This window comes from Medicago truncatula, chromosome 3, assembly GCF_003473485.1.
Source record: "Medicago truncatula cultivar Jemalong A17 chromosome 3, MtrunA17r5.0-ANR, whole genome shotgun sequence".
In the NCBI taxonomy this organism is placed as follows: Eukaryota; Viridiplantae; Streptophyta; class Magnoliopsida; order Fabales; family Fabaceae; genus Medicago; species Medicago truncatula.
In genome coordinates this window covers 50526345-50595710 of record NC_053044.1, presented here as the reverse complement: position 1 = coordinate 50595710, position 69366 = coordinate 50526345, and the positions used below count along the sequence as shown (strand labels likewise).

At 33.7% G+C, this 69366-nt stretch overlaps 6 protein-coding genes across 8 annotated transcripts; 1 reads left to right on the top strand and 5 right to left on the bottom strand.

The window, feature by feature from the left end:
- Nucleotides 1–5726: 5726 nt before the first annotated feature.
- LOC25489911 (protein DCL homolog, chloroplastic) lies at nucleotides 5727–11880 on the bottom strand. 2 transcript variants are annotated; one of them, XM_013606264.3, is made up of 3 exons: nucleotides 11464–11874; nucleotides 11266–11380; nucleotides 5727–6259 (listed from the first exon to the last, which is right to left on the bottom strand). In XM_013606264.3, the coding sequence occupies exons 1-3, from the start codon at nucleotides 11784–11786 to the stop codon at nucleotides 6089–6091; spliced, it is 609 nt and encodes a 202-aa protein (XP_013461718.1). In that variant the 5' UTR covers nucleotides 11787–11874; the 3' UTR covers nucleotides 5727–6088. The 2 variants fall into 2 exon arrangements, with proteins under 2 accessions (XP_013461718.1, XP_039687717.1); XM_039831783.1 differs by lacking the exon at nucleotides 5727–6259 and adding an exon at nucleotides 10860–11042 and having other exon boundaries at nucleotides 11464–11880.
- Nucleotides 11881–31285: 19405 nt separating this feature from the next.
- Nucleotides 31286–36751, bottom strand: LOC11424546 (low-temperature-induced cysteine proteinase). The gene is made up of 5 exons (XM_003603038.4): nucleotides 36098–36751; nucleotides 33164–33399; nucleotides 32926–33066; nucleotides 31981–32433; nucleotides 31286–31759 (listed from the first exon to the last, which is right to left on the bottom strand). Exons 1-5 carry the CDS (start codon nucleotides 36594–36596, stop codon nucleotides 31664–31666), a joined length of 1425 nt encoding a protein of 474 aa, XP_003603086.1. The 5' UTR covers nucleotides 36597–36751; the 3' UTR covers nucleotides 31286–31663.
- Nucleotides 36752–37138: 387 nt separating this feature from the next.
- LOC112420271 (uncharacterized) lies at nucleotides 37139–38086 on the bottom strand. The gene has a single exon (XM_024779043.1). The coding sequence runs from the start codon at nucleotides 38084–38086 to the stop codon at nucleotides 37139–37141; it is 948 nt and encodes a 315-aa protein (XP_024634811.1).
- Nucleotides 38087–41048: 2962 nt separating this feature from the next.
- LOC120579621 (uncharacterized) lies at nucleotides 41049–48228 on the bottom strand. The gene is made up of 4 exons (XM_039832107.1): nucleotides 47757–48228; nucleotides 47579–47669; nucleotides 46470–47507; nucleotides 41049–41078 (listed from the first exon to the last, which is right to left on the bottom strand). The coding sequence occupies exons 1-4, from the start codon at nucleotides 48089–48091 to the stop codon at nucleotides 41049–41051; spliced, it is 1494 nt and encodes a 497-aa protein (XP_039688041.1). The 5' UTR covers nucleotides 48092–48228.
- Nucleotides 48229–48641: 413 nt separating this feature from the next.
- LOC11422527 (probable inactive receptor kinase At5g67200) lies at nucleotides 48642–52565 on the top strand. Its single transcript, XM_003603037.4, has 2 exons — nucleotides 48642–50171; nucleotides 51314–52565. The coding sequence occupies exons 1-2, from the start codon at nucleotides 48743–48745 to the stop codon at nucleotides 51895–51897; spliced, it is 2013 nt and encodes a 670-aa protein (XP_003603085.2). The 5' UTR covers nucleotides 48642–48742; the 3' UTR covers nucleotides 51898–52565.
- A 255-nt stretch (nucleotides 52566–52820) lies between these two features.
- Nucleotides 52821–64990, bottom strand: LOC11435205 (kinesin-like protein KIN-4A). 2 transcript variants are annotated; one of them, XM_003603036.4, is made up of 26 exons: nucleotides 64563–64990; nucleotides 63184–63330; nucleotides 62950–63099; nucleotides 62578–62831; nucleotides 61721–61902; nucleotides 61512–61636; nucleotides 61075–61111; nucleotides 60683–60774; nucleotides 60470–60577; nucleotides 60091–60204; nucleotides 59815–59902; nucleotides 59546–59655; nucleotides 59083–59181; nucleotides 58888–59001; nucleotides 58649–58765; nucleotides 58483–58563; nucleotides 58098–58169; nucleotides 56410–56503; nucleotides 56197–56228; nucleotides 56019–56116; nucleotides 55831–55929; nucleotides 55475–55696; nucleotides 54971–55133; nucleotides 54028–54174; nucleotides 53630–53954; nucleotides 52821–53377 (listed from the first exon to the last, which is right to left on the bottom strand). In XM_003603036.4, the coding sequence occupies exons 1-25, from the start codon at nucleotides 64677–64679 to the stop codon at nucleotides 53739–53741; spliced, it is 3078 nt and encodes a 1025-aa protein (XP_003603084.2). In that variant the 5' UTR covers nucleotides 64680–64990; the 3' UTR covers nucleotides 52821–53377; nucleotides 53630–53738. The 2 variants fall into 2 exon arrangements, with proteins under 2 accessions (XP_003603084.2, XP_024633723.1); XM_024777955.2 differs by having other exon boundaries at nucleotides 53636–53954.
- Nucleotides 64991–69366: the final 4376 nt, after the last annotated feature.

Here is a 69366-nt window from a genome sequence, read left to right as displayed (position 1 = left end):
CTAGTACTTAAAAAAGTTGATCATATTTAATCAACACAATCTCAATAAAAACAAATTAAATCTGGGGTTCGAATCTCAATACCGTGTGAGTTTATAATGGTTTTACCATTTCGTTTATCTATAAAAAAAAAAAACAAATTAAATCCATTGTATAAAAATACAAAAAAGGTTTATTTTAGGTATAATAATTGGTAAAAAAAAAAAAGGTTTATTAGACCATCCACAATGGTAGTCCACTAAAAGAGACTCCTTAAATGGACCTCACGTGTTCATATAATTTATTTATAATTTTTTTTTAAAAGTATCTATTAATGACTCCAATGACAAGATACTAATAAGGACTCCAATGAAAACTACTTAAATAGGTCTCACTAACTTTACATCACTAAACAAAAATAATTTATTACTTATTTTGCAAGGAAGACCAAATAGTACATATTTTATTACTTCTTTTAAACGTGAGATCTGTTAGTTGCCTAGGAGAGAGAGTCCTTATATATTGGCTCTTTGCTTAATAAGGTCTCATTTTTTTTCCTCCAAAATGAAGGGTCCTTAACCAAAAGAGGTCCTTGTTAATTAAGGACCCCAATTGAAGATGCTCTTAAAAATACATAAAGGAAGTTAAATGGGTTGGTGATATTTTAGATATATTATCATTAAATATGATAATAGGTACTACTTCCTCCGTTCTAAATTGTATGACGTTTTGGGCATTTCACACATATTAAGAAATGTAATTAATATTGTGTGGAAAAGAGATATTATGATTTGTTTTACAAAATTATCCTTAATAAATAATATGAGAAAGATAAATGAAAGAATTGAAAGAAAATAGAGTAATAAATAGTTAAGGTTATAATAGAAAAAGTAACGTTAATGTTGCATTGGTATTGTAAAATGAAATATAATTTAAGACAATTTTTTTTCTCTAAAACGACATACAATTTAGAACAGAGGGAGTATTTGCTTCTATTTCATTCTAAACATTTTTTTTTTTTTAGAGGATTCCATTCTAAACATATAAAGTAAATTTAATTGGTTATAATTCATTATGAAGGGACTACTACATAACTTAATGCGCATATACATTTAGATAATTCCTCTATTTAACCCCAAAATAAATAGCACGTCCAATTGTGGTGTTAAAAATTTGGGTCCTTATTAGGATGGATGCTAATAGATTAAATTATCAAGCAGTTTAGCGGTTAAAAATTCATATTTTAAAGATAAATAGGCAAGACGTCTAGGGTTCAAACTCCGCCCTTATATACATAACATTTTAGTAAAGAAATAAATAATATAATTGAAAATGTCATGAATTACTTACTAATTTTTTATTTTTATTTTATTTTATAGACTTGCGTCATATTTAAAGACAGATATATTGTTTAATGATTTATATTGCTGATGTTTTTTTTCACCCCAAAATCAATAATAATTTAAGCATTTGTTTCTCATGGCATATTAATATGAGTTTTGATTTTTAAATTGAGAAATGATATTTGTACAACCATTTTGGTATAATTTTTGTACAACTTTCTCTCTCATACTCACAGCCTCTGTTTGGTTTGGCATTTGCAAAGCCAGAATCAATTCTGGAGCATTTCAAAAGCAATTCTGCAATATTTAACATGTTTGGTTTGGCTTTTCAAAATAGCTTTTATCCTCCAAAAGCAATTCTAGTTGAAGCTACAATTCCTAGCTTCTTACTTTCTTAGAATCAATTCTACACCCTCAATTCTATTAATTCCATCCCTGCCCTCATTAATTTTTCTAACCCTTCTCCAACCGAATTTTTTCTTTCTGCAGTCTTATTAAAATAAATGTTGGTGAAGAGAATAACATTTATTTTCTGCAGTCTTAACTCTCAATTCTATTAATTCCATTCCCCCTTCACAGTCCACTTTTCTCAACCATAATTCAACCACCCTTCCCAAATTTAATCCAAAAATTTATTACCATCAGCTTATATAACAACATCATCTCCTACAAGGAAAAATTGTGGTGAAGAGAACAACATCAGCTTATATAACAACAAGAAGGAAAAATTTATTACCATCAGCTTATATAACAACATCAGCTTATATCAATATTTTAGTACTATAATACACATTATGTTAGTTTTGTAATAATATTTTAATACTCTATTGCACTTTAAATTCTATTATCTATTTGTAATTTTTATTTTCATGATGTTAGTATTGTAATACCTTATATTTTAGGACTATATTGCACTTAATTATCTTAATTTAGTAATTTCTATTTATTTGTATTTAACTATGTCTATTTTGGTAATTATACATTCAAAAGTAATTTTGATCAAAACTATCCAAACAACAATCATTCTGTTTAATCAATTCTGCATTATTGCATCCAAACATAAATCAATTCTGTCAGAATCAATTCTGTCAAAATCAATTCTTTCAGAATCAATTCTGTCAGAATCAATTCTACACACCTCAGAACCAAACACACACACATTATGTTTTTATTCTCTCTCTACCTTTTTCTCTCTTCATTGTTTTTGATAAATGAAAATAGAGAACAACAAAGTTGTCTCAAAAGTTGTACCAAAATGGTTCTCAAAATATCATTATTCTTCTAAATTTTAACCCCGTAAAGAGCATCTCTCACTTCATATAAATGGGTCAAAGTCAGACAAGCCAACTCTATGAATGGATCACAAAGCTAGTGGATGATTTTTTTTTTTAATGATCTAGTGGATGATTTATTGGATTTCAAATTTCAATCGGAACAGAAAAATAAAACAAAGTCCTTTATTGGGACTCATGAAATGAAAGCTTTCTACAGATCGTATCCATCCTTTATTGGTCTTATTGCATTCTGTATGAGTATGACCTAATTTTGGTTTTTTTTTTTTTTACATCTTGAACCTGAAGTTTATAAATTAACATTGCATTATTTCCTTAAAACGATTTTTTATACAGAAACAAAGTAATCATAATACAAGGAATGTAAATAAAAGTATGGCCACTAGCACATAAGATAACAAACAAGTGATGATCACTATTATCTTACGATCGGATGAAACTTATTCTATAAGTAATTAGAATTGCACTAAACTCTGACGTGTGATTAAGTTTACTCGAAATACCCTCCACCAATATCTTGATATCTCTAAAGATTGCCTCGTCCACAATTGCACTTACTTTGCCTATCACCAGAGCCACCCACCACTCTGCTGCCTCACAACCACTATCATGTCTTTCGCTTGTTGTTCCTCGACCGCGGCCTGCTGAACCCTCTGCTTGGACTCCTCGGTGCAACCTATCTTCCCTTTATAAATAAAGTGTTTGATTTACTGTTTAATCACAGCAACAAACGTGCATTTGTTCCAGATTAAGCAATTTGTGGACCAAAGCAATTTCTTATCATTTTTGAAATTTAAATAATCTTTTTTGAATAATATACACATTTAAAATACGGATCAAACTAATGAAAATATTCTGTATGAAAATAGTTAATTAATTCTTGTGTCACACACACACACATATTTGCTGCTGATTTCCCACACACTACTAAGAAAATAAACGTAGTACTAGTACTTGTCTTTATGGGTTGTGGGTTGGAATTGTTGGCCTACAAGGATCTTGATCCAGCTAGGTGAAGAGTGAAGACCACTGATACTGTGGGGTCCAGAATCAAAAGTCAGAGTTTAATGATAATGTTTTCCCTGTAATGATAAAATAGCATAACGGACTAATGGTACGTAATCACCATTGAGATTCACCTTTATCAACTCCCATAAGTACACGATCTGCTTTTTCACTCTCTTCTCCCGCATTTTTTTTTTTTGGGTGAATTCTTTATTTGGCGCAACTTTCCCACATTTTATCACTCTCCCACTCACAATAATTGCAACAAATAATAGGATGAATTTAATTTTGAGTTAATTAAATTTTTAGTCCCTATAAATATTCACAGTTTTGTTTTTAGTCCCTACAAAATAAAATTATATTTTTTAGTCCCTATGACATTTTTCTTAAGCATTTTAGGGACCAAAAATGTTGATGGAAATTTTTGACAGGGACTAAAAATGTTGACGGAAAATTTTATAAGGACTAAAAACACTAACGGAAAATTTTATATGGATTAAAAAGTGTAATTTATTTTTATAGGGGCTAAAAACAAAACTGCAGATATTTATAGGGACCAAAAACTTAATTAACCCTTTAATTTTTATGCATCAGATGCATTATTTGAACAACTGTTTATATGAAAATTTATGAGACAACAATACTTTTATTAATGGAATCCTTAACCATTATCATTAGGATACTCGTTAGCAAGACTCATAAAAGTACATATTGATACTAAAACCAAAATAGTAGAAAGAGAACGTAAAAACATAACAGGTATATAAAAAAAAAAATTGTCACAAAATTATCATAAATTGGTTACACAAATATCATCTCTCTATGCACAATTATTGTAAAGTTTTTACACCTTTAACGGATCACATTCCATCATGTAACTTTAGAGGTAGTTAGATAAAAGTCAAACATTTTTTATTGATACAACTTGTAATAAAACATAGTGTAAAATTTCTTTGAACTATAATGGTCAATGACAAATGAATTTGGGCCTCGTTGATTTGATTTTTGAAAATAAAGAACTATATTTTTATGGACAAATCACTTTTATTACTTGAGTACTCTTATTATATGGTTGTAGTGTTTGTTTCGGATTTTTTTTAAAAACCTCTATTTTGTAAAAAAAAAAATCATTTTTTGGGTGCATTTGTTTTAGCTATTTTTAGGGGATAAAATTCTATTTTTTCAATAAAAAACTATTTGTCATTTTTAAATGTTGTTGTTTAGGCCTCAAAAAAAAGTTTGTTAAGGATTAAAAAATAATAATTCAAATAGCACAAATCACTACTAGTTTGAAATGAGGATACTAGTATTATCATTGATTCCTTAATCAAAAATATTACTCCATCCGTTTCAAAATGAGTGTCACTTTAGTCAATTGCACACATATTAAATAATTGAATAAAGTAGTCAAATGTCATAGCAATTTTACCAAATTATCCTAATCAATTATTCGTTTGTTTTTCATTAAAGAAAAAAAATAATATTTTGGAAGTACTGTAACATAGTATTATTTGAAGGGTACAATTGAAAATAAAAAGTTATTATTGCATTGAAAACTAAAAATGACATTCATTTTAAAACAATTTTTTTTTTACTAAAACGACATTATTTTAAAACGGATAGAGTATCATTGATATTCACCCGAAATTTATGTGTTTTTTGACTAATCAAGGCAAAATACCGACAGAAAGATTACTTGTCGAGGGATTTAGAAACATTCAGCTTAAAAAATCTAAAAGTAGGTCAATCAGAGTTTCCCCCCGTTTTGACTCATCCTTAGTCCTACCTAGATAGGCAACCTGCCCTAACTTAGCATGATCCTTTTGACTCGCTCATGCCCTACATTAACCACTCCCAAATGACCCGTGACTAACATAACGAGACATAGGACACCTCAATCAAAATCCAGAATGAGAATAATCCTAGACTTCCCGTTGATTTTACTAAAGTTTCCAGACTTCTGTGCAATTTTACTCTTCAATAGTAGCATTCGCTACCATGACTCTTGAGCGACATGATGGTGATTCTCTATGAATGAATTCACATTCCACGCCAAAGCGTCCTCTAGAATTTTATTAAGTAGTTAAAAAACCAATGCTGAAGAGAAGAGACCATGAAACATTTTAAAATGTTGCAAGACTGAAAAAGGACATGAATAGTAGTGAATTTCTTATGATACAGAGGGAGGTGGTAAAGCAACAAAATTTCATTCCTCACTGCCTACCACTCACCCAATAACCAATTTCTTCATCCCCAGCAAAGTGTTCCGCAAGTGTACGAAGTAAAGTTTTCGGTTCAATTATTTTACATTCCCTTCTAAACAAGCTTGATGTTGCAATCAATGATTATCTGCTACAATTGACAATCTGTGTAAGCCACCGAAAAACTGTGGGATGAGGGGGATATATGTGTGAAGTAGTCACAATATCAGATACTTGCATATAAAAGTAAATGATTCCACTATATATACATCAACTACTCCCGCGCTTAAGGTGTTCTCGAATAAACCTTTCAGCATGAGCAGGGTACTTCTTTTTAATGTATTCTCGAAGGCACTTCTGATATGAGAAATCAATCCAGCCACCATCAGTTCTTACAACAAAAAGACACCTTGAGTGTCGAAATTGGGGATGACGGTCAACCTGCAAGAAAAGTAAGTCACATAAGCATTGACAAGCAAATCCAAACAATAATAGTGTAATCAATGATCTTAAGGTCAGTTGATGTTTTAAATAAATGGGAAATTATAAGAAGAAAAAAAATGTAAAGCAAATTTTATAATTTTAAGAAAAAATTTTGGGCATGCGTGACAAAGACCACAAACTCCCACTGGATTAAAGGTCACAACTATCAATAATCAATTGACTAGAAGGGGAATGGTCTGCAGAACTGAAGATCAAACAAAACAAAAATCAAATTAAACAATAGAGGAGAAAAGGAAATCAAAATGTGAAATGTTGATATTTGGGTGACACCAAGTTTCATCGGAACAAGGGATATCTTCCTCTCAAGTCTTTGACTAATTAGCATAAACATGATTTCATCAAATGAATTGTGTGATCGGGACAGCCAACAAAGGCATAAGTTATTAGAAGTATAAAATGAGAACTCAAAATATCTAAAAAATAAAAATTCACAAGGATGCAGCACAGATACTTCGCTATACTTGAAATGATAACACCTTGTTTTTAGCTGATCAGAAATCAAACTTATTTATGTTGCACTCTTTCTCAATGATGATTTTGGTTACACAGAAATGACATAGCTTACACATTACTTGTATTTTGAAAGAAAGTCTGTATCAATATCAATGTGACAAGGGGAGTTAATTGGGTCAGTTTGAAAACTATTAGACATCAGTTTGTGATTAACTGGGGGAATGAAACTAAAAGTACCTAAAGTATAAATAAGCCCAACATTTTTTTGAGTCTATAAACAAGGCTGATGCCTAAATAAAGATTACAATTTTCTGACTTTATTAGTACATCAATTGGCTTTTGTTCTAACAAGTGTAAAATCTAAAAAGATTATATGGAACAAACTATTAGTTGGAGACACACAAGACAAGATAGGATTAAGAGTGAAAACTACAATAGAGAGGAAGTAGTGCGGTAGCATCTATTGTAGTAAAGATGGTAGAGTCTCATCTCATGTGATTTGTGATTTTATAGAAAATACTTGTAGAATCACCAGTCAGGAGGATAGACCGAGTGGAGAATAGTCCCACAGAGGTAAAAGAAGATCACGAAAAACCATAGGTCCAACCATTGAGAATGTCAGAGTTATAAAAGTAATAACAAAAGAAAAAGGAAGTTTATTCAACCTTGTAGTTTTATTGATAGTAAAACGATAGGGAGATATAGGAGAGAATACTCTCCTGCGCCGGTTTACGACAGTCAACTAAGAAAATGCCAAAGATCCTTTCAGAGGGGAAGGAATTCCTTATTTATTGACTTCCTTTAAAAGGATCTGAGAGCGCTAACCTAACAGAAAAACAACTAAACAACAAACATAGGAGATTGCTAAACAAATAAGTAATAACAACAGAATAAACTAAATACTAAAGCTACTAACAAACACTTAGGCTTACATTATTTTCCTGTGTGATCTATGGTAGGACATTATGGAGTTGTTTAATCCGTGTAGCCAATCCTACCTAATGGGACAAGACCTTTTATTGTTGTTTTTGTACTTGTACATCAATGTGCATTTGAATAGGTTCAACAATAGAGACGTGAATCAGTATCACCCTTCCCACCAACAAATTCAAGAATTAAGGGATAAGGAACGTTGAATTGATGGCTAATAGCAAAGAAGTTGGACCAAAGATATGCATGGAGCTGGGAAAGAAAGGTATAAGATGACTCAAGAAGAGGTTATTGATATCATGAGATCACGACAAGCATGAAAACACCAAGCCACTAAAAACTTTCTTATAACTACAGGACTAAAGCAGAGGTGATTATTGAGCCCTTATTTTCTTACCTTAGTTCTAGATGCGATTACTGAACATATCTATCAGACTTGTCACACCGTATGATTTTTTGCATATGATGTGGTCATAGTTGGAAAATAGAGAAAAAATAGAGATCTAGATTCTAGAGTAGTGGAGAAAGGCCTCAGGAGCAAGTGAATTTCATTTAAGTTGAATTAAAACAGGGTAATGGAGTATAAGTTAAGTAGGATGTGTGCATTCTTGTTTAAAAGTAGCAATTGACAAACTATCATATCACAAGTCTCACAGGTGAAGTATCTAGGGTTCATCATATAAAGTTACAAAAAAAAATAAAGAAAGATATCAACCATGGATTCAGGCAAGGTTACTTAAATAGAGGTATGCTTCTATCAGTTCTATGTAACTAGTAATATTTTATTGTCCACTCAAACCAAAAGAAAGATTATATTGTATGGCTATAATACTACCAACATTGGGAATGGATATTGGATGGTAAAATGCCAACAAAAAAGTAAGTTCACTATTGTAGAAATGAAAGTATTGCAATAGATATGTCAGTGTAGAAGACAGGATCAAACATTAAATCATTAGAGAGATTACATCCAAGAAACAATGGCTAGTATGTTCCTCTAGTTCCCAAATATTGATTGGAAGTTCTTTTGATGATTCCCTTGTGTAGAAGATGCATACAAATGGGAATAATACCATGGATTTCTCTTCTTGGGAAGACCTAAGTCTTGGGAAGAATTTGATTTTCCTTATCTTCTTCCATAACCTCTCTGGCTATTTCAATCTCTCAAAAGCATATCATATCCCTGAAGGCTTGAACATTTTATATAAATTTTCTTTTGGGTGCTTTGGTGGAAGCTAATTTATAAGCAACTTTTAAGAAGTCCAGTATATTTTATCCCCTGTATGCAGGGAGTCTGGATTGATGCGGGTCAACATAGGGGAAAAAAAAATTCAAAGCAACACTAAGAAGCAAGAATGAAAGAGAAATTTTTTGTCTGAGCTATATTTCAATCAAACTCTTCATTCTAACCTATTTGCTTCTTTTCTCAGATAGCTAGAAAAATTAACAAAAGCAAAACATCATGCAGACCCGCCAATGATCCTCTTTCCACCCTCTATTCTATAAGGAACCCCAACCAACTTAGCCGATAATGAACAATACTGACATTGCCCTTGTTTAAAAAAGAATAACAGAATATATAATCAACAAGCTCTTTTGGCTCTTGTTTCACTTGTAATGACCGGACGGATCGTATGTGAGGGATTATTTAATTTGCTTCATTATGTACTATCATATGTTGAAGCTCCTGGCCTGTTGTGTAGTTTTCAGAAACTTGTTATATCATATATCTTGAGCATTGCAACCGGGAAGCATTGGGTCAGAGCAGGGAGTCGGAACCAGAAAATTTATTAAGGGTGGCGTAAATTTAACATGTGTGGGTCTTTCTTTTGTTGTTTGGTAAAATTAAGTCATAAGCTAGCTTATAGCTGAAAAGCTAGTCAATAGCTGAAAATCTAGCTTATAGCCGATAGCTGCAAGCTTATAGCTGAAAAGCTAACTGATGAAAATTAAAGTGTTTGGTAAAATTAGTTTTTGAAGTGACGGACAAATTAGTTTTTTGAAGTGACGACAAATTAGTTTTTGAAGTGACGGACAAATTAGTTTTTTTATTTTGTTTATAAAAAAGAATAAAATAATATTAAAGTTAAAAATGGAAGAAAATATAAAAAGCTATAAGCTATGAGCTTGAAAACAAGCTAAAATAGCATCTGAAGAAAAGCTATAAGCTAATGAAAAAATCTTGTTACCAAACACATAATTTTATCAAACAAGCTTATAAGCTAATCTAATAAGCTAGCTTATTTGCATTACCAAACATAGCCATAGTCATAATATTTGGACCTTGGGGTGGCGACTGCCCCTAAATTCGTACACCTAGTTCCCTACACGGGTCAGAGCTGAAAATATGACAATGATTATGGGAGTCTTCAGCATTTTCAAATCAGCATAAGTCATGACAAATTATAAGTATACCTTGAAAATTAATTTACCCACCTTGTTTGCTAACAAAGCTTATCGCAGCTAATCCAGTGATTTTTTCAGCAACTTATTTTATCACCCCCACCAAAATTTATGTACCAATCCTCCCAACCAAAAAAAATGAATATTAATATAACCCTACACTAAAAATAAGTAACTGCATCTTAAAACCAATAGGCATAGCCAAAATACTAAAGTTTTTCTTTTGTTGTTGAAAATTTTTTACAAGGAGGGAAGGTTGTCCTCCTACTCTATGTTCAGAGTATTCTTCCGCACATAAATAGAGAAGACATCTAATGTTCAAAATTCAAATTCAATATGAGTAGAATTAGTACCGTTTAAGATAGTATTCTTGAACTAAAAATTATTCGTAATAAATGTAAGCCGTTTATCTTATTAATACAACTAAAGCTGGCAACACAATCGCAAGAGTAGCATTTTCTATGCATCATTAATCATTATCATGATAATCATGATTTGAATATAGCTCAAGATATCACATAAACAGTTCACCATTAATAACAATAATAATCAAACACTAATTCAGGAGGAAGTAGATTAAGAGCCTGTTTGGATTGGCTTATTTGAGCTTATCTACTGGCAAGTTTTGTGAGACTGTTTTGGAGAACTTATGAAAAATTTAATAAGCTTTTTTCAACTTATTTTCATAACTTCTCCAATATAGCTTATAAAAACAACCTATAGCATATACAAAAACAATTTAATTAAGTGCTTATCATGATAAGTGCTTGTGCTATAAGGTGAAAATAAGTTGTTTATCCAAACAGGGCCTTAGTATCTGTTTGAATTGACTTATCTGAGTATGAAGCACAAATACTCCTCGGATTAGGCGTGCACCTGTGTCGGATATGTATGGTGTCTGACACCGTGTCTGAGCTTCATAGTTTGAGTCTATCTACTAGTATAACCACATGTAAGACTATTTGAGAGAACTTATGAAAACAACTTATGTCATATCCATAAACTGTTTTCAGCTTATTTTTATAAGTTCTGCATGGTATTTTATGAACACAACAAACTTATAACTTATATTAAAAAAGTTCGACTTTATTTTATATTTTTTCTAATATAACTATCTTATACAGTATATAATAAGCGCTTATGCTATAAGTGCTTACCATAATGGATTCAAGACCACATCCAATCTTATCTTCAGAGTGTGGATGATAAGCAAGAAGCTTTTCCACTACAGTTTTCTCATCCTCCAAAGTTAATGTCCCTCCATCCATATACCTAGCACACAAAATCAAATTCAATAAATCAATAAAAAAATAAAATTGCAATTCATTGAAATCAAGACAGAAGACGAATTTTACTTTGATGAATGAAGAATTTCCTTAGTAAGCACAATAATAGGTTCAATATCATTGAAAATCTCATCTTCTTTATCCTTCCATTTTCGATAATCAGATTCCTCATCCTCCAAACGGAAGTTACTCGACGGGAAAACATCTCTCCGGTTTAACGTGTTGCTAACGGAGTTAGGTTTGTCGTTTGGTTTTTCCGACGGTGGATTGATGGCGGCGGCGCTGCACCATAGCCGGTGGCGCGCCGTAACGGTTCTGACGGTGAAGTGTTTGTAGTTATGGAAACAAGCGCGAAGTAACAGAGCTTGTCTTAGAAGAAGTGGTGCGGCCATTTAGATTTTTTTTTAGGGTTGGATTTTTTGTTGCGTTAATTAATGGAGTAATGATAATGTAGATTGAGTGAGAGTGAGACACTCCTTACTATGTCAGGTCATTTTCAAACCATCACAATGTTTTAAAAACCGGACCAAAGATTGAACTAGTGAGACCTCTGGGTCAAGGTTTAACCGGTTAAACCGCGGTTGAATCGGATAATTAAAATAATGAACAAATAACAATAATAGATAAATAATGTTTAAGAATAGTGAATAATTTTGGGTTTATATTCCTAAAAAACATTCGATCTTTGGCTGCCAATGCCTTATTTTACGACTATTACTTTTCCAACCATATGACCTTTTCCCGCGCCCTGTAAAGTTTTCAAAAATGCCCTTGTGAATTTCGAATTTTAAAATCCGGATTCATGTTTACTATTTCGGATTTTATAATCCAGACAATTCTTATGTATAATCAGTCTTCGGACTCCCTCACATTTCAGCAGTTTTGAGTTTTTCTTTTAAAAACAACAAAAAAACTAAGTAAAAAATGCTAAAAACATGTCAAATAAAATCATAAAAATATAAAAATAGCACCAAAATAAAACTAATGCAAATTTTTTCGGATTTTTCTGAGAATATGAAAAATTAAGAAAAATGAAAAATGGGTCAAAACGATGAAATTTTGGATTTTGAGGGCGGGATTTTTTCTGATTTTCTGGGCAAGTTTCGGAGCAATCCGATCAAGTAGCCCGAAAATTCGGTTTTTAACTAAGAACAGGTAACAATGGCCCAAAACAGAAGGATGAGAGTTAGGAAGATTAATATTGTCCCTAAAATGATTGTCCATGTTACAAACATGTTTAGAATTTGTGCTGATACAGTTCGGATGCGCCCTATTTTTTGAAGTTTCCGGATTACAAAATTCGGAAAAACCCGTTACTCATTTTTTCACCCTTTAACAAAAGAAAACATCATTCCAGATTATATAATCTGGAATGCTCCGAGGGTAATTTTCGAAAAGAATAGAGCGCGCTAGGAAAGGAATAAGGTGGGAAAAGTGATGCTCTTTACGGTACTTTGAGCCCATCCCATTATTTGGAAGTCCAAGCCCACTTATATATGACAATGATACTGTAACCCTAACATTACTCACAAATTCTTCTCAGCCGCCACTTCTCTCCTCTCTTCCTCTTTTACAGATAGATCACAGCTTCTTTCTTCTTCTCCTTTTGAATCCACTTATTTGTTTATGCAACAAACTTTGCAGAACATGAAGCATTAACTGGATTGAAACTCAAATTTCAAACAACAATTTCCTTCCTTCCTATTTCAGCCACAATGAATGGATGTGAGGTTCGATAGCAGTAGAGAAGATAAATCGCTGAAAAAGATACAGGAAAGGCAAAACAAATTGATTTTTTTTATTAAAACTGTGAACCGAACGGTTTTCCAAAACCAGGTTCGGTTCAACAATCCTTCCGATTTTGAGCGGTTCCTGTAACGCCCTAGTTATTTATTTAATTATTTTATTGTGTGGAGTATATATATATATATTATTATATATGATGTTGGTGATTTATGTGGAGTATATGCATGTATTTATATATATGTGATTTTTGGATGTTCTATGTGATGCATTATTTTAATATATGGTTTATTATATAATAATTAGATTAAGTGTGAAATAATGATTATTTTGGAGTTTGGGAAATAATAGTAATTATTAGAAGTTATGGGGAGTTAAGTATAATTAAAGGGAGTTACATTTTGGTGGGAGGTTAATACAGAGAAGTTAGAATTAGTTTTTACGTAGAAGCAGTTTTGGGAGAAAACAAGAGAAAACCAGGAGCAAGAGAGAAGAACCAGAGGAACCCTTTTTGCTGCACATTTCTTCTGCAAATTTAAGGTAAGGGTGGGATTTACTTCAATAGTGTAGATTTTAGATTCTGATTTTGAGTTTGACAGGTTTTGGTAAAAATTGGGGATTTTGGGTTTTATGATGAAATGGTAGTTTTGATGTTGTAAGCATGAATTTGATGTTAGAAATAGGTTCTAAGTGCATACAGAAAGTTAATTTGCATCTGTAAACTGATTTGGGGAGTGATTGGAAGAAAAATGGGATTTTTGGGTAAAACCAGTTTTCTGCCCGTACAGAAGTTCATCGCTCGCCTCGCGAGCAACTGTGCTCGCCATGGCGAGTGAGCAACTTCATCGCTCGCCTCGCGAGCAATCCAACTCGCCATGGCGAGTAGCCCAGATTAAAACTTGATTTTTGAAAAGTTGTTATAAGATGTTTTGGGGATGGTTTAAGGTACCTAGATGATTTTAATGATGATTGGTGAAAGTTTTAGGTTAAAAAGATTAATAGGAAGCTTAGAATTGGAGTTTGAGTGAGAAAATAGCATTTTTCCCGAGAGCACCTAATTTTCACTCGCCTCGAGTTCGCCTTGAACTCGCCATGGCGAGCTAGTGTTTTTGTGAACTCGCCATGGCGAGCAGATGTGCTCGCGAGGCGAGCTACTCAGTTCCTGTATGTTGAATTTCGTGCTTGAATGGTAGTACCTTAATGTTGTTGTGTTGAGCATAGTTTCATGTAATTATGCATTATTGTGGTTGTTTTGATTGCTGGATTGATGATTGCTGATGATGAATGAAATGTATGCAAAGTAATGAATCATACATGTTGTTTAAGTCGAGTCACATGGAGTTGCATTGCATGGTCAGTTGTATGTGGATATACACAAGTAGGTCCATTGCATATGCATAAAACAGCGGTGAGGGCTTCGGTCCTGGAGTACTAGTTGCTCAACAGCGGTGAGGGCTTCGGTCCTGATGAATGCTTTAACCATTCAAAAGCGGTGAGGGCCTCGGTCCTGATTGGTACCACATGCATTATTGCATTTCATTTAAGAAGTCTAAGATGGTGTCTTAGCAGTGGTCATGTCATTGCATGAGTCTTAGTGGTTATTCAGTTGTTATCTGATAAGATGATTTGGTGTTGAATAGGTGATATATACATATATATAATACTCAATGTGATTATGGTGTGGTTGATGTTGTTGATGCTTGTGGCTTATACCTTTATATGTTACAAGATAATGTGTTGTTGATTAGGGTGTTAGATTCAATTGATGATTTTAATATCTATATTTATTGTTGTGAATCTCACCCCTTCTGCTTGAAAACGTTGCCCTTCCTATGGGTAACTTGCAGGTGATCCTGAGTAGTAGGTGGTGGCTCAAGAGTCGTGTCTAGGGCTCTGATACGTGGGATGGGAACTGTTATTTATATTCTTGTTGTTTCTTTTCCATGTATCGAATTTTGAATTTGTGATGAGGAGCCTTTATTGTCTTTTGAATAATGTTGTTGAATTAAGCTAAGGCCTTTAATGCCGTAGGATGTTGTTGGATTGAAAACTATTCCGCTGCTATGTTTTCATATTTTATCAAGTGGTTTGATTAAATAGTTTTATTTTCTATTTAAGAAATTTGAAATTGCAATGTAGCATACCCGTTTGGTGAAATACTCTGATGATTATTGTTATTTATTTACTTTTGGGTAACGGGGTGTTACAATTTGGTATCAGAGCAGGTTGGTCCGTCCGGCCAAGTAGTAGAGTCTTGTTGAGCCACCTAGGATAGAGTGTCAACTTTATTGTTGCTTTTTGTTGTTGTTCTGAGTTGTTGTTTGTCGTGTAGAATCTCGAGATGACTGGAAGTAGTGATGCTGCTCTTGTTGCTGCGCTTGAGGCTGTAGCTCAAGCTGTTCAACAGCAACCTAAGGCTGAGACTGGTGGTGATGGAACCAGGATGCTTGAGACTTTCCTGAGGAATCATCCACCAACTTTCAAGGGTAGGTATGATCCTGACGGTGCTCAGAAGTGGCTGAAGGAAATTGAAAGGATTTTCAGGGTCATGCAGTGTTCCGAGGTTCAGAAGGTGCGGTTTGGGACGCACATGCTAGCTGAGGAGGCTGATGATTAGTGGGTGAGTTTGCTGCCTGTGTTGGAACAGGGTGATGCTGTGGTTACCTGGGCCATGTTCAGGAAGGAGTTCCTAGGCAGGTATTTTCCAGAGGATGTCAGAGGTAAGAAGGAGATAGAATTTCTGGAGTTGAAACAGGGTGACATGTCTGTCACAGAGTATGCTGCAAAGTTTGTGGAGCTTGCCACATTTTATCCTCATTACAGTGCGGAGACAGCTGAGTTCTCCAAGTGTATCAAGTTTGAGAATGGGTTGAGGGCTGACATCAAAAGAGCTATTGGGTATCAGCAGATCAGAGTCTTCTCTGAGTTGGTTAATAGGTGCAGAATCTATGAAGAAGACACCAAAGCTCATTATAAGATTATGAGTGAGAGGAGGGGTAAGGGACAACAGAATCGTCCTAAGCCTTACAGTGCTCCTGCTGACAAAGGAAAGCAGAGGATGGGTGATGATAGGAGGCCCAAGAGGAGAGATGCTCCTGTTGAGATTGTTTGCTACAAGTGTGGTGAGAAAGGCCACAAGAGTAATGTTTGTGGAAGAGATGATAGGAAGTGCTTCAGGTGTGGTCAGAAGGGTCACAGTTTAGCTGAATGCAAGCGTGGGGACATTGTCTGTTACAACTGCAATGGGGAAGGTCATATCAGTTCACAGTGTCCTGAGCCGAAGAAGACTAGAATTGGTGGTAAGGTGTTTGCTTTGACTGGTACGCAGACTCCTAACGAGGACCGACTTATCAGAGGTACTTGTTTCTTTAATAGTACTCCTTTAATTGCTATTATTGATACTGGTGCTACTCATTGTTTTATTGCTATTGAATGTGCTTATAAGTTGGGTTTGGATATATCTGATATGAAAGGGGAAATGGTTGTTGAAACTCCAGCTAAGGGTTCAGTAACCACTTCTCTTGTTTGTCTGCGGTGTCCTATATCTATGTTTGGTAGAGATTTTGTAATTGATTTAGTTTGTCTGCCGTTGACGGGTATGGATGTGATTTTTGGTATGAATTGGTTAGAGTATAATCGAGTTCATATCAACTGCTTTAGTAAGACGGTACATTTCTCTTCTGCTGAAGAAGAAGGTGAGGTTGAGCTTCTGTCTACGAAACAGATGAAACAGTTTGAACGTGATGGTATCCTGATGTATTCCCTAATGGCACAATTGTCGTTAGAAAATCAAGCTGTGATTGATGGTTTACCTGTAGTGAATGAATTTCCAGAAGTATTCCCTGATGAGATTCCTGATGTGCCACCAGAAAGGGAGGTTGAATTTTCAATTGATCTTGTTCCAGGAACTAAGCCGGTGTCGATGGCACCGTACCGTATGTCAGCTTCTGAGTTGGCTGAGTTGAAGAAACAGTTGGAGGAACTGTTAGATAAAAAGTTTGTAAGACCCAGTGTTTCACCTTGGGGAGCACCGGTGTTGTTAGTAAAGAAGAAGGATGGTAGTATGAGACTGTGTATAGATTACCGTCAGTTGAACAAAGTTACGATCAAGAACAGGTATCCGCTTCCTAGAATTGACGACTTGATGGATCAGTTGGTTGGTGCCAAGATTTTTAGTAAGATTGATTTGAGGTCTGGTTATCATCAGATAAAAGTGAAGGATGAGGATATGCAGAAGACGGCCTTTAGGACACGTTATGGTCATTACGAGTACAAAGTGATGCCTTTCGGTGTTACTAATGCGCCTGGTGTTTTTATGGAGTACATGAACCGAATTTTCCATGCTTTTCTGGATAAGTTTGTTGTGGTGTTTATTGATGATATTCTAATCTATTCCAAGAATGAGGAGGAGCATGCAGAGCATCTGAGAATAGTGTTGCAAGTGTTGAAGGAAAAGAGGTTGTATGCTAAGTTATCAAAATGTGAATTCTGGTTACATGAAGTAAGTTTTCTGGGTCACATTATTTCTGGTAGTGGTATTGCAGTGGATCCTTCAAAGGTTGATGCGGTATCACAATGGGAGACTCCGAAGTCGGTAACTGAGATCAGAAGTTTTCTGGGTTTGGCTGGTTATTACCGCAGGCTCATAGAAGGGTTTTCGAAGTTGGCTCTTCCGTTGACACAGTTGACCTGTAAGGGTAAGTCTTTTGTGTGGGATGCTCAGTGTGAGAGTAGTTTCAATGAGTTGAAGCGAAGATTGACAACTGCTCCTGTTTTGATTTTGCCTAAACCAGAAGAACCGTTTGTTGTGTACTGTGATGCGTCTAAGCTGGGCTTAGGTGGTGTTTTGATGCAAGATGGTAAGGTGGTAGCGTATGCTTCTAGGCAGTTACGTATTCATGAGAAGAATTATCCTACACATGACCTGGAGTTAGCTGCGGTGGTTTTTGTTTTGAAAATTTGGAGGCATTATTTGTACGGTTCCAGATTTGAGGTGTTCAGTGATCATAAAAGTTTGAAGTATTTATTTGACCAGAAGGAACTGAACATGAGGCAGAGGAGGTGGTTAGAGTTACTGAAGGATTTTGATTTTGGCTTGAATTACCATCCTGGTAAGGCCAATGTGGTTGCTGATGCTTTGAGTAGGAAAACGTTGCACATGTCTGCTTTGATGGTGAAAGAGTTTGAGTTGTTAGAACAGTTCAGAGATATGAGTCTTGTCTGTGAATTGTCACCCCAGAGTATACAGTTGGGAATGTTGAAAATTGATAGTGATTTCTTGAACAGTATCCGAGAAGCTCAGAAAGAAGATTTGAAGTTTGTTGATTTGATGACTTCTGGTAATGACACTGAGGATAGTGATTTCAAAGTTGATGATCAGGGTGTGTTGAGGTTCAGAGGTAGAGTTTGCATTCCTGACAATGAGGAGTTGAAGAAGTTGATTCTTGAGGAGAGTCACAAGAGTAGGTTGAGTATTCACCCAGGGGCTACAAAAATGTACCATGATTTGAAGAAGCTGTTTTGGTGGTCCGGTTTGAAAAGGGATGTTGCTCAGTTTGTTTATGCCTGTTTGATTTGTCAGAAGTCCAAGGTTGAGCATCAGAAGCCTGCAGGGTTGTTGACACCGTTAGATGTACCGGAGTGGAAGTGGGACAGTATCTCTATGGATTTTGTGACAAGTTTACCGAACACTCCGAGGAGGCATGACGCTATTTGGGTAGTTGTCGACCGGTTGACGAAGTCGGCACATTTCATTCCTATTAATATCAGTTACCCGGTAGCGCAGTTGGCAGAGATTTACATTCACAGTGTGGTGAAACTTCATGGTGTTCCGTCTAGCATTGTGTCGGATAGAGATCCGAGGTTCACTTCTAGGTTCTGGAAAAGTTTACAGGACGCTTTGGGTTCAAAGTTGAAGTTGAGTTCGGCTTATCATCCTCAAACAGATGGTCAGTCGGAGAGGACAATTCAATCATTGGAAGATTTGTTGAGGGTGTGTGTGCTTGAGCAAGGTGGAGCTTGGGACAGTCACTTGCCTTTGATTGAATTTACTTATAACAACAGCTATCACTCGAGTATTGGTATGGCACCGTTCGAAGCCTTGTATGGTCGGAGGTGTAGGACTCCTTTATGCTGGTTTGAGTCGGGTGAAAGTGTTGTGTTGGGACCGGATTTGGTGCATGAGACTACTGAGAAAGTCAGGTTGATAAGAGAAAAGATGAAAGCTTCGCAGAGTCGGCAGAAGAGTTACCATGACAAGCGAAGAAAGGATCTTGAATTTCAGGAGGGTGATCATGTTTTTCTGAGAGTCACTCCTTTGACGGGTGTTGGACGGGCTTTGAAGTCGAGGAAGTTGACTCCTAAGTTTATTGGTCCGTATCAGATTTCAGAGAGAGTTGGTACTGTGGCATATAGAGTTGGTTTGCCACCACATCTTTCGAATTTGCACGATGTGTTTCATGTTTCTCAGCTTCGGAGGTATGTTGCGGATCCTTCTCATGTGATTCCGAGGGATGATGATGTGCAGGTTAGGGACAACCTGACAGTTGAGACTATGCCGCTGAGGATTGATGACAGAAAGGTGAAAAATAGCACCAAAATAAAACTAATGCAAATTTTTTCGGATTTTTCTGAGAATATGAAAAATTAAGAAAAATGAAAAATGGGTCAAAACGATGAAATTTTGGATTTTGAGGGCGGGATTTTTTCTGATTTTCTGGGCAAGTTTCGGAGCAATCCGATCAAGTAGCCCGAAAATTCGGTTTTTAACTAAGAACAGGTAACAATGGCCCAAAACAGAAGGATGAGAGTTAGGAAGATTAATATTGTCCCTAAAATGATTATCCATGTTACAAACATGTTTAGAATTTGTGCTGATACAGTTCGGATGCGCCCTATTTTTTGAAGTTTCCGGATTACAAAATTCGGAAAAACCCGTTACTCATTTTTTCACCCTTTAACAAAAGAAAACATCATTCCAGATTATATAATCTGGAATGCTCCGAGGGTAATTTTCGAAAAGAATAGAGCGCGCTAGGAAAGGAATAAGGTGGGAAAAGTGATGCTCTTTACGGTACTTTGAGCCCATCCCATTATTTGGAAGTCCAAGCCCACTTATATATGACAATGATACTGTAACCCTAACATTACTCACAAATTCTTCTCAGCCGCCACTTCTCTCCTCTCTTCCTCTTTTACAGATAGATCACAGCTTCTTTCTTCTTCTCCTTTTGAATCCACTTATTTGTTTATGCAACAAACTTTGCAGAACATGAAGCATTAACTGGATTGAAACTCAAATTTCAAACAACAATTTCCTTCCTTCCTATTTCAGCCACAATGAATGGATGTGAGGTTCGATAGCAGTAGAGAAGATAAATCGCTGAAAAAGATACAGGAAAGGCAAAACAAATTGATTTTTTTTATTAAAACTGTGAACCGAACGGTTTTCCAAAACCAGGTTCGGTTCAACAATCCTTCCGATTTTGAGCGGTTCCTGTAACGCCCTAGTTATTTATTTAATTATTTTATTGTGTGGAGTATATATATATATATATTATTATATATGATGTTGGTGATTTATGTGGAGTATATGCATGTATTTATATATATGTGATTTTTGGATGTTCTATGTGATGCATTATTTTAATATATGGTTTATTATATAATAATTAGATTAAGTGTGAAATAATGATTATTTTGGAGTTTGGGAAATAATAGTAATTATTAGAAGTTATGGGGAGTTAAGTATAATTAAAGGGAGTTACATTTTGGTGGGAGGTTAATACAGAGAAGTTAGAATTAGTTTTTACGTAGAAGCAGTTTTGGGAGAAAACAAGAGAAAACCAGGAGCAAGAGAGAAGAACCAGAGGAACCCTTTTTGCTGCACATTTCTTCTGCAAATTTAAGGTAAGGGTGGGATTTACTTCAATAGTGTAGATTTTAGATTCTGATTTTGAGTTTGACAGGTTTTGGTAAAAATTGGGGATTTTGGGTTTTATGATGAAATGGTAGTTTTGATGTTGTAAGCATGAATTTGATGTTAGAAATAGGTTCTAAGTGCATACAGAAAGTTAATTTGCATCTGTAAACTGATTTGGGGAGTGATTGGAAGAAAAATGGGATTTTTGGGTAAAACCAGTTTTCTGCCCGTACAGAAGTTCATCGCTCGCCTCGCGAGCAACTGTGCTCGCCATGGCGAGTGAGCAACTTCATCGCTCGCCTCGCGAGCAATCCAACTCGCCATGGCGAGTAGCCCAGATTAAAACTTGATTTTTGAAAAGTTGTTATAAGATGTTTTGGGGATGGTTTAAGGTACCTAGATGATTTTAATGATGATTGGTGAAAGTTTTAGGTTAAAAAGATTAATAGGAAGCTTAGAATTGGAGTTTGAGTGAGAAAATAGCATTTTTCCCGAGAGCACCTAATTTTCACTCGCCTCGAGTTCGCCTTGAACTCGCCATGGCGAGCTAGTGTTTTTGTGAACTCGCCATGGCGAGCAGATGTGCTCGCGAGGCGAGCTACTCAGTTCCTGTATGTTGAATTTCGTGCTTGAATGGTAGTACCTTAATGTTGTTGTGTTGAGCATAGTTTCATGTAATTATGCATTATTGTGGTTGTTTTGATTGCTGGATTGATGATTGCTGATGATGAATGAAATGTATGCAAAGTAATGAATCATACATGTTGTTTAAGTCGAGTCACATGGAGTTGCATTGCATGGTCAGTTGTATGTGGATATACACAAGTAGGTCCATTGCATATGCATAAAACAGCGGTGAGGGCTTCGGTCCTGGAGTACTAGTTGCTCAACAGCGGTGAGGGCTTCGGTCCTGATGAATGCTTTAACCATTCAAAAGCGGTGAGGGCCTCGGTCCTGATTGGTACCACATGCATTATTGCATTTCATTTAAGAAGTCTAAGATGGTGTCTTAGCAGTGGTCATGTCATTGCATGAGTCTTAGTGGTTATTCAGTTGTTATCTGATAAGATGATTTGGTGTTGAATAGGTGATATATACATATATATAATACTCAATGTGATTATGGTGTGGTTGATGTTGTTGATGCTTGTGGCTTATACCTTTATATGTTACAAGATAATGTGTTGTTGATTAGGGTGTTAGATTCAATTGATGATTTTAATATCTATATTTATTGTTGTGAATCTCACCCCTTCTGCTTGAAAACGTTGCCCTTCCTATGGGTAACTTGCAGGTGATCCTGAGTAGTAGGTGGTGGCTCAAGAGTCGTGTCTAGGGCTCTGATACGTGGGATGGGAACTGTTATTTATATTCTTGTTGTTTCTTTTCCATGTATCGAATTTTGAATTTGTGATGAGGAGCCTTTATTGTCTTTTGAATAATGTTGTTGAATTAAGCTAAGGCCTTTAATGCCGTAGGATGTTGTTGGATTGAAAACTATTCCGCTGCTATGTTTTCATATTTTATCAAGTGGTTTGATTAAATAGTTTTATTTTCTATTTAAGAAATTTGAAATTGCAATGTAGCATACCCGTTTGGTGAAATACTCTGATGATTATTGTTATTTATTTACTTTTGGGTAACGGGGTGTTACAGTTCCGACCAGTTTTTCCGGTTTTACTGTCGGTTCTTGGACTACCGGTTTTTAAGAACCTATTCGGGTCGGTGCCAGCTTCGGTTACGGGTGAACCGGCCTGCCCGGTCCGGTTTTAATAACATTGCACCATCATCAATGGACCTTTCGATTTATTTTTCTCATTTTATTTCTTAATTTTTTTTATTTTAAGTTGAATTCATAAATAAATAAATAAAAATGTGTTTTAGAGTGAAGTCTAACTCTCTCTAACCAAATCAGGTTTTCTTTAATTGGTTTGCGAAGGCTTTCATGCCAGTAAATTTGGTCCTCATGACATGAAATTTGTTTCTTCTTAATAGGTTCTTGTTGTTTCTCTTCTCAATGGATAGTTGCAAAAAGGTGGAACTCACAAAGGAAGAAGCAGAGGAGAGGGTTGAAGCAGAAGATATTGAGAGTTGTGGTGACGAAATCTTCGTCAAATCTCTTGTCGGCATGCTCTGGACCAAAAATCATGTCAATGGCATAATCTTCAAGCTTGGAGATTAAAAACTCAGTATAGGTCTGGGACATAACAAAGAGGGATGTGGATTTGGTCCTCATGAATGGCTTTTGGAGAGTTGATTGAAACATCATTGTTTTGAAATTACTCTTCGAGGACAATCAACCTTCTGATTTAGAGATGCAATCAGGTGAACTTTGTGTGAGGATTTATGATATGCCCTTTAAATTAAAATTGAATGCAATAGCGAAGAAACTTAGGGAAGTTTACGAGGGTGGATAACAAGGAATGATATATAGTGGACAAGTTCATTTGTGCCAAAGCATGCATATGTTGATCTTTTTAAGCGCCTTGCAAAATAAATTGCGGTCAAATACCAAGGTAAAAACCTTCGCGTCCACTTAAATACAATGAACCACTTTTTAATTTGTATATGGATGAAACAAGCATCTAATCAAGGATTGTGATGATATGGACGAGAAAAATGAAGCAAAGTTTGATGAAATTGAAGAGAAAGATATATCTTTAAGGAAATCGATGAACGTTTCACCTCTTCCAAAACAAAACTCCTTTTCGGTTGACTGAGTCTGGAAGAAGCTAAATGGACGACATGAGGCATTTCGTTCAAGAGAAGGTGATGAAGTTTCGATTAAAGCAGTAGCTTAAGCGATTCCTAACTACATCATTAGTTGTACAAGCTCCTAGAGGATTGTTGCAAAGAGATTTAAAGCATCATAGATAAGTTTTGGTGGGGTCATAGGAGGTAGAAAGGAAAGTTTGCTTTTATTTATGCATTTTTTAGTGTAGCTAAAAAAACTCAAAAATAATTGTACCTAACTCTTAACTAAAGTAGTTTGGGAGCCCACAACTGGATATATAATTCCTCCCTCGTTGTTAATCGCCCGAGGCACAAGAATGATAGTTGAGGAATCTCACCCAACCACAACTTAATCCAGCTTCCATCAACAACATCATTAGCCATTGGTTGTCCCCAATCATCAATCGTGGCATTGTATAGAAATCAGATGGCATTGCTGAGAAATGTTTGCCTGTAATTGGCTCCCTTGCATACCTTATGGAGTGTTGATGATTAAATTGTCACCAGAATCAACTCACACAACCTCCAAATTCTTGACTTGTTGAAACTTATTTTGAACCATGGATTTTTAAATGTCAACAAGTTGTTTGGAGACTTAATACATGATGTTAATGTGAATATGTTGTCTAATGAAACATGTTTTCATTACCACCAAAGTTTCAAGTGTTTAAATCGATTGTACCTTATAAACGCTTGAATGATCCATGGGAGTTGGCATTCCCAACGTTTGAAAAGGTTTGTTCGGTCAAGAATGTCACGACTTTCTCGTCGATGAAGGTGACAATTGTTTTATATTGTTGAGACTCTTTACATACCTCAGGGGGATACACCAAACACAATACTCGCCTAATGGATTAAATTATTCAACGATTAAGAATGTACTGTCTCGCTTGTCGTGCCAAATTTGTTGAGTATCATCAACCCTTTGCTTTAAACGATTAATGCAAAAGGATAAATTATGTCTTTCATTTGTGTGTTTCCTAACTACTCCAACAGAGTGTTAGATACAATTACTTTTGGGTTTTGAGCGACACTAAAAAAATGCATAAATAAAAGAAAAAACATGAAAGGATAAATTTACAAAAATAAGTTAGTTTGATAATTAAAAAATGACAATTAATCAATTACGTATATGATATATTCAAAAAAGAGAACATCATTACTTAATCAATTACATGTATCCCAAAAATAATGAGCAAATGGTCACTTTAGTCCCTGACTCTGCACCTCGTTGTCATATAAGTCCCCGACTCAGGATTAAATGCAAAGAAGTCTCTGACTCTGCACTTTCGTTATCACTTTAGTCCCTGACGTTAAATAATTTTGTTAAGTGTGTCACAAGGACTAAAGTGAAAATAGAAATGGTCACTTTAGTCCCTGAACCAAAAATCAATATCCCCAACTTGAATCTCGAATCCCTAAATCTCATCCCTAAAACTATACATTGTATTGAAAGTTTTATGTATTTTTTTATGTTTAACGGTAAAACTTTGTCCACAATATCAAAACTTTGTATTTCAAAAAATGGATTTTTTTGTAAATTTACTAGTAGAAATTATTTCAAACTCATTTAGTATAAATTAAAAAATAAATTTTGACATTCATTAACTTAAATATTCATTGTCTGAGATAGTACATAGTAAAAATCACATATCTTTTTAAAATGACATCTTTAAAAAATGATTTTTATGAAAAACTATTTGAAATAATTTTTTTTAGAGATTTTTTCAAAATTTTCGTATAAAAAAAAAAAAAAAGAGTTAATAGGTCTTTACCCCTTGTAATATAGGTCATATCCGGTTTTTCCCCCTGTAATTTTTTTTATTTACCCCTGTAAAAAAATTGTTTTAATTTACCCCCTAATAGGCCAAACAAAAACCAATTTTATTTTTTTTCAAGAAATTTTTGTTTTTGTTTGGCCTATTAAGGGGTAAATCAAAATATTTTTTTTTTACAGGGGATAAATAAAAAAAAAATTACAGGAGAAAATCGGAAATGACATATTACAGGGTGTAAAGACCTATTAACCCTAAAAAAAAATTATAACAAAATGATGAAATACTTAAAATTACATTTTAAGTTTTCTTTATAAAAAAAAAAATTGTTAAAAACATATTACACTACAAAAATTTATTTAAAAAAAACTATAAGAAACGGGACCTAAATGTCATATAGATATAATTTACCAGAAATCAAATTATTAGTGTCCAACAAGAAATAGTACTTTCTTTTAAAAAAAACAAACAAACATGTACCTTTTTTTTTTGGAGTGTAACATGGTACACAAGTGAGGTCTAAAAAATACTGATCTTTAGGTTATTTGAATAAATAATTTTTGTGATATATATTATAAATCTGCATCAATTATTCAATTTATATTTATAATAATGATCGATATTTAATATAAAATTGCTGATACAATGTCATTTCTTAATATTTCCTAAAATGATTCTTGTTTTTTTTATAAAGATTCCTCTTTGTAAAATAATGTCAAATATAGATAAACAATAACACCACAATTTATGAGATATTTTTCATTTAAAAAAATCTTTTATTTTTACTGAAAAAATTCAGGGGATCTTTATTAAAAAAAATAAAAATTCAGGGGATCTCTTTCCTTTTTATATAAGATATTAGCGTGTTAATTTAATTGTTTTAATTTTTATACATAAGCCGTAAGCGTGTAAATTTAATTGTGTATATATAATTTCTTCTCTTTTAATTGTATATATACAACAAACCTTCCACTTCCACTTCCACTTGCAGTAAACAAAAAACCTTCACCTTCTTGTCAAAAAAATAAATAAAAATTCAACTTAACCTAAAAAGTATAACAAAACTTCTTCATTGTCAAGTACGCGTACGCCCATAGGTTTGTGAAGAAGTTTTAGGAAGATACAATGGTTTATCTTTTTGGAATTAATATTGACTATCATCACAATCAACAACAAAAACAAGTTCACTGTCGAAATGGTATGGAAAACAATGATCATTTGCGAAATGATGAATTATCATCAAATGAATCATTCCGATTTCCTCAACAAGCGATGATGAGTGACAACAACAACAATACTACTAATATTGTTGGTGGTTCTAATGTTGCATCTAACTGGTTTGTGCGTAGTAATCATCGTGCATATGGATCTCTATATTCTTGTGTCAAAAACAATTCTCTCGAGACTGGTAGAAACATCAAGGTATTTCAATGTGTTTCTCTTACTTTTCTTTATTATTTTCAATTTCAACGAACACGTTCCATTTAAACGTGGCAAATAGACAATTCTTCTATTATTCATTGCATATTTTTTCTTAGCAAATATATACTCCCTCCATCTCAAAAAATGAAATCACATTTATTAAAAAAACTAAAACATAAGAATTTAGAGTATAATTTTTTGTGTTTGTTTTAGAATAAATTTTATGGAAAGATGTAAAAGCAATTTTCTTTGGTTATTGATTATGGATAAAATGGAAAAAAGAGAAAATTAAATGAAATTTATATTTAATTTCATGAGAATAAGCAAAAAAAATCTTGAAAAAGATGGTTTTAAAAAAAAAAAGATTACATAGAATAAAAGTGTCTTTTTTACTTACATTTTAAGATAAAGAAAGTGAGTGAGTTTTTTTTCTTACAGTTTGGAAGAGAGGGAGTATATTATTTTATTTAGCTTATCATAGGTTATTATGTTTGTCATTCTTTATTTCAACTTCAACGTCTAAATTCATTGATATTTTATTGTAATTTTTTTGGGTTAATAGGTCTTTACCCCCTGTAATATAGGTCATTTTCGGTTTTCTCCTCTGTAAAATATTATTTTTTATTTACCCCTCTGTAGTTATTTTTTTAATTTACCCCCTATGTTCATAGTGATGCGTGTAACTTTTATCATTGTGTTGTTGATTGCTATAAAAGATAGGGTCGTGTAAACGAGTATCTTCGAGGCACACTTTAAATATTTTAAAGTAAGCAATTATTTCTTTTAAAAAATCAAATGTTTTGATTTTCAATGCATTGATTACATGTTTTTTGATAAATACTTATTATTTATGGTCCTTAAAGAGTGGTCCAAGACACTCGTTAATATTTCCCTAAAAGATATATAAGGAAACAAAAAAAAATACAAATATCTATTTTATGAGATTTTTAGCAAAATTTCAAAGCTTAATGTGTTTGTTTCAAGTTTACCAAATTTATTCCTAGGAATAACATTCCTTGGAATATAAAGATGGGAATTTTATTCCAAGGAATTTAGGAAAAATATGTTTGGTTAGCTTTATAATATTCCTAGGAACCATAAAAATAGGGATTATAATAGGTAAACTATTTATGAATTTATTCCCATCTCCATGGGAACTTTATTCCCACCCTTTTCCTTGGGAATTTTTTTTTATTTCCAGGAACATTTTATACTCGGGAATAAAATTTAGTAAACTTGTAACAAACATAGGCATATACATTCCAATCATTTTATTCCCAGGAATCAACAATTATAACTTGAAACAAACACACCCATGTGTAAATTTTATTCCTATGAATAAAATATACCTAGGCATAATTTATAATAGGCTAAAATATAGTTTTGGTCCTTGCAAATATATTTCGTTTTAGTTTTAGTTCCTGTTTTTTTTTTTGTCCCTGCAAATATGTCTCGTTTTGGTTTTGATCTCTGACCTCACTTTTGTGATGATTTGCACACGTGACACATGATGACTGAACCCATTTATTAGAAAAATAATCCCAGCAAAATCTTTTGATTTTTAAAACGGTCCCTAATATTTTCAAAAACAAAATATTTTGCAGGGATCAAAAACAACAAAAAAAATTGCCGCGACTAAAACCAAAACGAGACATATTTGCAGGGACCAAAATCATATTTTAGCCTTTATAATAACTTGAAACAAACATGGAAACCAAGGATTCCCAATGTCACATTCGCGGGAATAAATTTGCAATCCATGAATTTTCTATAGCAATTTTTTTATTACTTTATATATTTTTTTTTTTTGGTACAATACTTTATATTTTTTATTAGCTACTAAAAGATTTGTTTATAGTAATTTTTCTTTATAAAAATCTCATAAATTATTTACTATCCATTCACTCTTTCTTTTACGTACTTTCGTTCACTCTTGTAGCTTTGAAATTTTGCTAAAAATTCACCGTCCTTCCCAATTTTATAAATTTATAAAGTAATAAAATCTTCTGTATTATAAATGCATTGATCAAAATCCAAACATACAAAATTGTAATTGTAAAAAACAGTGACTTGAGAACAAACAGTGAAAACAAATTTTCTCATGTTTGTTTTTTTAACAAACCTCTATTGCTTAACTTGACATTGAAGTCCGGGTGAAAATATATTTTTGAAGAGTTCATGCTCAACTTAACTGCTTATGCTGCTTCCTAAAGTTTTCCGTTTATCTTGACCAAAAAAATTAAGTTTTCCATTTATCACATACTCCCTTCGTCGTTATGATTATTGTTGTTATCATCATCATCATTGTTATTATTATCATTATTGTTTATTATTTTTTAAGTTCACCTACTCTTTTTCTAATGATTTTAATATTAGTTTATGAATATTATGTATTAATGTATTTGTATAGAGAACACGTTTGAATGAAGAGATTGAAATCAAAGGATCAAATGCAAGGGGTGATACATCTTCACTATGGTCTAATGTTCGCGAGGAGCTTATGCCTCCATCAGGTGCTTCTATTTTTGCTTGTATCAACAACAACAAACGTTGGACAATAAAGGAGAGTGAAGTAAAAGTTGAACAACGTCAAATTTTAAACATCAAGGCACCTCTTTTCGTTAATCTCACCGATAATTCGATTTACGGGTCGAATATGCAAGAACGTGATTTTTTTGCGACCTCAGAAACTTTTACATGCAAGATTTGCCGGAGAGAATTTTTCTCTTCACAATCCTTAGGAGGACACAAAAAGGTTCATAAAGGGAGCACACTCACACATCCTCTTTTCATCAATCTTACCGATAATTCGATTCGTGGGTGGACGATGCAAGAAGAATATTTTTACGCTATCTCAAATACATTTTCTTGCATCATTTGTAAGAGAAAGTTTCTCTTCACGAGCTTTAGGGGGACACAAAAAGGTTCATAAGGGTAAGCGTGCACCTACAAAGCATCAACAAGAAATAAAAGAGACGATAAATTTTTCGTCTATTGATGGATTGAAGACCGAGGGTCTTATGATGAAATTAGAAGATAATGTTGGAGAGTCTTCTTCTATAAATGTTGATATGAAGTCAACCCCAATAGTAGATAAGTCGAATGTGGTTGGCAGATGTGGTGATCATCATCCTACCATCAAGGAAGAAGCTTGATTTTAATTTGTTTAAGCTTTAAAGTTCTGCATGTTTATCACTGTCCTTTTTCGGTCTATAAGTTTACTCTCCATTTTTTTTTGTTGAGATGTTCCAATTTAAGTTATTACAATTATACTTTTATATATAAGGGTATTGGTTTAAGTTTTATTTTGTTAGTTGTCAAATTGTCATTATTTATATATTTTCTCTAATCACCATTATAAACAAAAAAAAAAACATCTTTTAAATTCATTGAATAATTGATACATCTAGTATATAATTATTCAACGAACCTAATAATAACTTTTTGCTTATAATTACTCTAAAAAATGGCTACAGATTTTTGTTTAATGACGAATTATTGGTCCCTTCAAGCGGGAGCATATAAGTTAAATACTTGGCTACATATAACAATTTGGGTGTGATAGTCAATGATGGTGCGATACAATATGATAATAGTGGTGTGGATGCCGTTGCAGTGGTTGGAGTCGATGATGGTGATCGGAGTTAGTGAGAAAATTTGGTGGCCAAAGGCTTAAGAGAAATCATGGAAATGTTGTGTAGTGTAGCTTTTGTCATTTCAAATTTTTTTCTAAACAAGGACAAAGGGCAATACTTGAAGCAGTAGAGTACCTTTTGCCTGCAAAAGTTAGACAATCTTATGATGTGTTTGTTTTCACATTGGATACCCACCAAACATACGTTTTTTCCAACTCTACAAATTAGAGCTTCTCAATGTCACGTTGGCTTAACACCAAACCAAACATTGGCTTAACCCTGTCACCCCTCTTGATGGGAAACAAATACCAAGAACATTATGTTACAATAGAGATAAACTCGTGTAGAAATTAACAAAACTGTGATCTAATCTGCCACCATATTTTTCACAATACTTAGGATTAATTTAAGAGTATCGACATTAAATATTTAAAAATTGAACTGTGCTTTTTGATAAGAACAAAATAACACAGAATGCAAATCAGCCAATCAATGAGGCATAGTGCAAGTGAGTTCTTTTAACAAAGTATTGTACTTTCTCATTGTTAATGTTATTCAGCTCTTGAAAATTTTCAATTAGGGTTGATTATGGGGTTCCTATAATTGCTCTATCTATCTACTATGTAAGAAAGAACTAAAATCATTAATCGAAAAATTAACAATGAAAACATAAGCAATTTTTACAACGTTGTATAATAACTTCATAATCTATTACACATGTGATATTTGTATGCATGAAATCATGATAACGAGTCTCGGTTATCATGATTATTCTGAATGGAAATCAATAGGACATTCAGAAACTAATAGGCGAATAATTATTCCAGAATCTACAGTAGTCTGAAACAATAATCAACATATATTCGTAGGTTGAAATTTAAGAATACAAATACACCACCAAACGTAAAACGAGGACATGTACATACTTCTGTCTGAAATCTGTAGGTATCATCCCAATGCCAAAGATTTAATGTTCTATATGCTTTTACCCGAAATTAGATGGATGAAAGGAGATGAGTACCAAGTTGGCCGTAGTCTTCTTAAGCAACATCTATCTTATTCTGATCTCCAAAAGGCCAGTGCAGTTTAGCCGGAGTTCTCTTCATTGCCTTCACTCCAAATGGATTATCCTTACTCTGCAATAGAAACAATTCAAATAGTGCATGTTTAGTGATAATGCAAAGTTAAGTCTTCAATGGGAAACTCAGTATATATTTATCTATCTATTCTAAGAAAAAGTCTTCCCCAAATAATATGCTTTAAAATTTCACACACTTTTTCGGACATTTTTGTTCGTTTTAAAGGAAAATATGCCAAGTGTGTCATATATGTGTGTGTGTTTATATGTAGCATTTACCCTGAGACAGGTCCCTTGGCGAGTGTTGCAAATGGGATAGTTGTGAGGACAACAACTTGAGTGATCTTTACAGCAGACTGCAGCCTCAAGAGGACAACATCCCCATGAAAAGCAAAGTTTTCCAATTCCAAATACACAACAACAAGTAGTGCTTGAAGCGCAACTGTGATATCTACTACAAACGTTTGGTGGGTTCACAGGTGAAGGAGGAGATGGTCCTGGATTTGGGGGATTTTGGCCCTTCTTTATGGGATAGGAAGACTGCATTACGATTCCACATTTGCCTGCCACGCTTGCTGCTAGATTACGTTCCATTCTTACATAGCCTGATTCTCCCCAGCTCTTACCCCATGAATTTCTTACTATCCAATAATCGACTCCATTTTCTGTTCCATACCCAACAGCGGTAACACCATGGTCTAATGCTGTCCCACATTTTCCTGTGAATATACCCTGCAAATATTGTGATAAGTAGAATACCTAAAGCCAGAAAACAAAGAAAGCAATTCACATAGATACGTAAAAGAGAGTCTAGCAAATGTACTTTCAGAAGGCCTTGTAAATTCTTGTGAATAGCAGAAATAACAACAGCAATAATAATTCAAGTATGATAGTCCAATAATTTTTTTGGATAGGCTAGTGTTAGTTAGTTAGTGGTTCCGCTGAATCGCGGACCTCAAACTTCTTAGGTGTCCCTTACCAGATACTTATGTTGTTAATCATAGTCCAGTAAGAATGTGCCGAAATGATTACATATCAATCTAACTTACAGTTGAAAGAGATTAGGCCAAATTCACATATGTACTGATTAGATTAAATATAAGGCACGATTTTAAGCTTTAGTATGCATTACTAGTTACGACTCTTTCCCTTCTACTCGTACTGTATGATTAGGAGCTTTTATTTTACTCTGGCGTGCCAAGTAAGTTAGAATAAGAAACTTACGGATACATATAACTGGAATTCCCTACCACCAGCTTCAATGGCAACACTGATTGGCTGATTAGCTACAGCCTTTTTCAAGGCTAACTCATCATAGGCCGGAACCTGTTCGTAGTCATCAATCGAAACGACTCTAGCATTTTTCTGTGAGACAAGACAGCAGAGAAAACTATAAGTAATTATTGGAGTGAGAAATATTACAAGCAGTTGTTAATTCATCAAAAAATGAAGACTAACTAACCTTGTATTGATCACATTTACCATCAACGCCACGATAGGGATAATCCTCATCGCTGTCAATACCACCATTGTTTATAATGAACTCAAAGGCATATTCCATAAGTCCGCCATCGCAACCTGCATTAACTGTTCTATCACAGTCAACCAGTTCTTGTTCTGATAGTGAAACAAGTTCTCCTGTGACTATCTTGTTAATCCCTTCCACTGCAGCAATTGTTGAAAAAGCCCAGCAGCTCCCTTCATTTAAAAAAGAAAAAACGAGTAGACGATCTCAGTTAGTTGCAGAACAGTATATACTAAAAAAATGAAGGAACCAGGTTATTGGCATTATAGAATATTAAAAATGCTAATTTTATTTTTTTAACCGGGAAAATGTCAATTACTATCGATTATCCAAAACGGTGGTCTTCTCGTTGAAGTTGAACTCCTTACCATCTCAACCAACCTTTGTTAAAAATACATAAGTAATTGACATTTTCCCAGTTAGTTGAGTTGGTAATACAAAATTTACTCATTTAGAAACATTTCATGTATAGTGTCTGTCTACCTTAACCATAATGTAAAAAACACAAGGGATCTTTTTGATAAGTTATCTTATATGTTTAGAATGGAATCCTCTAAAAAAAAAATGTTTAGAATGAAATAGAAGCAAATACTCCCTCCGTCCCAAATTGTATGTCGCTTTGAAAAAAAAATTTGTCCCAAATTATATGTCGCTTTACAATACCAATGAAATATTAATGTTACTTTTCCTATTATATCCTTAACTATTAATTACTCTCTCTTCTTTCAATTATTTCATTTATCTTTCTCATACCATTTATTAAGGATAATTTTGTAAAACAACTCATAATTTCTCTTCCCCACACAATATTAATTACATTTCTTAATACGTGTGAAATGGCCAAAACGTCATACAATTTGGGACGGATGGAGTAGTAGATAAGTTAATTATTAAACTTGTTGTGTTTGGAAAAATTAACGGTTAAACTAGATAATAAATATGAAATGACATAAAAAAATATGTTTAATATTTCACTTTTTTCAATTAAAATAAATAACAAAGGTAAAATTGAGAGGAAAAAAACAATAAGTTTTAAGCTACATGCTACTAGAAGTAGCTTATAAAGAACGCTATAAACTAATAAAAAAAATTATAAGCTCGTGAGAAAAATTGCTAACAAACATGTCTGTTTTGATCATATAAACCTTTTTTTTAGGGATGATCATATAAACTTATAACCAATAAACTATCCATTTCAAAAATTTGGTCATCTGAGCTTAACATAAGGGATACTAATAAAGCTCATCTAAAAACAATAAATAAGGGATACTAATAAAGCTATAGTTTTAATTCTAAAAAGTAGAGGTAATATACCCAAATAATTTCATTTATTTTACAAAAAATTTCTTCTTCTTTATAGATTTTCTCTAGTGGTTGGTGTGGAAGTCTAGCCGGGATCCCTTCCCCTATAACCAACCTCTATTGGTAAATATTTCACAACTGTATCATAATCATATCACCAGAAGCCTTAAAATAACTTGAAAAGGAATATACATCTGTCTCATGATATAAATTATTTTAGCAAACAATATTATCTAATTTTATATGATATATCATATCACTAAAGTTTAATTTTGTTTTGTATTACACTTTGAATTATTGGTTTATCACTTCTTCCAATTTTTGTAACCTCTCTTTCTCACATTATTTATAAATAAATGAAAGATAATTTAAAAAAGTGGAGTAATTCATAATTTTTATAAATCACTCTACGGTGCTACCTTTTTAGTTTATTTCCTAATAAAATATATCTAAAGATACCTACTTAATATGTTTTTTTTGGTTACAATGCAAAAGGAAAGGAAAAAGAGCAAAAGGAAAAACAGAAAATAAACACAAAAAGGACTAATCTCTAGAAAAGAAAGTCTCAGCCGCGTCCATCCTAAGGAGATTCAAAAGATCATCCGGAGGGGAGGAATGGTAGAACAACTCAGTATCCGAAGAGGCTCAAAACTTGGTCATGAAATCCGCACATTGATCGAATGCATATGCAAAAAAGTTTTATGCCGATGTGAAATTAATCTCTATTTTTTTTGTTTGACAAGTTTATTAAATGACTTATAATGTGGCAATGTGGTGGAGGGAGTACACGTAATAAATTATAAATATGGACTTGATATTTTTGAACATCAATTAATATTTTTACAAAAATTTATACCTTGCACCTACTTTTTGTTTTAAATATGTTTTTGGTGTTGCAAATATATTTTAGCTTTTAGTTTCCACAAACATAATTGTTTTTAGTCCTTGAAAACATAAATTATATCAATATCTTGTTCAAAAAATAAAATTATATCAATCTAAGCAATCATATTAACAAAGTTCTAAAACGATTCATGATCATTCAAAATCTGTCATCAAATGCTCGAATTATTCACTTAGGTTCAAACTTATCCTCAATATTATCAACTTAATGCCACTTTAGTCCCTACAACTACTTGTTATCTTCGTTCGTCGTTACAATCTAATGGTTTAGTTGCGAGTATATTTTATGTTTATTTGTTGTTGAAGGATTGCGAGTATATTTTATGTGGAATTTCGAATTCGAACTCGGGTCACTAATGTTTTCCTTTCCCGTGTGTATTTATTTGAGTATGTGCTAGCCACTAGATCAATTGTAAAAAAAACAACAAAAGAGTCCCTACAATCACTAATTGAAGAACAAATTTAATTTAAATTTTATAATTTCAAAAATCATTTTAGAATATCAACAATTTGATATACTCTACAATTTTAGTACAAAATTGAATATATTTACGTGAATGAGGGGATAAGACAATGTAACCACGCACAAAACAAAACAAAACAAAAAAAAACAGTAGACAAAGACAATAGTTAAACATGATGATATAGGAGTAGAACAGAAGTTACCACAACTTCCTTGGTCTTTGACTTGGACCACAGCACCTTGACTCCTCCAATCAACAGATTTGGGCAATTTGTCACCAACACTTGGAGCATAACGATTGCTCCTGGTCTTTGTTCTTGCCATCATCATTCCAATTGGGTCAATCTTGGTTCCCAAGTACCTAGACCGGTACTCTTCGTTGCTAAGATCAGCGAACCGGTTCAACCCAACTTTGTATGTTCTGTTCTCAGCATTGTGTTCGTCGATGAACTTAAGGTTGTCTTTGAAGATTTCAAATCTCTTATCCTTTTCGCTTCCGTCTATGTTGTTATTGAGCTTTCCGTGCTTCACGCGCCACTCCTCGTATATATTCTTGACCTCTTTGTCACTACGCCGTGAAGATTTGTCTGAGTGGGTTTTGTCATAGGAAATGATAGACATGTCCAAGGCAAACGTTGCTGTGAAGAGGGTGAACACGATCAAGATCACCAACATTGGTGATCTATTAGAATTAGAACCCATGTTGCGAAGAGAAGTGTTGTAGAAAAAAGGGAGTGAGGTGGGAATTGGAACACAGCAGAGAGAGAGATTGGGGAAAGTGGACCTAACCTTTAGAAAGACAGAACAGAACTAGAGATGAGATGGTGTGACTTGGATGAAATTGAAACACATGAATGGTGAGGCAATTCAAATAAATTAAATAATGCATTTCTATCTACCAAAAAAAAAAATAATGCATTTCTTTATAGGGGTTTATTAATAAAAATTAGGGTAAATACTGTTTACCCCTATCATTTATGCGATTTTTTTTTTGCAGGGATTTGAACCCCGGATATTTATACGAATTTTAATTTAACCGGTAAATATTTAAAAATATTAATTAAAAGCATGTCTATTAAAATTTAAAAATACTAATTTAACTAGTAAAAATTTAAAAATGTTAATGAGAGCACGTGTATTAAAATTTAACCAATAAAAATGTTAATGTTTTTTTTTTTTTATGAAGGGTCAAAATTTATGTGTGTTAGTTTTGAATGTTTTTTTTTTTTTTAGCAAAGGCAAAATTATTGCATTTCATTCAAAAACAGAGGATACAAGGTAGTAGGAACATCATAAAAAACATGGGGGCTAGGATTGGATAGAGCAGCTCTTGCAATGTTATGAGCCACATTATTTGTTTGCCTCCTCACAAACGACACTACATAGTCGGGATTACTTAACAAGAGAGTTTTACATTCTGAAACTAAATCATCAATTTCATTAAGGGGGAGAGGGGTGTTTCCTAGTAGATCAACCAAAAGTTTACTATCTGCTTCGAATGCAACATGGCGAAGGTCTTTGGAGATGGCCATTTTGAGAGATTCCAAGAGACCTATAGTTTCAGCTTCCAAAACAGTGGCCGACAAAAGTTTGAAGTCTGACTTGCCGAAGAGAAGGTTTCCAGAAGAGTCGCGGAAGCATAAACCGTAACACATTACCGAGTTACCGTTGAGAAGGGCTGCGTCGACATTGCACTTGATTGTGCTGTGAGGAGGCTTTTCCCAGGTATGGTGTTGCTCGACGCGGTGATCTGGATGTTTGGCCTTTTGAACACAACTCCATTCATGAAGCACTTCTTGGGCGCGAGTGACTGTGAGAGATGGAGTAGTGTCGTTGTCTTCCCAAAGTAACAAGTTTCTACTCTTCCACAAGCTCCAAATGATCATAGCTGCTAATGGTCTTTGATGATCAGGAAGTTTATGCAACAAGTCAAAAAGCATTTGTTGAAATGAATCGGCCATGTAGAGTAAATCTTGAATAATGCTACCTATGCCAAGGAGGTCCCAGCAAGCAATTGCTTTATGACAAACAAAGAATAAGTGCATATGGGATTCAGCCAGAAAATCACAAGATACACAAGTTTCTGAACAAGGGATACCACGCTTGGATAGATTGTCTCTTGTAAGTAGACAATGGTGAGCTGCGCGCCAAAGGAAGGCTCGTACTCTTGTAGTTTTGAATGTTATTGTCATTTTGTTTTGTCTATTTATAAAAAATTATAACCACAATTGTCAAAAATAAAATAAAATAAAATAATGAGAGCACGTGTATTTTATAAACTTGTTTATTTTCTTCATAAATACATTTTCAATGTTACTGTTATTTTTTTCTAGTGAAGATCTGTTTAAGTCCTTCACAGTTTTTGTGTATATTATTTTAGTTCCTATAAAAAACGAAACTTAGATTAATCTCTGACATTTTTATATTAATGAAAAATTAATCTCTAACTTAATTTAAAAGATGGGTCATTTGTCATGAACAATGGTCAATTTTACCTTTGTCATGACCCACGCAAAAATTGTCAAAAGATATGTTACTATTAAATTTTCATTATTTGTTAGTATTTATTTTCAAATTATAGTGCTCTTATTCTAAGTATCAAAGATACTTTTTTTTTTTGAGAGCAAGTATCAAAGATACTTATCAATCAAACATTGTCTAAAAAATCTTCAATTTAACATCTCACACACTCTCAAAAAGATAAAATTAATTAAAGCTGATTTTTTTTTTGAAAAAAAAAAAGAGTGCTTCTCAAGTTCTTGGGACATTCCTGTATCTAATGAAATATCTCTTACAAGTGTGAGCAAATGTTGGATATGCAAAAGAGAGGGTGATCTATATATTTACTCCCTCCGTTCCTTTTTAATTGTCACTTTTAGAGAAATTTTTTGTTCCTATTTAACTGTCACTTTCAAAGTTCAATGCAACATTAAATGTTGTTTTACCAATATTATCATTAGATATTTATTGTGAAGAGAGAAACATATGAAATGAAATATTAAATTAATAAAGTCATTATAGTAAAAGTAAAATCAATTATATCAAAAATAGTAACATTTATTGATTGTTTTGATTTATGTAAAATGTCAAAAAGTGGCAATTAAAAAGGAACGGAGTGTGTAATATTTTAAGATTTTTAGTGGAGAAGTGATATCTTCCCCTCTTGTAGTCACATAGCATTAACTTGCTATTGCAATGGCGCTCCATTGAACTTTACAACAAGTAATATCAGATCCTTAGTTTAGTTTGGTGTGGGAGCGGGTTTGGGATATTGGTGCTAGATCATTGTACCGAAAGTCTTTTTAGCAGTGTAGTCAAGAGACATCTTTTGTTTGTAATAGCAACGATGCAAGTATAAGAGATGTCTCTACATTAATTTCATTCATAAATTTCAAGTTGACTCGATTGTTCTCTCAAAAAAAAAAAAAGTTGATTCGATTGTAAAATAAATCATAATATTTAAATGAATGTAAAAAGTAAAATTTGCTTATATTTTAAAACGGATGAAGTATTTTAGCAAACTATAAATGTCATCTCTCTTTAAAATGTCCTTTTCAAAACAAAACAAAAATCTCTCTTTAAAATGTTTCACAACAAGCAGGTAGCAGACCTCGTGCTCTCCAATAAAACAGTCATCCAAAAACTGATTAAGAATATTTTTTTATACGTAAAAAGTCCAACAAATTAACACACACGCACAAAATACCAAAATAGCTCGGAAATATTCATTCATAGAATTAAGTTTTTTCTCGAAACTTTTTTTTTATTAGCAAAACTCAGCACCTACTCCTTTTTAAAGGAGAATAGCATTGAAAATTAACGTTAAGGAAAAAAAAATCCGTATAGAACTTATTTTATTATTGTTTTTGATAAAACCATTCAACAATATCTCAATAAGATGATGGTATGGTACAACTTGTCTCTTTAGTGTTGATGGGGAAAACACGCAGAATTTGGTGATATAGAAAAGTGCATAGTTAGACGCAGGAATAAATCTCAGCCGTTGACATCAGATTAGAAAATTTAAATTGCACATTAGTTTAATATAGTTAAATGATCTCGGTCGTTGATCTAAATTAAACGGTCATAATCTGTTACATTGTCAACAACAAGAAAACAAAATCCCTTGAAGTCAATGGAGCAAGGGGCACTTGCAAGTTTCACATGTGGCAGGGTTTATAAAATCAAGAAAAATGTTGGTTGATCAAACAAATTGGAATTTGGATTACATGCATTCAGTGTGTATCATTGTAGTTTTGGTTTTAATTGTTCGATCTTAAACCATTGATTTGTTACAATACCATACCTTACCTTTAGTAGCAATTTTAAAATCTGCAGCACTCTCTTAAAATGGTGATTAGCATTTTCTTTCAAATTTAGATTTGTTTTTATTTGAATTTATGTCAGACAATGGTGAAAGATTACAATCAATAGACTACTATACATTTATGAGTGCGGGCCATCAAAACAAACAGGTTCCATGCCTTCATTCAAAATCAATGGAAGAACATGTAGGATTAACTTGAGACGAAGACGTGCGCAAGACACAGAGAACCTTTTGCTTATCATGAAATCCGATATATCAGTATATCACACACCACCCCAATAAATTGTTGGCAATTTAGGTAAGTCACACAAAAATCAGTCTTTATCATCAAAGTGAAGCTCATCAACTACCACGACAAAATTAGGTCCAAATTCAATTGACTCATTAGTTATTGAATAAAAAAAATTGATGAAAAAAAATATTCTTAAAAAATATCATATGATCTCATTATCTGAATTTAATTTTTTTTAATAGTCGGAGTTTGAACTCCCAGACCTTACATGTATTGTCCATACCATCCATCAGTACTTACTTATTCCTAAAACCATAAATTATTTGTCCCTCCAAACTTGGCCCCAACTCACGTATTTGGGAGGCCAAACACATCATTAGAAGCTATCTTCCGATAATACAAACCTATTGGAACATTTCTTTCTATCATTTTTTTTTACTCAAAATATAATGAAAGCTATGTTCTGATTAGCCTTTTTGAGAGTTGAGAGACCTCGAGAGCATTTAGAACAAATTTTAACTTCTTTTTTTAATGTTGCCTCAATGCCTTGCTTAAGTAAACCTTATATAATTGCTCTTCTCCTATATGTTTTTCCTCATTCTTGTCCAACGTGAATTAATTCACGCTGAAAAATACACATACGTAAGTTAACCCATATTAAAAATACACATGTATAAATTAACTCACGTTCGACTTTTTTACAGAAACGAACAAAAATAGACGGAAGAAGAGCAATTTTATAAACCTTAAGACAAAAGGCCCCAAAACTAAATTTGGCCCACAACCCAGTCTTATAACTCAACAATTTTTTTTTTTCCATCAAAATATAAAAAAGTTTCTTTAAAAAAATAAAAACATTCCTATATACTTTTTTTTTTTGAAAATTTTGCTCCCCAAAATATGTTTTTCGAAAACAAAATTTTTCCAACATAAAATTTTCAAAAGAAGGGTCTTGAATATTCCTTACATTCACAAAAAACAATGACATAAATACATAATAGAATGAGTTGTGTTATTTGAACAACTATTTTGTTGACAATAAAAGATAACTATAGATTTACAAAGAAAAGATAGATATTGACACGAAAGCCAAAATAATATAGATAAAATAAAACATGATGCAAGTATGAGATAGAAAGTTGCCACAAAAGTTGTCACAAAATGGTTGTACAAATATCATTTCTATAATAGAATGATACAAAAAAACTTCTCTCAAGAGAGGTCCCATGAAAATTTGCTTGGATACGCGTTGTGCAACCATTTCTTGTGTCCTAAAAAGTATTTCTGTGAATTTTGTGAAGCTAAGTGTAAGTTTGGTTTTACGATGACAATAATTGCTTTTGTAAAATTGATTTAAGATAAAAACGAGCTGAATATAAAGTGATTTATGTAAAAATGAATTTAACAATAAGTTTAAGACTTAAATTTATCGTACAAGCAAAATCAATTCTCTTTTTAATCATCTAAACATGATAATATTGATTCTTCAACCTGCTTTCGACCTTCCATTTTTTCAAGTAGCTTTTGACCCTCCAAAATTGAAACAAAAAACATGCCAAGTTTTGTAGCTTCAGCAAAAACATGTGGGTTCTAGAGTTTGAGGTTATTCGATAGTTTTACTTCTTAATTAGTTAAGACATAAAAAGGTGTATAATAATAAAGAATACTTCGATTAAAAATAAGTGATATATACAATTCAAAATTTGAAAAAGTAGTTTTAAATAAATTTTAAATATTTTGCTTCAAGAGAAAGATAGTAATTTTAAATAAGGGTCTTGTTAACGAATGTTCTGAGACACTCTTTAAACTTTGTGTGGCAAATAAATCTGGCATATAGAGTCCTTGGAGCGGATTATAGTTTTTGTGTGGCAAATAACTAATAATGGGTTGCTTACTAACTCTAGAATGGCTAAGTGGAGTTTGAGCGATCCTTAGTGCAATCATTGTAGTTTTTGGGAAGAAACAAATTATTCATGTCCTAAGAGACCACCCTCTTGCATCAAATGTCTGGCAGCATCTCATAAAGGTCAACCGTCGTGGAGGAATTTTCATTGGTGATTTGAAAAATTGGATAGAGTTTAATATGAATCATAATATTGGACAATAACTATAGTACCAGTGGAGTGCAGTGTGGGGGACTATTTGCTATCGGCTATGGTGTTGGCGGAATAAACGGGTGCATGATCCAAATTTGTTAGGCCTTTTAAACCGTGGTGCCATATTTTTAACTTACTGCAATTTTCCAATTCAACTGCTACACAGAAGGAAAAAAAAAAACCAGGATCATCATATGATAATAGAAGCTTGATGCATGTGTCTTGGAAGGCTCCACCAAGTGGTTGGCATTGTCTAAATATAGATGGTGCAGCCAAGATAACTAATAAAGTAGCATGTTATGGTGGAGTTTTACGTGATGATAATGGAAGGTGGGTTGTAGGTTTTATGAAACATCTTGGACACACAAGTGCTTATATGGCCGAGTTGACGGGACTATATCAAGGTGTTTCATAAGCACTTGTGTGCAGTGGCGGATCTTGAGTTTTTTTTTCGGGGGTGCCAAATATTTAAAAAATATATATTAAACAGATTCAAAAGATGTGCAACATTGTTAACTGGTGTGGTGGTAATTTTACATGATTAAATCATGGGGATGCTAGTTCGATATCCACCAGGACCTTGTTTTTTGAATAAAAAAAGAAAAATTCGCTAAAAATTATAAAAAAAGGGAGGGTGCCGGGGATTGAACACACAACTTTTTACACATTGAAGGACCACATAACCACTATAACAACACGCACTTGTTGATATATCAAACATAATATGAAATTTATATAAAAACTGGGGGGTGCAGTGGCCTCCAAAGAGATCCGCCCCTGCTTGTGTGTCCAAGATGTGTGTTTCATCAAGGATTATGTTTAGCTAAAAATCAAGGTGTTTTGAAACTAGAAGTGCAAATTGACCCAGCTGTGATTGTTAGAAGAGAAGGGAGTACAGCAGGTTGGCCTCTCATAAACAAAATTAAGGCTATCCTTCTTGCTGATTGGGATGTCAAGATTATTCATGTTTATATGTCAAGATTATTCATGTTTATCAGTTAATTGGTGTGTTCATGTTCTTGCGAACATGGGATGTGTTGCTAATATGGGCAAAACGGTTTCGCTCATCCTCCAAATGAGGTAGCTGAGATTTTTGCCGATGATTATTTTATGATAGTATTCTCGCTCATCTACCAAGTTATTGTATCAATCTTCCAACTCAATCAATCTCAAACAGATTTTTTTGATGGTGTCTGAGGTTTGAACCCCGGATATGACATATATTATGCATTGTCGTTAATAACTGAGCTAAACTCACGAGGACTCAAACAGATTGATGTAACCATTCGGCTTCCTCTTACAAGAATATCGTTATACTCTTGCCAAGTAGCGTTTCAAAGTTGTATTTCAACAAATAGTTTCCACCTCCAATTCCATCAAACCAAGCATGAAGACGTGTTGTACATTTTGAATATGTTCATTTAAAAAACTAATACTAACCTCCTATTTATTATTGGCTCTCGAAGAATATGAAACTCTATTCCATACTTTAATATTGTCCTTAACTGATCCCCGTGAGCTTAGCTCAGTTGATAAGAATAATGCATAATATATGCAAGGTTCGGGGTTCAAATCCCAACCACAACTAAAAAAAATATTGTTCTTAACCGATTAATATTAATCTCCCGGTTAGTATTGGCTCTCCAAGAATATTAAACTATATTATGAAAATCCTTATAATCCAACGAAGGCTAAGAAATCTAAAGTAAGACCAATAAACTAATTAAAGTACTACTACGGTTTTTTTTTTTTTTTATCAAGTAGCTTAGTGGCTAGAGCTCACACAATTTAATTGTGGAGAAGTGGAGTGTCTGGGGTTCGAACCCCGGCCCCTGCATATAATATGCAATATCCCTACCAACTGAGCTAAGCTCACGGGAATCTTTCTACGGTTATTTCTTCTTTTTATGAAAATAGTGCACCTAATTCTATTAGCCAATTATTTTTTAAGGAATTTTTTTTTTTTTTTGGATATAGTAGTCTAGTGGCTGGAGCTCACATAATTAAATGTGGAGAAGTGAGGTGTCTGGGGTTCGAACCTCGGCCCCTGCATAAATTATACAATGTCCCTATCAACTGAGCTAAGTTCACGGGAACTTTTTAAAGGAATTCTATTAGCCAAACTTAAAAATACAAAATAAAAATAAAAATGATGATTATATAAATAATTATTTATTTGTTGGTCTTTTTTTAAAATTTCTGATAACATGAGTTTTTCTAATTACACCCTGTGTAATCCTGGTTATATCATGAAATGACAAAATTACCCTTGCATAAAATTTCATTTTCAAAAAGTCTCTTCCTTCTTTCTTGGTTACACCCCAAAACCCTTCTTCAATCTTTTCTCTTCCAAAACCATACTTCTTCAAGCAGATTTATCCCTTCTATGCAAGATTGCAAAGAAAATTTGAAGCAAATAAGGTTAGCAAGTTGTGTTCTTCAATCAATTATGTTTTTCTTGTCATGGGTTCCCTAATTTTAAGATTTTTTGGGTTAATTTGTGTTTTTCTTGTTTATGCGATTATATGTTTTTCTTTTTCTTGTACATATTTAAACACAGTTTAAGTAGGTCATGTAAACTTAATTTAATTAGGTCATGTAAATTGAGTTTAAATGTACATCCTTCAACTCAGTTTAAGTAGGTCATGTAAACTTAATTTAAGTAGGTCATATATTCTGAATTTAAGTGTACATCTAAACTTAGTTTAAGTATGTACATATAAACTTAGTTTAAGTAGATCATGTAAACTAAGTTTACATGAACCTACTTAAACTGAATTTATGTTAACCTCAACAATGGAAATTGAAACTGTGGTACAATGCACTTAAGCAAGAAGAAAAAATTGAAACTAGCATTATTGAAAAAAGAAGAAATTCATTTACTTATATGCAATCAAGTATGGATGAAAGGTGTTTTGATTCATTCTTTAATCTTCCATAAAGATTGATTGAACATCAGTATTGTTTGATCGTTTGTGGGTGAAATTTTAAAATGACAATGAAATATAAAGTTTTAAGAAAATTTATATAAAAGGACAATTTTGATATTATAATAAACTTTTAAGAAAATTTAGATGTATTAAAAAATATATAAGGTGTGAATAGAAAAATTATAAAATAAATTATGCATTAGATCATGAACAAACCATTAATTTACTACGGAAACTATTCTATCTAATTTAATTCCTATAAAAATATAATAAATAGTTTATAAACTTTTATTAGAGAGAAAATAATATTTAATAAACTATTTTAATGAATTAAAAATATTTTAAAAACTATCCTAATGTTTTTTAATATATTCAACAAGGTTGTTGACCGATGTTCAAACTCTAAAAAATTTAAATTTATTCAATTTAAAAAATGAATTTTAAACATTCGGCTATCTTATAAAATTGAAATTTATCAACCATCATATTAAACATAGATTACGAGTTTCCTCTTTCACTCCAGAATTTTTTTTTTTCTGACCCACTTTTCGAAAAAAAATTCAAGTATGACCCCCTATGGAAAAAAATTCCCAAAATGACCCACTTTTGGTTTTTTTTTTTTTTTTTTTTGTCTTTTAGTGGCGTTCCCGCCACCTGAAATGGCGGGACTGGCCGCCGGAGCTGACATCCGTCACGTCAGCCGTCGCGTCAGGCTGGCGCAACTTTTTTTTTTATTTTTTTTCGTTCCCGCCGTTTCATCTGGCGGGACTGATTATTTTATTATTTTTTTTCGTTTTTTCTATTTTTCAATTAAATAATGATGATAAATAATAATAATAATAATAATAATAATAATAAATAATAATAATAATGATAAATAATAATAATGATAAATATTTAATAAAAAAACTACTTTCTCCGCGGAAACCAATTACGCCAATGTAAACTATGACCTCCCGTAGCACATAATTTATCTTTTTTGTTCCGTACGGGTCGTTGGTGTTGCTCTTCCGCTTCGTCTTCCTCTTCCTCTTCCTCTTCCTCTTCCACATCCTCGTCAAGAATTTCAGCATCATCGTTAGTTTCCATAGCGACTTCATTTTGCATTTGTGAAGCTGAATTGGTCCAGATTTCATTAACGAAGTCATCGTCATTAAACCCTGCTGCCAGATTTTCTATGGGATTTGTTTGTGAATTTGGCCATTGAGGTGCATAGCTTGTTTGGGGATAGTTGACAAAGTGTGGAGGGGTTGGTAGGTTGAACGAGGAGTATTGTGATTGGTCTGGATAACCGGTTTGTGTGGTGTATTGAGTTGGATTGTAGTCATCAAATGAATAGTTTGATGTTCGAGAACTTTCTCCATGATGACTTTGTTGAGAATAGCTTGGATATGGGATTGGGGTGTTATGTAAGATTTGGTTTGTGGGTTGTGGCGGTGATTGGTAAGTTTGGTTGTAGTTGTAGTTGGTGGATGGGTTAAAGGTTTGGTCAAAGTTAGTGGGTGGAGGTGTCATGAATTGGTTATAGGGTGGAGGTGTATTTGACCACATATTTTCATCTGGCACCGTATAAGCTTGTGGGACTGCAGGATAGTCACGCGGCAATCCTGGTAAAATTGATGCACATGCTTGCCTTGGGTTTGACAATAATACTTCTCTAGAAAGCCACAGATAATCTCCGAAAAATTCCCAATACCATGCAAAATATTGACGATTTGGATAAACCTCATGGTTATACCGAACGCCGTGAAGTGCTAATTGATGACGTTGGTTCCAGTTTTGGACTTGACGATGATGCTTATCTCCCCACGAGCCTTTAATTCTATCTTTTGACAAATTAATTTTGTGGAAATCTTTCAAATTTTCTGGTAAGGAAGGTGGGTGTTGCGGTAAGCCAAATTGAAGCCTTACTCTGTCTGTCTGATGTCTCTCGACAATCTGAAAACAGATGAGATATGTGTTTGCAGACCATATCTGGCTTTCTTCTTCGTTGCTGTAATTGAAGTTGACATAAGGCCTCCAGGAGAACTGTTTAAAAAGAATGAATATTAGTCTTCAATTGTTGACTAAAAAGCAAAGACTAACAGAAAGTGTAATACCTGATCATATGTCATGGTGTCGATTTTTAAACGCGTACATACGAGATTATGGCGAGGATTTTCCACGAATTTATTACCATGTTCTAGCCATCTAGTTAATTTTGAAAATGTTATAATTAGTAAAGTCTGGATAAATTTATGTAAAAATTAATAAAAAAATAACATTTATTTTACTTACATATTTGCCAACGGAAGTTGTGCATGAGCTTGTGGGGGTATCCTTGGCACGGGAGCTAAGCATGACATTCTTGACCACGCCCATGCTTGCAAGAGAATTGTGCACCCAGGCATTTCGGTATTGCCATATATTGCACCGTCACACAAGGATCTATATAGCGTGGCCAAACAAGCTGAACCCCAACTATACTGTCCAACCTCCTCAGGTGATTTATCCAACAATTGCAAAAATGACAAATGTACAAGATTACCACTATTATTAGGCATTATTCGAGAGCCTATCAAGTATAAGACATAGGCTCTAAACAAATGTAGAGTTGTGGGGGGACCTGTCATACCAACACCGTTGATATATTCTTGAAGCCATGATAATCTTATACTCTTCCCGTCATGGCGAGAGTTTAATGGCTTACTTCCTAATATAGGTTCAACAATGTCCCACCCAACTTCTGTTTTACATTGGCGTAATTGGTTTCCGCGGAGAAAGTAGTTTTTTTATTAAATATTTATCATTATTATTATTTATCATCATTATTTAATTGAAAAATAGAAAAAACAAAAAAAATAATAAAATAATCAGTCCCGCCAGATGAAACGGCGGGAACGAAAAAAAAAATTAAAAAAAAAAGCAGCGCCAGCCTGACGCGACGGCTGTCAGCTCCGGCGGCCAGTCCCGCCATTTCAGATGGCGGGAACGCCACTAAAAGACAAAAAAAAAAAAAAAAACCAAAAGTGGGTCATTTTGGGAATTTTTTTTCAAAGGGGGTCATACTTGAATTTTTTTTCGAAAAGTGGGTCAGAAAAAAAAAAATTTCCCTCCCTCAAGTTATGTACCTGATGATCACGTGATCCCTGACAGTCCTTTTGTCACGTACTGCTCGCTTCTCTGTAGACTGTAACTGTACTGTACCACTCTTGTGAAATCTAAAAGCCTATTATTTCTCCCATTCCTCTTTTACCTCATAACCAAGTTAACAACTATTTCAAATGAACAAAAAACATTCTCATCACTCATCTCACCTCTATTCAACAATGGCACCCAAAACAAACCACTCAAACACTTTCATCATCTTCTTACTACTCACAACTACTACATTCTCCAACTCAACCAAACTCAACAACAAAACCAAACCCTCTCTCTCAGATCCTACATCTCTTTTAGCATTCAAATCAAAAGCTGACCTAAACAACCACCTCAACTTCACAACCAAAACCCCATTCTGCAACTGGCAAGGCGTAGAATGCAACAACGAACACAAAGTCATTCGTCTCATTCTCCGCAACTTAGATCTCGGTGGTTTTTTTCCTTCTCGGACACTCTCCAATCTCGACCAACTCCGTGTACTCAGTTTACAGAATAACTCCCTCACCGGAACCATACCCAATCTCTCCGGTCTTTTCAACCTCAAATCACTCTTTCTCGATAATAACTACTTCACTGGTTCAATCCCATTTTCTATATTCTCTCTTCACAGACTTAAAACTTTGGATTTCTCTCATAACAATCTCTCTGGAAATATTCCTACGCATTTCATTAACGTTGATCGTCTTTACTATCTTCGTTTAAGCTTCAACTCTTTCAACGGTACTATTCCTCCGTTTAATCAATCTTCTCTCAAAACTTTTGATGTTTCCGGTAACAATCTCTCCGGTGCAGTTCCGTTAACCACTGCGTTGTCTCGTTTTCAGCCTTCTTCTTTTGCTTTAAACCCTAACCTCTGTGGAGAGATTATTCGGAGAGAATGTCGTCCATCAACGCCGTTTTTTTCTCCGGCTACTCCTCCGACGGTTGGACTTAACCAGAGTGCGAAGGTTCATGGATTAATCCGGCAGCCGTATGGAAAGAAACATGATCGGAGAGCGGTGATAATCGGATTTTCAACTGGAATCGTTTTTCTGTTACTTTCTCTAGCGTGTTTCGCGGTGGTGATAAAGAAACAGAGAAAGAAAAAGGGAAAAGGAACTTCTGGATCGAGTGTGATGGCTTCTGACACGGCGGCGGCGACGGTGGAGGAAGCGGTGGTGATGCAAATGGAGCAAGAGAGAGAGTTAGAACAAAAAGTAAAAAGAGCGCAAGTTGCAAAGAGTGGGAGTTTAATATTCTGTGCGGGTGAGTCTCAGGTGTATACGCTGGACCAGTTGATGAAAGGTTCTGCGGAGCTATTAGGAAGAGGGTGTTTAGGAACAACTTATAAAGCGGTGCTTGATAACCGTTTGATTGTAACAGTGAAGCGTCTTGATTGTGCGAAAATGGGTGGGTATGTTAGTAAGGATGTTTTTGAGCGTCACATGGAATCAGTTGGTGGTCTTCGTCATCCGAATTTGGTTGCTGTTAGGGCTTATTTTCAGGCTAATCAAGAGAGGCTTATTATCTATGATTATCAGCCTAATGGAAGTCTCTTCTCCCTCATTCACGGTACATTATCTATCATTATCAGCTTAATTTAATCTATTAGTAATTTTTTATCTGACCCAATCCAATGATCGACTATTATGGAAGATAAATTGTTGACACATTAATTTCTAAGGTTTTATTTTTAATTTTATAACAAAAAATTTGAAATAATACTATTGATGGGCACTATATAGTAGGTATTGTGTTTAGTTGATATAAAGAGAAGGGAAATGCTAACGTGGAAAGTCTTGTTGAAATAATATTTGGTTTGTAGCGTGGAAAGTCTTGTTGAAATAATATTTGGTTTGTAGCGTGGAAAGTCTTGTTGAAATAATATTTGGTTTGTAGCGTGGAAAGTCTTGTTGAAATTCTCTTTTGCACGTGATTGTAATATAGATTTGAGCTTTTTAACCAGCACCGAGAATCTTGCTGCTGACTATAGTTAGACTAGGAAACATGAATTGATTCTTTGATGATTTGATTTATTTTAAGGTATAAGATAGTAGTGAATTAATTAATTGAGGAAAGAACTTATTCTGTGTCGTATAGCGAACTAATTTTAAACTATCTTATGTTATGACTGGGAAATAGTTGTTAATTAGTAAGTTAGTTGAAAGACATTTACTACTGAATTCGGATTTTAGATTGGAGTTGATGATAGAAATTGATGAGTCATAACGAAATCTGGACAAAGATCCTGATTCCTGAATGAAGAGTTTTAAATCAACTGCATTATTTTGGCTGTACACACGAGGTGGAACCCAAGGTGCTTGGTTGATTATAGCTTGCTGTTGGCTTAAAAATCTAATCCTGTCCTTTGGGTCCCCTACCATCTCTACTGCATACACTGCTATTATTATTACTGTCATGTGAAAATTATGAGTATGTTCAAGTGGTTAAACGAGACAGGTCATGGACTTCTTGATGTATACCAAACTATATTAACCAACTACCATGACTACAACACTAGTATTCTACTTTCTTTCCTAATTTGAGTGAGTAATTCAGACTTGGTTGTTTTTATTTATTTATTTATTTCCATGTACCTTCTTTCCTAATTGGAGTGATAATGATTCAATATTTTTTTAACTAACTTATATATAATACTAGTAGTAAACTAACTAATTGAAGATGATTTGTTGTTAATTGTTTATTTGCTGCAGGTTCCAGATCAAGCAGGGCAAGGCCATTACACTGGACCTCATGCTTGAAAATAGCAGAGGACTTAGCACAAGGGCTTTCCTACATCCACCAGGCATGGAGACTGGTCCATGGAAATCTCAAGTCGACCAATGTTCTCCTAGGACCTGATTTCGAAGCTTGCGTCACAGACTACTGCCTGTCTGTGTTGACCAACCCATCTACCTTTGACGAGGTTGGTGATTCTGCACCTTATAGAGCCCCGGAGACCCGCAATCCAAATCATCAGCCAACCCCCAAATCTGACGTTTATGCATATGGTATTTTGTTACTAGAGCTTTTAACTGGGAAATATGCTTCTGAGCTTCCATTCATGGTTCCTGGTGATATGTCAAAATGGGTGAGATCTATCAGGGATGACAATGGGAGCGAAGATAACAGAATGGATATGCTTCTTCAGGTGGCTACAACTTGTAGCTTGATCTCTCCAGAGCAGAGGCCCACAATGTGGCAGGTCTTGAAGATGTTACAAGAAATCAAAGAGATTGTACTCTTGGAGGATAGTGAGCTGGACCTACGTAGTAGCAATGCCATTGCCATGTCTTAGTATTCTTTTGTTTTTGGGTATGTTATAGAAGGAGGATAGAAAGACAAAAGAATAGTATGAACTGGTGTAAAAACAATTAAAAGTGAGGTACAGAAAGTTATAAACTTCACTATCTTGATATTAATTAGACTCTTGGAATGTTGATAGAATGTGGGGTGCACCTAACTTCCTTTATTAGGCTTGTCTGGTTGTATTTAGCACTGCCTCGCAGAGTCCTGAGCTTGATTCGATTTAAAAAGGTTATATCAGTTAAGGAATTGTTAGCAAGCAATTATGTTAAGGCTAAGGCTCAATTCTGCATTCAGATTCGGATTCAGTCTATAACTCAATACACTAATTAGGAGCATTTATATTTCTAAGGTGCTGATTTGGTGATTGGTAATACAATTGGTTAAAAAATAATGCAATTGAAAGAGAATAGTACAAGAAAAATACGAAACAGTCTTTTTGGTGGCTGATTTGTATCTAGAATTGTAACAGGTGGCTGTAGCAATAAAGTCCAAAGGATGGGAAGATGATGTCTTCACATGTTCGTGAGCTGTTTATAAACACATTGCAAGACAATGCTGCTGTTGATCAGTTCGCTTCTTTGTTTGTCGAGTGAATTGACAGTCAAAGACTTCAAAAAATCGTTACACAAGAATGTCTACAGCTTTGAAAATTTTCAAGTAATTTTTAGTTGGGAGCTAACAAACAACTATTCAAAAAGTAAATCTGATTTTTTTTTTTAATTGCCTTTCAGTTGGGTCTTACTGTAAACTGAAATTGGCCTTGAAATTCAATGGAAGTAAGGAAAGTTGCTTTTGCAAATACAATTTGCAAGATTAAGTTCATTCAAAATTATATTTGCAAACTTCAATCCAAACATAACCAAGCACATTCTCATGCAAAAAAAGAAAAACCAGTTAACAACTGCAATTAGCTTTAGGTAAATGGCAATCTTATTTTACAAACTGTACGGAAGAATATCTTTCAATATAATAATGACTAATGTTGCACCTTATTCAATAAAAATAAAATAATGTTACAGTTACACCAAAACACTAATTTTACAGCTTTTTACAACAGGAAGTTCTAGATGAAAATACCTACAGAAGAATTTCCTCCTGGTATGTGACATGCTACTGCATAAAATCTATCAACAAAAATCAATTGGCTTCAACACAGCACGGCCTTCAGAACACACAAAAAGGAATATAAGATGTTAAATACACGTTCCCAGGATTTGATACGAGAATCTTCCCTTGGTTTCTTCTAATGTTGGTATGGACATACTATTTTCCAAGAACTGTCTGGCAGAATCTAAGACTGTCTCCAAGAAAGCAATATCTTTTGTTTTTTATTATTTGGGGGTACCTGTACGTTGCCGCACACTTCCTAAGATGTTCCATATACAGTAATTATGACAAAAATTTCCAAGATCTGGACGGCATTATTCAAGACATCACCATATACTTCTTCTGCAACTACTTATATTACACTGTTGCAAGAAATAAGGAATTTCAGATCACTGTATCTATATTTACTATTAAGAAAAAAGGAAGTGTTTTGGCAGTTATTATGTAAAGTCAAAGAAGGATATAAAAATGAAAAGGATGTAAAATAAAAAGTTAAAGGCTTGATTTGATATACATTCCTTCAAAAGGATATGATTTTGCAAGATCATGTGAATGGCAGTTGCACAATGATTTGCATCTAATTATATTAAATAAATAAATTAAAGGGTCACTACCTGTACCTAGCGCTGTTATTTCAAATGCCATTTTGCCATGTGCCTACGATAATTCTGGTGGGTCTAAAAATATAGAAACAGCAACTGTGCTGGTAATGAAAATAAAATATCACATGATGTGTGGCAAAGCCTGTGAGCGCGGTCTTGCTCTCATAATTGTCTCATCACTGTGTCGAATCAATTCTGAAAGTTTCCATGGTTTCTGCCACTTCCATTTGAATTGCAATAGCCACTGATGATGACTTCTTTTCCACCTCCATAACTTGCCAGAAGCTTGTCCTACAATTGCTAGTTTTTTCATTGACAGCTGCCCAATGGGTTTCATCTGAAATAACAGCAAATTCACATCATCTCCTATACAAGATAGACCAATTTCATATAAACGACGATTAACTTACCCTTCTACCCTGATCTACAAATGCTGTCGATTCCCTCGTTAAGCCATTAGCAACCCCTGGTGTATATTTGAGTTGTCTTGGTACTGGTACAGACATTGGTCCTTTCATATCTTCAGTATACTGTCTCAATGAATTTGGAGAATTTCCCTGTTGATGTAGAGTGATGTGATGAGAAGTTAACTATTAGAACAAAATAAGTCAATACCTTATGACAATTATAGTATAAGAGGTAAAAGAACGCCCAACCAAAAATTTGCTACAGCAGCAACCATTAAATAATAATTGATGGAATCCTAGTCTAATTCAAGGAGACGGTTGTGGATCATTCAAAACTAAGAGGCTATTTAAAAATCCTCAATTTTAATTTTATTTCTAGTTTAAATAACGGAACATAATTCAAACTTTCAAATTCATTTATAATCAAGCTCAAAAAGCCGCTGATTCAGGAGACAGTAACATCAAGAATGTTTTGGTTTATTTTGATTGGATTCTACTAGTTCAATACTACTGGAGTATTCTGAAAGTTTATTGAGGGTTGGTAGGTCAAGTATTTAGGGTATAATTGGTTGGGTAGAAAAAGGGGAAGTGAAAAATAGTGGGGGGGAACTAGGAATTAAACTAAACATTATATTTGTTTTATGCATGATATCCAAGAACATTAGGTGTTATTCTGATGTTAGTTTCAACTAACTCATATGAGCTTAGATCCGGTTCTTTTACAGACAGCAATACAATGAGCTATTTATTTTAAACCATAATTGATTTTTACTTGAAGCTACTCCAGAACCCATGAAAAATCCTAAATCCAAATTTGGCATAATGTTCACAACCTAAAACAGCACTCTAATAATTAAGTCTTGAGGTATAAAGTTCCAGCATTTGTCTCCCTATTCAAAGCAATCTTACTTGCGTATAATGCCTCACAAAGTAACAATAATCTTACAGAAGCTGGGGTAGCCAATGTGGTTGCGCCAACTTGCTCTCTCACTTTTAGCTCCTTCTCAGTTTCCTTTCTCTTCATCTCACTTTGCCGCAAAAGACCGACAAGTTCTTTGATTTGATCTTTCATTTCTCTGATCTCCATGTCCTTCTCCCAGAGTTGGCACCTGTTGATATAGTATGAAACGATACTTCAAATTTCAACAGTATAAACCAGGATAAGCTACTCAATAAAACGATACAAGAGCTTATAAACATGACTTTTAAATGCCACATATTGCAATCTTTATCTTATATCTGTGCTTCGTTTTTACGGTTAGGAATCAAACTCGGTACCACAGAATCTACAACACCCAACACCCCGCACACCAACAACTTATGCTAGACCCCGGTCGTAATCTTATATATGTGCTTTGTATATAAATTTGCAAATTGTGCAGTTAACTTGTTTCTAGAGTACTGAAACTATGAAGTACAAATAAAAGAGAGGTTTGGACTAAGAGGGCACCTAGCATCTCCAACAGAGTTAAACATAGATTGAAGCAAATTCTTGGCATCTCCCATTGAGCGCAACTGATTCCAACGTCCGCGATTAGTGAATGCCCTCTCTCGCTCTTCTGCCTCGGAAAGTTGAGAAGCCATTGCTACAAGTGAATTAGAGGATATACTCAGCATGCTCTCAAGTGAAGCTATTCTCGCCATTCTTGCACTTGGTGACATGGAGGAGGCCCTGAGAAGAAAAGTGTTGAAAACAACCAGGATGACATATGTTATACTTTGTGCATTGCACTCAATATCGTTCCAAGGATCCATTTGAAAAGTGAAGTTGTAGGCATTTACAAAATAAGATTTGTAAGAACAAACCTGGCAAATCCATTCTTCCCTCTTGGAGGACTGAGACCCTTAGCAGCAAACTCATTTACATGCTTCAGCATGGCTAGCTCCTCTGCAAGGGCAGCTCGCCTGAAGATTGCATCATAACTTTAATGACTACACTCTACACAACAGATCAGTCACTAATAAAAGTAATTACAGAAACATATATTACATACACTTCGCTCTGTTTCTCATACTCGAAGCGAACTTCATGTTCTTTAACCATGACTTCTAGTTCGTGATCAAGCCACCGTTGCAAGGACTTCTCATTGCTCTAAAGTTGAAAATCACAAACTTATTTAAGATGACATGTATAGTAAAGGCAACCTAAGAAGGGAATAGAAAATTCAGTACCTGCCCATTTGTTCCATTTCCATTTGTTGCAACTGGAAAGTGACATAGAATGAGGAGATTAAACAAAATAAAAGCACAACAATATCATCATGCTGTTTACTAAAACACAGTCTCCTCTACAAGTGAAAATATAACTTAATAACATCTTTTGCCTTTAAATACCAAAAGACTCAAAATCTTAAATTTATTATTGCTACATAAAACAAATCATACCTGAAGTGTCTCGGCTGGAAGTTTTACGAGCTTCAAGCAACTCCTTTAACCTCTTGGTTGCCATTGCAGCTTCTTCAGTTTTCCTTTGAAGGACCTGAATATAACACGTACTTGCTTAACACAGGCAGCTACCACTGAAGCATGCACAGTTGCACACTGCAAAATTGAATTCGCGCTACACATATCCAGTACAATACTTACCGACTAAATATCAAAATTATTTTTCAAAATAAAAAATTGGATACTCCATTTGGATACCGTTTATACTTTTTGGGCTCGTAACAGTGTGTCTGCAGTCCGAGAAATAAATACATGTTTGTTGTGATTTTGTACAAAAATTATAAAATTTGGTTTTTCTTGTCCTAATTTACTCGTTTTCCTATATTTCCTAATTCTATTTTGATTTGTGATGTAATAAAAATTCTGAAAGACGTAAATATTATGTTCGATCTTATACTTATTTGTGATTTCTACCTTTTATACAACCTAAGTGAAGACCTAATCACCAAAGCGGCTGTAGTTTAGTGGTAAGAATTCCACGTTGTGGCTGTGGAGACCTGGGCTTGAATCCCAGCACCCACAATTTTTTTCTGCAAACTATAAAAAATTCAAATGTCGATGCTGTCTCGGCTGGAAATTTTACGAGCTTCTAGCAACTCCCAGAAGGACTACCTTGATATTTTCTTTATTACATTGAACATTATTTCCATATTTTCTGCTATATAAACAACCTTTCCTGATTTGTTCTAAATATCTTTTCTATGTCCGAATTTTCTCGTTTTCCTAATTCTATTTTGATTTGTGATGTGATAAATTATGAAAGACGTCTAATTGTATACTTTTATGTTAGATGTTGTACTCCCTCCGTCTCAAATATAGGTGTCCTCTTTCTTAATTTCTTTTGTCTCATATAGGTGTCCTCTTTCTTAATTTCTTTTGTCTCATATTATTTGTTCCTTTCATAATATCAATACGACATGTATTATTTTTTTCCACTAACATACTTTTATTTATTGCATTTAAGTTTTCTTTCCTTTATACAATCTAAGTGGAGAACTATTCACCAAAGCTGCTGTAGTTTAGTGGTAAGAATTCCACATTGTGGCCCAGGAGACCTGGGCTCGAATCCAAGCAGCCACAATTTTTTTCTATTACTAAAAAAATTTAAATGTCTAAGCTCACTCAATTAAGTGTTTTGCACATTGATACATGTTGATTAAATTAACTAAATCGATGCCCAGCATACAGGGGAAGGGGCCGTTAATTTAGTTACTTTAGTTAAATTAACTAGGGTACCCCCTAGTTCCCTGTCAGAAAGACGAAAAAAGGCTACGTGTAGGGGGAAAAACTGTCCCACCACAATTTCCTCAAGTCCTTTATTTCTACTGTTGATGAAATCATCATTCTATGGATTAGAGATTATTAGTAATTTCTAATTTGAACTATAACTTTCTAAGTTCAAACATAGTGCACACAATGCTGAGAAGTAGACTTTAAAAAAAAAAATACTAGCAGGAGAAACTGTTGAGTAGAAATTTATGAATTAAGGCTTAAGATCACTCCAATTAGGCAACAACATCAGCAAAGCTAAAATGCATATGGCTTAGGAGATTAATTTTATAATAAAGTATTCAAAGCAAGATTATTAAGTAAAACAAAGCAGCATTGAACAATTTGGAAATGCATACCATTCTCTGGCGCTGATTTAAAGCTTGTAGCTTGTGCTTTTCATATTCACTTTTTCTTCCCTCCTTCCTTAACTGTTTTGCAAACACATAATCAATGTGAGGTGATCATGCAACACTCTAACAGTAATGTAAATGCAATTGCAAAATGACACGGCCTCTAGTTCCACCTTTTTATTTGATATTTGCAAGCTTAGGAGTAGTTGGGACACCTCTACTCCGCATGAATTATCGTTTATAATTTTATGAAGAAACATGAAAGTAATAGCACATAAATTATTTCACTTTAGGCAAAACATTAGCTAATGAACATTCAGCACCTTGAGATATCATCGAGAAGTAGCTGGAACAAATTAAATAACATGATAAAAGAGGAAGCTTGACATACTTGCAACAGTTCTTTCTCTCTAGAAGCCTTCCACTGCCGAAACTGTTCTGCCTCTTGTTTTATCTTTTGCTGCAACTGAACCTGCAACATTATTAAGGTTATAAGTCATAATAAAGATTATATAAAGCAATTATAACCATGGATTTGTTTAAATACAATCGTCAACCTTTTGGGCCTTTATAGACTGTATTTCATCTTGCAGCCTCTTTGTTGCCTCATCGCTTTTTTGCTTTTGCTTCATAAGCTGGACCTGACTCTCTTGCTTCTTCTTCAGATCCAAAATCTAACATGCAGAGTTTTGACAAGGGTTTTGCAATTTAGAATATATTCAAATTTAAATCTTATAAACGGATAATAGATGTTATTTTATACTTAAATAAATAAAAGGCAAATTGGACAACCCACTTGTGCTTCAAGTGCTTTCAATTTTTGGGAATGGGTATCCTCTAATTTCTGTGTTTGTCCATCAGAGTTGGCAGCAAGATTTTCAACTTCGGCCAAAAGACAATCTCTTTCTTGCTGCATTCATAAATTAAGCACATAAGTGAATACTAGTTTTTCTGTAAAGGTCAAAATAAATTTGCATAACTTCTATCAAACCTGCACTGTTCTCTTCTCATCCTCAAGTTCCGTTATCTTCCTTCCAAAGTGCTGCTTGAGTACTTCAGCGTCAGATACTCCAAACAGCTTCATCTCAGACTGTACAGACATCAATTCCAATAAGCTTGTTAATAAAATATGAGACAGGAGAAAAGACAGAAGACTCTTTTCTCCAATAATGCTCGGAGAAAACAACTCTGTTTCTTTCGTGATTTTCTTTTTCTTTTGGTGCCTTACAATAATTCAATTCCTCTGTGACGGATCTGATATTTTCAGTACTATAACAACCTTACTAAGTTATGTGCCTGCTTTCATTTATCAAGATAAAATGGACACCGTGTTTCAGATAAATTTCCTTATAATAATTCAATTCCTCTTGGCTGTATTGATTTTAATTTTAATGTGCTTTTCACTGGTGCATAATGTGGATATACATCTAATTATACATATGAACTGCAACAACCTCTTTCTGCTCCAAGCGTTTATTCAATTCATGCAACTCTCTATCCATACTATTTTGCAGAAGTTTGTGCTCCCATTCTTTTGCTACTTCTTCAATTTCCCTGGAATCACCTGCTAAAACGAGCAACTTGTACCGTGAGTCATGCAGTTCTAATAACACTAGATCAAGTAGTAGCAGAAAATGAGATAGACAAAGGACTGACTTAAGCAAGTGCATGTGTAGAACTGACATTGATCAAATATTAAATTTCGTCCAAAGACGAGACTTGCCTGCTGTTTCATGCATTGGACAATCAGCCACTGTGGTAGGTAAGGTCTTTTTAAGCTCATCCGTCTTCACAATGCATGTGCCTCCATCCTGAAAATCAAAGTTTTCAAGCTTGCATGCATAAATTATCCACCCAATATACTCAATTCATTTTAACTAGCAGGATGCAACTATAGTGATAACATGAAAGGACAAATTTCGGGATTAAAACACCATCTGAGAAAGAAAAAAAATTACTTGAGTCAGAGAAAAATAACAGCAAAAAGTTAGGGGCATACATAAGCATCCTTTTCATTTTGTTCTGCGACAGAGCATCTACTACGGTGTTCATGAAGTTCACGGCAAAGGTCTTCATTAGCAGCTTCAAGCAAAACAATCCTTTCCTTAAGACCCTATATAATAAGTTAAAAGATGATTACATATTTACAATATGAATTCAAACCGTTTCCTTGTATGAAATGTATATAAAAATAGTGGCAAAAGCCCAATTAATGCTAGGATACTTTTCTTCATATAATAAACAGTGATAAGGATTGATTGGTATCTCATCACACACTACAAATTTAAGCCATTGAATGCCACCAGTAGGCTATTATAGGAAATATATTTAAGAAATTAAGACTTCTCTGAAGATTCATAATGACGGAAGCCAAATACCTGAACTTCCTCAGATGAGCCACCGGCACGAGCACAAAGCTCTGCCTGCAAACACTCCAGTTGTTGTCTCATTTTTAGCATTTCACTGGACATGGGATCTCTATTGACCTAGAGAAGAATTTTAAAAGAGGTGAGCCTCAATGACTATCATAGTAAAATTATCTCGATTTTGTCAAATGAAAAACTGCGAACAAAAAATAATGCAATACTCACAACAGGCTTATTTTGGATATTGCGTGCACGATTTGCATACTTTAAAGTGTTTAGGGTTTCCTCAGCATTAATATCAGCAGGACTTATGCAGGCTGAAATAGAAATGTTGTTTGGATGTAAGAAAAAAAAAAACAGATAGTCTTAGAAGCAACATGAAAAGCGTGGAAGTAAAATAGAAATACATGATGGAGCATTCTAATCCTTTGCATCAACCATTTAGTTGGAAAAATTTCAAACCTTATGAAAAATACAGAACACAGTTTATAGATTTCAGCAAGTTTAAGATAGGTTATTAACTTTGGTTCCAAGATGAAGATTAAAAATGTTAGGTTGAAGTTAAAGGCCATTTATGGTACAAAAAGAGAGAAAAAAACACAACAGAAACAACTAACCTATCATGACAGTTCTGCTGTTACCCCCAAGTGAATCCTGCAAAATCATTTCACTTTTTAATCTAAAAAAGAAAGTAAACAAAAAACAGAAACGGAATAAAAATTAAAAATTAAAACAAATATTCCATAGACAAGTTTCTTGTTTAATATCGTTTTTATTTATCAGTAATAAGTATTTATTTTCTTCTAGGAAAATATAACATTCCAGCTGCAAATAGTCCGGCTTCAAAATAGGTGAACTTTGTGATGTAAATGATGTGTTTGTAGCACAATACATTCTTAAAATATATGAGCTTCATATGGACTAATTTGTAGATCGATTCGGAGAAACAGGGGATATGGTGCACACTAATCCTTCTATCTATAAAATATTTTCAATATCATAATAAAGAAAAGTGTATGCTGCAAAAAGAAAGCTAAATATGAAGATATCAAACCTGTAAAAGCCTAGTAAGTTTACTGTCCCTGTATGGAACATGAACACCTTCCTTTCGCTTCTTTTCATCACCAAGTGCACTAATAACATTACCAAGAGCTAGAAGGCCTTTGTTAATATGAACTCCTGATTTAAACATTAAATGACTAGTGAATATATAATATCAAAAGCACGCTTAAAATATTAAACTGAAAATTGTCACAAACTTACCTTCCTTAAAACGCATACCATCAGACCCTGTTCTTTTAGCTCGTTCTGATCCGGCAAGATCTACTAAGTGCAACTTAGCACAAAGATACTCATCATTCATAGTATCATTTAAGCAGCTATCATTAGGATTCTTGGGCTTGCGCATTTGCTCTAATGTTATGGTGAAGATGGCATGAGATCGGCTAGTTGGACATATTGAAGAAGTATAAGAAATAAAAGAGAACTCCAGTAGAATAAAAAGCAACAACGGTTTGAGGCATAACTTTTCAATCATGTAATTGTACAACAGAACCAAAATACTTTTCCCACTACATGGGGTCTCAACGGCATAGAACAACCATCATAATAGTATTTATGAATCACATAGAATGACAAAACTATTCAAATTGTGTCTCATCATGGACTGAGACCAGCAAGTAAGTAGGTGGATAATTCATTGAAAAATCCATAAAATGCTTATAAAATTGCAAACATTCTTACAGTGACAAAAGTTTCATCTATTAAATTCCAGAAAAAAAAAAGTTCCATCTATTAATCCACTGTAATAACTAGAAGCCCAAACATTTCATCATAACCGATTCTAAAGGGATAAAACTCAAAGCTCGATCTCATTGTTAGATGCTGGAAATGACAGCAGACTGTTAAAACAAAGAGATGACAAAGGTGGAGAATATCTGATTTCTTCAGTTATTTATCAATTCATTATCTGAATTTGACATGGTATGATTCTTTCTCTAATCATGTATTGTGGCCATGCTACCCAAAAGTAGTCCAAGAGTCTAAAAATCAGATAGTTATTTCACAAATAAAAACTAATTTATGCAGATGAACGAAGAGAAGAAAAATGCATTATCAACCTGGATTGGTTGTTCATATTTGTGCTCCCAGTTGCTCTACTTGAGGATCCCTGTTCGAGGCAAGCAGCCATTTCTTTTAGTGTTGTGACACCGACTTCTGTAGACCCTGCAAGGGTTATAACACCATTTGATGTCTCACGAATTTGTATTGGCGGCTTCCCAGGAGAGGTTGTTTTTCCTGCATGTCCATTTGCAGTTTCTGTTTTGCTCAATGAGGAGGGATCCAGTAAATCTCTTACTTCTTCTTTAAGAATCTTTTCACAATTAAATATTGTTGTTAGATACTTAATCTAGATAACTTTGCACATATGAAGTATACACAGTTCAATGATGAAACTACAAGCAGTGAGAAAGAAAAAAAAATCAACAGACCTCGATAAAGGAAACATGCAACTGAAATTCACTCTGGTCCTTTAAGGTCCCAATTTTGTTGAACAAAACATTCATAACTTGAGGTATTATTCCTATTTGGAAACCTTCTTTAAACCCAGTTCCCATGGTGTATGTTTTCCCAGAACCTGTCTGCAATGAAGTAAAAATGTCAAATGGAAAAGAGTTACAAGTGTTGTGGCACGTAGCTTCTGTCTCCGTTAGTAATGACTATACCTGACCATATGCGAGAACAGTAGCATTATATCCTTGGAACAAACCATCAACAAGTGGAGAAACACATTCTTCAAACATGTCATTCGAGGGAGAACCAGTGCTTCCATAAACATGATCAAATGTAAATGAGCGAGCACCAATTTGCACCTAAATTATAGCAACAAGTCAGTTAGCATACCCTCCAAAATTGGTACCAAGGAGAATCAAACCTAAGACCTTAAGAGGAACACATTCCAAGATCCCAAGCCAACACCACCAGACCAACCCAAGTGGGTTCACACTTTTAGCGACTTAAAAGATATTAAGGGATGCCATATTTAAAATCAAACATAGATATATCCCAAAGAATTAAAATAATAAGCAATTGGCATCCATGAAAACAAAAAATTCTAAAAGCCAATTGTCTATGAAAATAAAATAACCATGACAGATTTCAATTGAAGATTAAAGGCATATACGGAAACATTCAGTGCGAATACTTTACAAAGAAGAAGAAACTAATACCTATCATTGCGAAAAATAAATCAGCTGATAACCTTTGATTAGTAGTTCTAGTGCATATACAGCAGTTGAATTTTGACATTAGAAACCGAAAAACATCAAAAGGCAAAAGAAAAGAAAATCAGCAAGCAATTGAACCAAATTCCAAAATTAAAGAGATACTGTCATTTTCAAAGACTCCTGACCATTTGATTAGTAGTTCTAGTGCATGTTTGAATACACTCTTTGAGGAGGTAAACTTTGGTTATGTAGAATTGATTGTGACATTTTTGAAGGTGTTCTAGCTGAATTGAGTTTTTTAGGAATTGACTCTACCTTGACGCTAAAAATTGATGTTTTTTCCCCTAAAATTAATTTTTAACCTGGAATTTTTTTGTTAAACTCATTTTTACATGAAAATACTCGAACATAAATTCTTTACATTATTAGTCATAATCAATTTTTCATAATTAATTAATTCAAAATCAATTTTTCTCACGGCAAAACAAACCAAACTTAATTTGCGAATATACTTATAATCTTAAAGAGATATTGTAAAACTGGGTAAAAAAAATCTTGCTCTCGTCCCTATAAAAATCAAAATCATGTTATATTTACCTAAAATAAATTTTCAGAAAGTACACTGACCAAATCCAGAAATAGAATGAAGTCAAATATATCCCAATTAAGTAAACTATCAGATCATAATTATAAAACCGATTTTAACCTATCTATTTTTAGAACACTTGTGTTCAATCACGTAATCATTTTCCGATCTAGATCTCTTCCACATAAACACTATAATTCCAAAAGAGGAGATATCTATAGCATTCTATAGAGTCAACGACAATGCATTTCATTTTACACATTCAACATTGTTGAGTTGATAGTGTATGCACCTGAGGCTTCCCAGCAACGACGGTTACACAATCTTTGCATCCTTGAAGCTTCTCATCCGCGATTAATGGCCGTACATGAACCGCAACTTTCACGCAACAATTTTCCCCTCCTTCCATAGGGAAGAAAACTAACCAGAGTACCAGAGTTAGTTACGATCAATTCACAATTCACTGAGATTCAGTACTTGTCGCTTCGATCGATGAATTAAAAAAAAAAAATATGACTGAGCTGCTGAAGTGGAGAGAATATGATAATGCTAGAGAGAGAAAGTAATGTGGTTGAAGAGGGAGAGAGAGAGAGAGTGAAAGAGGAGGGGTAGTTGTGGAAAGAAAAAGGAAGGTTTCATAAGAGAGTATGAGCAGTAACCGTAAGGACAACAACTACTGCTATCATTTTCCCTTCACCTTCACTGCATTATGAGGTCGCGTGCTTTCAACTTTTGTTGCTTTTTTTCTTTCCCAGTTTACCCTTTTTCAACGGTCCTATACAACTGTACTCCTATTCCCGCAAAAAAGATGCGGCTTTTGTTGTATCAAATTTACCATCTTACCCACGCCAACTTTTGATTAATCTCTGTTTTTTATGTTAATTAATTACTAGTAACTGTTTGCTTTTTGTTTTTTGAGGTCGGAGGAGGAATGTTTTTTTCATGTTTGTGGTCCAAAAAGGTTAAAGAAGCAACAATGATAGTAGTCATTGATTCCTCTTTTATATGATAAGATGTTTGATTTTAGTCTAGTGGAAAAAAAATTCACACTCGCTTTAATTTTTCAAACTACAACAAAACATAAAATTTAAAGAGTCTCGCTAACAAATAACACATGTTAATGATTTAAAATGGAATTAATTGATAACTTTCATGTTGAAAAAATATTTTTTTTTTATATTTTAATATGTTAAATACACAAATTCAAAAATAAAATTTTTACTTTAAACTTTTTATAAAATGTCCTAAAAGATTTTGTTAGCATTTTCCAAAAATGAAATAAGAGGAGCGTTAGCAATGATGGTAAAGTTTAGCAAAAGAGGTTGGACTTATTCAGCATAGCAAATATTAAAATCTTTATTGAAAAATATATTTATTTTTAATACTGACACGCTTCAAACATAATTGCATCTACTCCTCTAACGGATGTAACCTATAAAAAAAAAACGAGGACCGTTATCAACCTATCTTTCAACACTAACATTTTTGGTCGAGATAGTTTAAATTCATTTGTGTGATTGTATTTAGCTTAATATAATGATTCAATCAAATGTTGAATGCTCTTCAAAAACTCTAACAACTCTTTAGTTTGTAAATTCAAATAGATCCCGGTTGCATATAAACTAAATAAGAGACAAATAATTTTGATTATACCAAAAAAAAATTTTTTTTTTTTGAGCAAACCAAAAAAATATGTTATTAGCATCATTCTTAAAATAAATACAAACAATATTATGACTTATGATTACCCTCTTACTCTAATTAAGGAGAGGGGAACTAAAGTAATGTATATACTAAAGTTTTATTTGTGAGTTTGGTTGGAGAATTTTGAAAAGAAAAAAAAAAGAGTAAGTGGAAGAAATTGAGGATGATGGGTGTGCTTTGAGAGTTCGTTTTCCTTTTTAATGTAAAACTTTTTTAATTTGTGAAACTTAAAAGTTATATTGCATATGATTTTGGAGGGTTTATATTAATTATTCAAATTCAATCTATATTTTTATATTATATTAATTATAAAATTTAAAAATCTCTAACAAAAAATACTCATTTAAAAAATGTGATTTTTTTTTTCATTTTTCACTATATTGATCACCTTCAAACTTCAAAGTATTTCCATTCTCTCCCCTCCAAGCTCTCAAACAAAACTTAAAAAATTGGAACACCAGTGGTTTTCTTTTTATACATTTTTATACTTATTTATCTTTTATCATCTTATTTATCATCACTGAACAAGATAAAACCATGACTCGAATGACTAACCAATTTTGTCTTTTTTTTTTAAACATGGGCAGTATTTGTTTTTGCTTAATAAGCTTAATCCGCGACGAAAAAATAATATAATGTTAACCAAAGCAAATTAAAATTGATAAAGAAGGGTAGGGGTAGGAATAGGAAGGACATAAAGATGAGAATGGTAAAAGAGCAAGTTCCAGAAAATGGTACCAACCTAACGTAATCTAGTGGAGATGTGGATTTGATAACAATAGAAAAGAAATAATACGGCGCACAAAGCCACGTGATGCGGAACCAGATACACGCCATTACTAGAGGAAAAAAGAGGAAGGTTTGTGTCTTTGACGGTACCAAGTCTTAATCACTTACGTCCACATTTCACAGGTGTCATAGTATTCTTGTTCATAGTAGTTTGTTCCGTTACTCACCACTTAATTGCATGTGTGTGTGTGTATATATATATATATATATCAGTGAACACATTTTATTGTACGAATGATTGATCTATTCACCTAAGGCTTTAGTCAACAAAGTTTAGGCAACTCCTAGATCATTCATTTTACATTAATGTGTTAAGCTTTAGGCAACTCATAATTAACTTTTTGTTATTATTATGAAAAATGAAAACAAGTTAGACTAACTAAAGATGTGCTATCGAACCGAAAGGTAAAGGGGAGAGGAAAAATGGAAAAAGGTTTTGATATCAAAGGAGCGTAGAAAGCAAAGAGATATTGGAGAGTTTGGATTTGAATAACATTTAGCATATCGTAGCAAAGAAAAAATGTCACTTCATTTTTACAAGTATATCCAAGTAAGTAGGTTTAACTCAATTTTAGTTAAAATCAGTTTTATAGAACCAATTTTTAATATTGGAGCTTAACCAAATATATATACACTTAGAGCATCTCCCATTAGGTATCCCCATTGAAGAAGAACTTTTTTGAATTTTATAAGACTCTCATTTTTAAATGGGATCCGCACATTTTTAATATTAAAAAATTGATATGTAATGATATAAAATTATAGATAGTTGATTAGTGAGTCTCGTTTAAGACGTTTATATGAGATGCTAAGTTGGAGAAATTGAGTTTAGCTATTACTACTAAAAAATTATAAATAAATAATATATACATGTAACACTCGGTATCTAAAAATTAGTGTCTCCATTGTGAATGTTCTTTTGAGCAAATGGTCACTTTAATCCTTGACTCTGCACCTCGTTGTCACATAGGTCCGTCACTCAAGATTAAATACAAAGAAACCCCTGACTCTACACTTCCGTTATCACTTTAGTCTCTGACGTTAAATAATTTTGTTAAGTGTGTCACAGATACTAAAGTTAAAGTAGAAAATTGTCACTTTAGTCCCTGAACCAAAAATCAATATCCCCAACTTGAATCTTAAATCCCTAAATAATATCAAAACCTTAAATTGAAAATCTCAAATCCACAATTTATTATCTTATTTGACAATATTAATATAACATTTTTTTATTTAAAATTAACAAATAGAGATTATTAATATCAACATAATTTATTTATTTTTGCACAATTGGTTGTTTAATACTATGGACAAATTTTTACCGTTTAGCATAAAAAAAATACATAAAACTTTTAATACAATTTATAGAACATACAATATTCAATGCATTTAAAGAAAAAAAAAAGTCTACAATGTTTAGAAAAAAGTCACTTTTTTTTTACAAGTGAAAAAAGTCATATATTAGTGTATATTTTTTTTAGGGATGACATTTAGGGATTTGAGGTTTAAGTTAGGGGTATTGATTTTTGATTCAAGGACTAAAGTGACCATTTTCTATTTTCAATTTAGTGTTTGTGACACACTTAACATAATTATTTAACTTTAGAGACTAAAGTTATACCGAAAGTGTAGATTGAAAAACATTTTTATATTTAATTCTGAATCAGAAACCTATTTAACAGCCAATTACAAAATCAGAGATTACGATGACTAAGATGAATGGAAGCGATGGCAGAGGGGTGGAGAGTGAACTGAAATGAAAAGGAAGACCCACGTATAGGCAGCATCCAGCTGGGCTGGACTCCTCCTTCACATGCAATTAGCTTCAAAAATACGGTGGGCCCATGGGTTCACTTTGTCAGAGTATGATGGACCCCGCAATCAGTGGTAGGGTAACTCTTTGTCGTGTGCTACTTTAAGTAGGGTATCGCGCCATGGTTATCTGTGTCAACCAACCATATCGTATTATTGTACGTGTAGAACCAGCTCATTTTGTCATTCTTGTTGAAGGCGTAACGATCAAGAATTTAGCACAACAACATAAAAATCCGGAAAATACTGATGATTTTAAGTTGTACTGGTGACTTTGATGATTTCAGTTTATTTTGTCGAGAGAAAATGATACGACATCCAAGTGCTATTATAGATGAGAATTGTTGTTCTCATATTACATAATGTTCTGCCACACGAGTAAATCTGGACTTAATCATTCGCAGAATCAGAACTTCCCATTATCAAAAAAATTTCAAATTTAACAATTTCTCTTCAATCTTCACCAAATCCATTTTCACGAATAGCAAGCAAATCAACCGCACATTATCACAAGTAAGTTGTGTCAATCATTTTAATGATAATGTTAATTTGTTTAGGTTGATTTTTAAAAAAAATAAATAGAGTAGTTTGTATGTGGTTAGGGTTGATTTTAAAATTGACAATTTGATGAATGCATGTGTAGTTTAGGAATTGATAAATGAATGTAGTTGTTGCCTATATTGTTTAAATCATAATGTGGCTTTGAATGGTGGCAAATGAACACAATTTGAATATATTTTATACTTTGCACACAAAGTGTTTGATAAAATGCCTCAATGACAATTTTATTG

Bases quoted from the DNA above. Each gene is read 5' to 3' on its own strand.
- LOC25489911 (XM_013606264.3), bottom strand. From the start codon at position 11,786: ATGGCCGCACCACTTCTTCTAAGACAAGCTCTGTTACTTCGCGCTTGT. The intron at 11,381-11,463 runs GTAAAATTCGTC...TTTGTGTGCTAG, and splicing joins GAAATTCTTCATTCATCAAA to GTATATGGATGGAGGGACAT. The intron at 6,260-11,265 runs GTAAGCACTTAT...CTTTTCTTGCAG, and splicing joins GTGGTCTTGAATCCATTATG to GTTGACCGTCATCCCCAATT.
- LOC11424546 (XM_003603038.4), bottom strand. From the start codon at position 36,596: ATGGGTTCTAATTCTAATAGATCACCAATGTTGGTGATCTTGATCGTG. The intron at 33,400-36,097 runs GTAACTTCTGTT...TTTTAAATGAAG, and splicing joins CAAAGACCAAGGAAGTTGTG to GGAGCTGCTGGGCTTTTTCA. The intron at 32,434-32,925 runs GTAAGTTTCTTA...CAATATTTGCAG, and splicing joins AATTCCAGTTATATGTATCC to GGTATATTCACAGGAAAATG.
- LOC112420271 (XM_024779043.1), bottom strand. From the start codon at position 38,086: ATGACAATAACATTCAAAACTACAAGAGTACGAGCCTTCCTTTGGCGC.
- LOC120579621 (XM_039832107.1), bottom strand. From the start codon at position 48,091: ATGACAGGTCCCCCCACAACTCTACATTTGTTTAGAGCCTATGTCTTA. The intron at 47,508-47,578 runs GTATTACACTTT...CTTTTTAAACAG, and splicing joins ACACCATGACATATGATCAG to TTCTCCTGGAGGCCTTATGT. The intron at 41,079-46,469 runs GTACGGAACAAA...TGTATTTTTCAG, and splicing joins AAGAGCAACACCAACGACCC to CGTGAATTAATTCACGTTGG.
- LOC11422527 (XM_003603037.4), top strand. From the start codon at position 48,743: ATGAACAAAAAACATTCTCATCACTCATCTCACCTCTATTCAACAATG. The intron at 50,172-51,313 runs GTACATTATCTA...TATTTGCTGCAG, and splicing joins TCTCTTCTCCCTCATTCACG to GTTCCAGATCAAGCAGGGCA.
- LOC11435205 (XM_003603036.4), bottom strand. From the start codon at position 64,679: ATGGAAGGAGGGGAAAATTGTTGCGTGAAAGTTGCGGTTCATGTACGG. The intron at 63,100-63,183 runs GTATAGTCATTA...ACTTCATTGCAG, and splicing joins CTGTTCTCGCATATGGTCAG to ACAGGTTCTGGGAAAACATA. The intron at 58,766-58,887 runs GTGGGTTGTCCA...TCTGCATGTTAG, and splicing joins TGAAAGCACTTGAAGCACAA to ATTTTGGATCTGAAGAAGAA.